The sequence below is a fragment of the Rhea americana genome, unplaced genomic scaffold, assembly GCF_003343005.1.
Source record: "Rhea americana isolate MKP2758 unplaced genomic scaffold, rheAme1 scaffold_16, whole genome shotgun sequence".
Taxonomy (NCBI): domain Eukaryota; kingdom Metazoa; phylum Chordata; class Aves; order Rheiformes; family Rheidae; genus Rhea; species Rhea americana.
Window position 1 is genome coordinate 7,239,537 of NW_028185705.1, and position 63,810 is coordinate 7,303,346.

Here is a 63,810-nt window from a genome sequence, read left to right on the forward strand (position 1 = left end):
GTTTAGTAAAAATAATGCAGCCAGTGGCATGTAAACACTGTTGTAATTTGGGCATTCAGAGAGTTTGTGGAGATTGCTATTTGGAGTGAAGGACGGTAATTAGGCCCATTAATCGGGAGCATGTTCCTGGGAAGAGGAGAATGATAGTGGCAGAATGAGTCATTTCTTCTTTAACAGTAAAAGGAAAATAAATGGCATTTGATTAGTTCCATGCRTGTGTTTTAGGCAATTTTGAAGTATATTTACCAATTTTCAGACGATTCCAGTATGGGGAACAGGCAGGGTTTTCTGCAATGTTAGCAAACAATTTATAAACAGGATAAAATAGGAGATATTGTTCATCACTGAGTAAATCCTGTGCTTAGGGTCACTTTATCTCAGAGGTGCGATTTTTCTGTCTCTGTCCCAGGACRCTGCATTGGTTCATGAGTTTAAAAGTCGGTGGACAGCGCAGGTGATAACCTCATTGAGCTGGAGCGGAAGAGCAGTCTTTGGCTGTATACATGCGTGTGTGTGCGTATACATACACATATATGTGTGTATGTGTGTATATATGTGTGTATATATATTTTAAAAAGCTATAAATAACTGYATCTGAAAGGTCCTGCTGTGTCTGTCGAAGGACTTGGACCAGGCTCTGCTGCTGGGTGCTCCGAGCAGCACCCGTTAGCAGTGGGCACCACTGCCGGTCAAAAAGCAGTTTTTCTGCTCCTGTCCGGTGTCTCCCCTGCACAGAAGTGGACGAGGTCGCTCTTTTAGAGGCAGGATGACTTTCTTACCGCCTTGGCACAGAATCATGGAAAGCATCAGGCTTTTTTTGCTGCGACGATCCTGTGTTGCCTCTGGTACGTGCATGGAGTACCCGAAACTCAAGCTGGAGTACTTCCCTGGAGCACCAGCACCACGCTGTGCAGTTAGTAATAGAACTACAGTCTCGTCCGAGTGTTACCAGGGAGGGGTTGCTATCCGTACTGCAAACCCGGAGCTGCTGTCCGGCTGAAGCAGGCTTTCTCGCTAACTGCCCTGGCGCCGTCGTGCCCTAACTGCTTTGAGACGACAGCTGCGCGTGGCTTTGTGGAAGGTGCCCAAAGCGGCAGTCCCTCCCGGCGCTCCTAGCGCGTCGCTAACGAAATAACAGCTTTCCAGGCTGGCGCTAAGACGGCGCGTGAGATTCCCGCTTTCCCCGGTGAGCGCGGAGGGCTGTGATAGCTCACGCTAAGTGCACGGATAACACGTCGGCTGGAGAAAGYGGAACGAGGGACCGGTCTGCCGAGAAAATGCTCTTCTGCAGACAGCCGAGCAGATACTGGAGCGGGGCGTCGTGGGCTGCTGCGCGGCAGCGGCGATGCTGTGGGACGGTGCAAATGCTTTCCCTCAGCAGAAGGGGCCCTCGTAGTGGGTCAGGAGCAGAAACTTGCAGCTTTTTCTCGAGGCACACGGAGTTTGCAAAGACTGTTGCTATGTGGCTGCAAATGCTTCCTCCAGGTCTCCCAAGAGATTGCAAACCGGTTAACGAGGAATGAAAGCCGCAGATGCAAAATACACGTCTGGGGAAGGGGGAAACGCTGCTTGTATATGGTGATTTTCTTGTTGGGAGCTTAAATGGGGGATTCAAAGACTGAGCAGACTGCTGTTGGTTCCATGAGCCAGCAATGTGCCCTTGTGGCCTAGAAGGCCAATGGTCTCCTGGGGTGCATCGGGAAGACTGTTGCCAGCAGGTGGAGGGAGGTGATCCTGCCCCTCTACTCAGCCCTGGGGAGGCCTCATCTCGAGGACTGTGTCCAGTTCTGGGCTCCCCAGGACAAGAGAGACATGGAGCTACTGGAGAGAGTCCAGCATAGGGCTACGAGGATGATGAGAGGGCTGGAGCACCTGCCCTACGAGGAACGGCTGCAAGAGCTGGGCCTCTTCAGCCTGGGGAAGRGAAGACTGAGGGGGGATCTGATCAACATGTACAAGTACCTGAAGGGAGGGTGTCAAGGGGACGGGGACAAACTCTTCTCAGTTGTCCCGTGTGCCAGGACAAGAGGCAAYGGGCAGAAACTGAAGCACAGGAAGTTCTGCCTGAACATGAGGGGGAATTTCTTCCCTGTGAGAGTGACGGAGCGCTGGACCAGGTTGCCCAGAGAGATGATGGAGTCTCCTTCTCTGGAGATATTCAAAGTCCGCCTGGATGTAACGCTGTCTACCATGCTCCAGGTGACCCTGCTGAGCAGGGAGGTTGGACTAGATGATCTCCAGAGGTCCCTTCCAAGCTTACTGATTCTATGACCTGTGGCTCAGGGGAGCCCAGCAGCATGCGGGTGGCTGCAGCTTGGGTTTGTTAACATGGGTACGCAGAAAGTCTCCGTTTTCCATCCTTCAGCTGACGTACCACTCACCTACGTAGCAATCCAGGGAAAATAAGGAAAGCTCAGACTTAAGGTACAAGGGAGGGTGAGGAAAACCTATTTTGGGTAGTCTGCCAGTCACAGCTTGACACTAATTGGTTGCAATAAGTAATCGTTCTCCATGCAAATTAGRCTCCAATTTCCTCTTTAGTCTGTGTATCTGCTGTGTGGGCCTAGGTCTCTATGTGCTCTTTAATGAGGCTCTCGAGTGGCGCGCCTGGTTTGTAAGCTGCTTGCTAGCAGGGCTTTCCGCCGCTCGCCTCAGCCCTCTCAAAGAGGCTGCCCAAACCTCTTCCAGTCTCGCTCCAGGGCAGGATGGTTCTTACGTCAGTGCTGCAAAGCTCAAAAGAAATTCTTAATTATGCGTGTGTTTGTTTATTTTTTTTCTATGTTTAAAGCTTACAAGGGCCATTTTTTTTAATGCAGAAGAACACGATAGTCTTAAAAAGGGAATACCCCTTGGAAATGTTTCCTCTGCCTTATCAGAAGGCCTGCTCGTTTCTCCACGAGCAGACCTCGCTGAACCCCTGAYCCCTGCGAAGCCGAGGAACGTGCTTGCGCCTGGATCCTGCAGCCTTTGCACCGCTGCACCCGGAGCATGTGCTGCTCTCTCAAGCCCCTCTCCTTAGGAGGCAGCCGTGCGCGTGTGCTCAGACTCTACCCCGTGCTCTGGGCCGCTTTCTGGAGCTGCTCCAGGCTTGCACACATCTGCAGCCGAGCGCAGAAATTCGAAGTGGCGCGAGAGGCTTTTGTCCCCGGCCGCTTGCAAACGCGCGGAGGGTGCCTGCGGTAGGAAGCGGTGCGCGGTGCAGCTCGGCGGTTTCGGAGCTGCTGCCACGAGCCCCTGGCATCACCGGAGCACCAAAAGCGCCCGCCGCGGTCAAGCACTTCGATTTGGGTGCAGAAAAAGAGCCGTGTCTGCAGTTCACCTCTATCCCAGGACGCAAAGAAAGGGAAACCGCGTGCGTACGCTGTCACTTGCCAGCGGCGCKTTGCGATCCAGTCGTTATCCACGTGCAATTCGGTGTAACTTTCGGGACTACGTGCTGACCMTTTCTATAAACCTGCTCCTTACAAGATACAGCCGGGCACCGTCCTAGCGATTGCTTTTATTGCCGTCGTGATCGTTAGCTTCCTGACCTCTGACCGGGTGCTAGACGTTGCGAGACGCGGTCCTGTCAAAGCAGAGGAAAAAGAAAAAACCCCTTTGGGGAGAAAAGAGGTGAAGCGAGCCGAGCGTGGGTTTCTGATTGCTCCTCTCCACCTGATTTATAGGTTGGCAAGGTAACTTTGCTTTCGTCGTGTTAGTCAAAACCGTAAGGGATGTTGGCTCGGGCGAGAGCTAAATTTGGGTACGGGGCCAGGATTGGGTTAGGGCTTGCATTTTCTCACCAATAAGCTCAAAGGCCGGCGGGCGTCCGCCAGCTCCGCGGGCTGGGAAGCAGCCGGGCAGTTGCCCCGCCGCGGCCCCACGCGCTCCCAGCCTCGGGGACGCCCCCGGCGCGCCGGGCCCCCGGCTGCCCCTCGCCGCCGCGCTCCTCCTCTCCCCTCTCCCGGCACCGGGCGCCTTTTCCGCGCCCCAAGTAAACGCCTGTTCAGCCTCGGTAAGTAACGGCGCTTAATTTGTAGCAGGCGAGAACCTAAGCTGCTTTAACGCTGTGCAAATATTTGCACTGGGGAGTAATTTTCCTTTCCGCTCCCATTCCTGCCTGCTTTCGCCCGCTTTTCCGCCGCGAGGCAGAGTCCCGGGCTGGGACGCGGTGCCGCTTCCCGAGACCTGCGCTCCTTCACCGCTGCTGCTCTTCGCCGCAGCGCCGCGACGGTGTCTCGGGCCCGAATGCCGCCCCGTTAATGTTTGAACCTGCAGACGTCGTAAAAAATCTCTTACTTGACGCGAACGTGCTTTTGTAGCACTTCTCTTGCCAGCTTCTGGACTGCTCTCGCTTTTTTTCTTTTTTTTACTTAAAAAAAAAATCTGTGTAAGAACGCGAGGTGCAAAACTGTGGGAGTCTGAAGCTTATCTTTAGCTCTTGGTTTCAAAGTGTACTGCGCGTCTTCTCAGCTGCTGTGAGGATTTGTGCAGAATGACAAAATGCAAACTTTGAAGCTTTGACAGCTGTGTTTATAGGACGAAGAGTTATTTTAAACTTTGGGATGTTGTTTCTTTCTTTTTTTTTTTTTTTTTTTAAGTTWTAAATTCTGGAGGAAAAACTCCCAGTTCTTTAAGGTAAAACAAAAACGTTCTTTTAAGTGAAACGGAGACTTTTTAAGCACTTAATCAAACTTGCCTGGTTCGATCGCTGTTGAGTGCTTTTGGAGTTGAGCAAACAGGAAGCTGCGTTTTGCAGCTTCGCTGCTCGGTGACAAATGACGTGCTTGGCTGGAGAAAAACCAGGCTCCGTGGAGGAGCACGCAGAGTCGCGCGCGGTCGGCAGGAGGCTCGCCCGCTTGCCGCCGTAGGTGCGTTGAGCATCGCCCTCTCGCCGCGCTCGCTTCGGCGGCGCGGGTCGTTCGCGTGCTTTCGGGTTCCCCCTTTCTCCAGGCAGATGCTTTCGCGGGTGCAGCTGGCGGAGCGAGGCGGGAGCCAGCCCGCGCGCTGCCGCGTCTGCAGGGAGCAGCGGGAACGGACGCATTCCCCGTCCCGCGCGGCACGTTAGGAGCCGGCTCTCGGTGGGAGCAAGGGCAAAAAGGCTCCGTCCGCGCGGTCGCCGCGAAAGCCCGTCCCCGGAGGAGCCGGCCGAGGCGGCGGGCGAGGGGTGCCGCGGCGGAAGGCTCACGGCCCGCCGAGCGGCACGTCGGTCCCGCTAGCGGGAAGAGGTTGTGGTTTTTCTTCCCCCCCCCCCACCCTCGAGAGCAAACAGGGGGGCTGCGTCCCGGAGCGGGAGGCTGTTCTTGTTCTTCGGGCAAATTCCCCTGAAAAGCGTGAATCATTTACTTTGCGTTTTTGCGGCGGAGCCCGGGAGATGATTAAACGTCCTGTCTGCAGGAAATTACCAGGAGATTGGAGCGTTTTCCTGGCTCAGCCTCGGCTGGTCGCAGCTTCTGCTGGAGGACAAGCAAGCAGTGTTAGGTGGAAGCCCGGCTGGGCTCAGCCGCCCTCGGCGGATCGGGCCGCCCGGAGCCTCTTAAGGCTCTGGYTGCACGAGCGTATTTTTGTTCCGTTTAAATAAATAATGGCAGCAACACGCTGATTCCTCTAATGATCTCAGTTCACTTATCGGCTATTTCCTTAATTAGCTACTTGATCTGCTTACACCTTCCATGAGCGCGATCGCCTAGGGGAGAGGACAGGCTCTCCTGGCGACAGTGAGCTTGAAACGCAAAAATATGCCAAAAAGGGTTTATTCGGCATAGCGGTGGTCTTCCTGAGCACGGTTGCTGTGTGCTGGTGGAGCAGGGCGCCGTCCGACACCCGAGGAGAAGCAGCGGAAACCCTGCGAAGTGGCCGAGTTGCCGCAGCCCTCGCAGAGGGACGTCGTCCTGGGGAGGGCGTTGGGCGAATCGGGGGCAGGTCTGCTCTGGCGTGCAGCAAGGACTCGCGTTTGCCTGCTGGAAGGCACCTTTTCCTCTCCCCCGGCACGAGGCAGATCCCAGCCGAGGGATGCGCAGGAGACGGGGAGGCTGGAGCCTCGCGGCTTCTCCCCCTTGCAGAGGCAGGGCCAGTTCTGCAGAGGACCTGTGTTTCCATCTCCGGTGGCCTTAACRTCTCCTGTGCCTTAGCCCAAGCACAGCACTGCGTTGACCAACCTCTCTCTGCACCGCACTGCAAATGCAGCCTCACCAGTTGGTACCAGTTCTTCACCAGTAACGCCCATTGAACCACCATTTGTTGCCTTCTCGTCGAGCGGAGAGACTCGAGTTTTTCACTTTGGAAGACCCGCTGTGATACGTGTGGCAGCAGCCTGTTTTTCAGTCCAGCCTGTTTTCTTCAAGCTTTTTTAGCATTTATTACTCTTAATGATGCTGCCCTCGTTAGCCTTGTCTTCACACCCTCACTGATGCAGAACTGGCTGCAACMCGCGTTGCATAATGAGGCCGATTCCATACAAGAAGTGAAGAGACGTAAGCTGGGACTCTCCCAGCTARAACAGAACTAAATGCTTGCCCTCCAGATAAATTCTAGCGTCTCTGCCAAAAAATTATGTGTTTAGGAGGAATTATCAAGAGTTCTAACATACAYAAGCTTCCTTCTTTTCGAGTCTTTTTTATTTTTAGCAGTTTGGCGTGAATTTGGACTCTACCGCTTTTCTCTCTTTCGTAACAAACCTTTCCCACGGCCCACGTGATTCCTTGGTGCATCACTGAAAGCCAAAATATTCGCCCCGCATTAGCGTTGCTGCCGAGCGGTGGGAAGTGGCAGGAACACGTCTCCAGCACCAGAGCTTGCTCCAGCTTGGATGTGCTTGGATGGCCTCACCGTTTATCCAGCGCTGCCAGCCTCGCGCCTGCATTTGCTGCCTTTGGATGCTCAGCGTTACTCTTCTGCCTTCTGGAATTGGGTAATCCCAGAAGAATCACAGTTTTTGCTGGCTTATAAATAGCTTCTTACCTAACGGTTGATAGGAAATACTCAARTATGTGAATTCTAAAGATCCAGAAGGCAGAAAACAACATCCTTAGGAGGAGGCGGCTAAGAGGGGACCATGCACCCCGCAGGGCTTGCGCAAGCTCACGGCACTCCAAGAGCCGCAACACCAGAAGGGCAACGCCGTGGCCTCGGGGCGAGGATGGGGTGATCCATGTTCCCTTCCCATGTCTGTTGTGGATTCCTTGCCTAACCTCAGACAAAGCATGGAAATTTTTCCAAGTTTCAGATCTCCACTGAGGGACCAGGATGAGTAGCCCAGCTCCTGCCTGTGCTGTTTTGAGTGAAGGTCTCGGAGCAAAGCCAGCCCCAGCGATGGTACCGGGCACCATCCACGTCTGGACGGTATGTGCTGTAGGCCCCCAATGCGACCGAGACCTCCAAATACAATTGTGCAAAGGCTAATGACAAAAAAATCGGACAAATAACTACAATTAGAAAGAAAGCTTATTGCTGGCTTGTCCCCTCTGCCTTTTTCTGCAAATCCGGGAGGTAGCTGCAACGAAATAGTTACGGTTGGCTTTCTCTTTAGATTCCATGTGTTTGCATTTTGCCTTTTTGGTGTTGGTTTATGCACTAATGTTTCCAGCAGTTCAGTTGTATGTGTGTAGTTCTGGCTCTTGATATTTTGTGCAAAGATAAAAATGAACGAAAGGTTGGCCTTGGCAGGGAGGTGGCTATTTAATCACAGCAAGGCTCCTAGGAAAATGTGCATTAAATATTTATGGGACTGTATTCATTAACATTTTCACTGTGTGGGCACTGGGCAATGCAGGAAAACTGTCCAGGGAATTCAAATCTCTGTTACATAGCAATAGACCTGGAACGAGCTTCAGCAAAAGGAAGCCATGAACACTTGCTTTGTTATACTGATGTATGCCGTGCAGCTAGAATGGGATTTGGATTTGCAATAGTAGGCAGTATTTCAGTAGTTTCGCTTACAGCTCTGAAAACGCACGTGATAAATATTTTAGGTCTGATTTTTCTGACTGACGTTAATTCATCTCCATTTCTATGTGAGTGCAGGTGGCTGACACCAAACATCCTGATTCACAGGCAGTCAATTAGAGAGATAAGCCTAAGTGACTTCGTGTGTCTCCTTCTTAGATTGCTCTACTCTGAGTTGCTTTAAAGGGATCGGATTAGCAGAGATTGAGTTCTCAGGGCTGCCAGAGATCAGCTGCTGCTCGKGGGCCTGTGTCCAACTGCGCTGTAGGTACCAGGTTATGGAGTGAGTTATCCAGGGGTGTGAAGTGATACCAGAAAGGTTAGAACTGACGATAAAATGGTATTAGTGTTGGCTTCATTAAGAAAGTGCAGTGCATAATGTATTGAATTACTCTAGCACTGTAAAGTATTTCTTATGTTTAGTAAACAAAGCTAATGTTGGAAATGTACTTGTCTGCTATTGCATCCTCCATTACAGTATCACGGCAAAGGACATTGGACTTCCCCTGCAGTGCATGAAAGRCTTGAAGCAGTAGCAACTTGATGGATTAAATACTCCTTTGGGATGAAAAGAGGTCTTGCAGCAGTGTCTAGGATACCCTCTTACAGATGGGAGTAGTCCAAGCCCAAGACTGGCTCTGGGCTTGTGCTGAAGTTGCTGAGGTGSTGCCAGATTTGAGGGGGGAGCTGGAGGTTTCTGCTGGCCGTATCCCTCCGTTGCATGCTATTTGGCACAGAAAACGCCGTGCCTAACTCAGGCTGCCCCTGTGGGCACGTGTGTTGGGGAGAGGCTGGACTTGTTTGCGCCGAGAGAAAAAGAATTTGTCTTGGTACTGACTTTGAAGCTCTGAGAGACAGGTTTGGCGTACGTTTTGACRAATGGGAAAGGGATACATACAGATGTACGAGAAATTCCTGCTTTACATGAATGCCTGTTTTACAGAATAAATGCTAATCTTGAGTAATTAGAGAGTAGACTSAGTGTGAATGTCTCTGCAATCCATTTATGCACTTGAAACCCCATTAATTTCGGCCGGTACCTCGCAGCCGAGCTGCAAGTCAGAGGCTTGAACGTACCTGTGCTTTTTGCTCTCTGATGCCATTTGTTCCTCCCCACCCCGGGCATGAGAAACGAGCCTTGCCATTCCCCAAAACATTAATAAAAATCACGTGGCTTGTTCGAGTCGCACGCAGTACTGAACATTTCTCGCTGTGCGTCAGCCTCTGTTGTGTCATGTTTTGTCATTTTGCGTGAGCCGGTGCCTTGCGGCACTCTGCCTGGGTGGGTTTGATTAACCTGCCTCTTGCCTTTCCGCGGAGTCAGRGGTGGTTAATCTTCGCTAAGAGGGAAGGCAGCGGCACGCTGGCTCTACCTGAGCTCCCGGATCCCGTTCACGCGGTTTTCTGGATTCCTTTCGGAGCAGCAGAGATGATCAAAGTTGGAACAAATAGCTCTTCTGCTCTTCGTGTTGCTTTGACGTGCTGCTTGTYGTGGAAGTACCAACGTGTTTCTTTGCGTGAGAAAATTAAAGAAATMTTTGTTCTGGGTTCAAATTCCGTGTTTATTAACTCTTTGACGTGATGTTTGTTGATATCCTGGTTCCAGCAGTTCACCGCCTGTTTGCAATTACTCCTCAGCCCTCCTACCCAGTGTGGTCTGGAACGTGTTTAACATAGGGGTTAAATTTCCTTGACGTAAACATTTTCTGCTTTTCGGGCTCGTCATTGTTTGTTTTCTCGATGCTCTCATTTTCTTTAGCACTAGAGACCTGTGCTGGGAGAATTGATCCCCTTCCTTAAAGAGCGTAGACCTCAGACCTCCAAACCTCTCTCTGTTAGACACATTTTAAGTGTCTAGCACCCACTAAAAATCAGTGGGAGTTGAATACTTAACTACTGCCAAAATACCCACTGGGATTTGAGCATCGAACCGTTTCCATTGACCATCTCTCTAGACAAAGGACAGGCAAAAAGGAAGCAAGAGTCGGTGGTGCCTCCTAGGAACCCTAGAACCAGAAATGTTTCAGAATTTGACTGTGGTCACAGAAGCCTGTGTCTAAGCCACAACTTATTTTGGCTTTCAGGATCCAAAGCCTGTCACTCATGCAGCATTGCAACCTCTGCGTTCACTTCATTCGCGATCCAGTAAGCCTCCCTAGAAGTTGTTAGATAGAGGTAAGGGTGGTGGAGCAACCTGCATGGTATAGGTTATTTTTTTCCTTGCGATTGACTTTTCAAGGCAAGAGCGGAATTAACAAGTGGTCTTTTGAGATACCAGAAGGGGTTTTGGAGAGCTTAGTCCTCACCTCTGCAAAAGTTGAAGAAGGCACTCTTGAGTTTAGTAGCACATGAGACAGACCTGAAGCCCAGCAGAAAGCACACCTGAGGTTTGCTTTTTTTAGCTGTGGCCACAGCCACAACCCAGGAGCAGCATGGAGCAGGCACCGTGGCCTGGCTGAAAAGCAAGATGACGTGCATGGCATTGGGCTCACATGCAGGCAGCACGTGTCTCGTGGTGCTGCAGCCCTTCCTTGTGGTCCATGTGTCGGGAAGCATGGATGACAGAGGGCCAGGCACCAGGGCTTTGCCAGTCCAGCTGATCCACAGTCTTGTTGACAAAGGTCTCTGTGACTTAAGAAGTCGTTGGATTTACCTGTTATTTTGCCATGCTGCTGGCATTGGCATAGTTGTGGTGTGTACCAAGGCCGTCTCTGTGTGGGTGACGTTCTGCCTAGATGGAGAAAAGAGTTGTGGATGGAGGAGATTGTTTGGGACTAAAGCCTGCTTCTGCCTCACAGAAGCAGCAGTAGTACAGGGATAAATTCAGAAGTTTTAGGGCTGGAAAAGATCATTATAATCCTCTGGCCTGACTAACACTCAGTGAGCAGGTTCTGGAGAGCCCAGGACCATTGGTTCCCTCCAGGAAGATGCAGTCAGGATGAAGCCATCCTCCACTGACACCAGAGGCAGAGGGTGCAGTACTGGGCTTATTACAGCCTTCCTGATGAGTGRCTGAAACAAGGCAAGTCTGGGCACAAGAGGAGTATTCAAACTGTGTTGTTGAAACAAGCCTTGAAAAAGGACTGCTGGGCCCTGCAGTTATGAGCATGCAGCCAAGGTTGAACATGGACTGTGGGCTCTGTTTGAGTCCTCATGAAAAACCTTTCCTGCCCAGCAGCATTGGCACTGCAAGAAGGGGAAGGAATGAATTAAAAGTTTTTAGCTAAATCCTCAATTGACTTTGAATGAACTTCCACCCCGTAACTTCTGTGCTGTTTTAGATGTGTTTTCCAAACCATTTAACCATTGCTAAGAATGTCACTGTGTCTGTTTTCTGGTCCTGTAAAACGTTCCCCTACCTGTAAGGCTTCTCTTTTACACTAGGGCTGCTTTGATTTTTCATGAGTTGTAGAGAAATTTTTTTMGTGCTGTATTCTCATTAACAACTTTCAGAAAGGCTAGTGTGGACAGGGACAAGTGTCTCRGTGTATTTCAAATGAATTTTATTTTGCTTCACCCCATAGCGCAGCCAGACTTTTCAGAAGAGGGTGTTGGGCACAGGTCCATCAGAGAAGGATAATGGACATGTACTCTCCATAAATGATTTTTGTCACGTTTTACGATTTTCTGTAGAACTGTTCATCTCTGAGACTCTCTGGACTTCAAAAAGTATCACTGGTTTGTCTCAACATAGAGGTGATGTGTTTCTGTTCTTAGCYACATACCAAATCACAGTCAATACTAAGAATAAACTCAGTTTTCATGTCTCTTCTGCTSTAAGCACAAGGTGTTGCTTCCTTAGGCCAATGCGCTGAGGCTGGGAAAGCAGGAAAGCTGCTTTCCCTGGGGCTCTGCATCTTACGCAAAAGGAAAACTTTAGCAAAGTCATAAAACTTTTTTAAAGTAGAGATGTTCAGCCTATGGCAAGTGGCAAAATCCTCCTTGGCCATGGGTATGTGCTGCTGAGTGTAGCAGACACTCAGTGAAGGGAAGGCAGCTGTTGAGCTGTGATTGCTGCTTATTACACTAATTATAATAGTCTCACTGGTGTCATGAACGTCTCTTCTCCTCCCTCCGTCTATTTTGTCCATCCATGGTTGCTCATCTTTGAGATGGGGACTGTCTTTTTGGAGATATTTGTTTGAAGTGCCTCATGCAGCAGGACCCCTGATTGCCTTCCCCATCAGCTGACAAGATGAAATAGTAATGGTTTTTGCATAGAAGGGGTTTTAAAAATGAGCTATTCACCCTGAAACAAAGGCCATGGAAAAGTGAGATGTTGGCCCTGCTGTGCACCAGTGCGTGTCCAAGTGTCACCTCCAGGAACCGTGGAGTCCCCCAACCCCTGAACTGCAGCTCTTTCTGTTGCAAGGAGACGATGTAAGTTGAATACTCAACAGAGCCCAGAGCGCTACTGCTCTGGGTGCCCACCTGTATTTTATTTCTTTTGGGGGAAGGATTTATCCATTGCTGTGCAGCTTTCGCTTTGAAGAGCAATCCACTCCGAAGCAGTCGGCAAAATGCTTTCTGGACCGCCAAAYAATGAGGCTCACTAAATCTCTAGCAGCAATAATTGCTTCTAAAAAGCTGATGTATTTAGTCTGCTAATGTTTAGCAAACACGTTTGCTTTGCCCTTTGAAGATAATGCTGCGTGCAGCACAGAGTGGTAGGAGAAAAAACGTGAAGAAATGTCCTGTGGTTTCGGCATCTTTAACGAATAGTGGCTGATTGACGCGAACAGCATTGAATAGCGCCTTTGCCCTCTGCGAAGCACCTTTGGGTGCTCGGGGCCACAGCCCCCTTTGCTGCGGCGAGGATGCTCTTGCCGTCCGAGGAGGAGCTGCCGTCGTGCGGTCTTAATCCATCCCTTCAAGCCCTGCTCGCCCAGCGCCTGGTTTTGTGGCCTTTCCCTGTAGGTCAGGACAAGATAGCAGCTCTCCTGGTCCCGAGGGGGCTGCTTGCATGGCCCATCCACCGCGCGGGGCATGACGCGGCATCGCGAGACTGGCCTGGAGCGTGACGGACGGACCTTCCCTGCTAAATACAGCCAGGCACRGGCTGCCTCACGCGGTTTCTCCCAGTCAGAATTCGTTATCAAATTAATACTGTATTAGAGAAGTTTTACTTTAAAATATCTTCCTTTGTATAGCAGCCGAGCAGTTAAAAAGAGGAGAGAATGAAGTAACTTGCAGGCCAGAAAGCTTATCACCAGGAAGGCTGTTCAATTATACACTTAATTAATATTTAGTGAATTATTTTTACCCTGGCTTTAGTATTCAGACTCCTTAGGCAGATAAAACAATGAAATAGCTCATGCCCAAGATTTTTAGCAGTTGAGCTGTGTAAAATTTCAGATCTTTAAGTTCTTGCAGGCAACATTAAAGCCTTTTAATTTCCATGAGTCAAGCTCTGTATAAATCACACCGGGGTTGGCATATCTCATGGGTGCTTGTGGCAAGAGTAATGAATTTCATGGTTTGTTATGAGCTACTAAAACCAATACAAACACAGAAAACCCATTGTAATCTCAGCGTATCATTCAAGGAAGCAATTTATTCCTAAGTATGAACAAATGTCAAGCTACGATAACAAATTGTTATAACTAATTAAAACAAGGAGAATAATAGCAAACATCTATTGTTATTTATGCGCCATGCCAGGGTGTCCTAGGGATACCCGAGCTCCATCCAACATTAGCCACGAGGACAGCAAGCCTGGAAACCTCATGGTGTCCTAAAATGCCTCGACCTGCTCTGTGCACCCTAGGTGGGGTATGGGGCTTTTTTGGTGAAAGCACTGAGACTTAAATTTAGCCTTAAATTTAGTTTTTTATAATGTTAATTTTTTTTATTAAAGTGAAACTTAGCTGAATTGTAGAAGTCTTGTGACGGGTGGATTTTGGGGTGAGCCTAGGAGGAATGATGCCCATCAGTTCATGTGGTTATAGGAGCTGACCTTAAACTCTCTGGTATAGAATAAAACTTCTCCTCCAGCTCATGTTTCCAGAGTGTTTGCAAAGGGGAAGTGAATGTTTCCATAAGTCCAGATTCCCAGCAGCAAGTCCCTCTGATTTTGGCTCCTCTGTTCCTGTTGCCTGTTAAATGGGTTGAGCACCTAGCAGAGGTGAGGACCCCGGTGCCTCCGTAAGTCTGGCTAGCTCCCTATGTTTGCAAATACACTTGCAAATTTAAAAGATTGGAAGGCATCAGGAGAGCCYGTTTCAGCTCAGAATCACGACCATCTTCATGATTTCCTTCCARATGAGTGCAATATACTGTGGGATCATCAGCCCAAAACCCGGATTATCCACGAGTTAGCATCTTAACTGCATTTAATGCAATTGAGAAGCAAAGCAGGAAGTGGGTGTTTCTCTGTAGGTGATAAAGAGCAAGCACCCAYGTTTTTCCTTTGTCAGCAGGAGCAAAATGTCTCTCTCAGACTGGTGCTTGGTTTTGAAGAAGCTGGACTGGTATTTGTCCCATGCAGCTCTAGGGATCTGACTGAAGCGCTTGGCTCAGAGCATGATTGCCCGAGGTTTTCCCTGTGCCCAGCCGGGGTCGGGGCAGAGAGCACCAAAATCCAGATGGCAGCCCAGGAGTGATTTACACAGTTGAGTTTAGGTAGGTAAAATGTGCGGATGTTGCTTGTCCACAGCTCTGGAACGGCTGGAGATTCACCGCTGAGCTGGGGATGGTCGCGCAGGTGGGACCAGGTGGAGGCACGCACCGAGCAGGCGCGAGGGCAGGCAAGTTGCGGTGACGATGCCACATGTCCTGGTGCCACTTGTCCCTGCAGCTCACTGGGATGGAGCAGGGCACCATGGCTTAATTTTTCCAATTGGATCCTAGTGCTGTCACCTGGCTCAGGGGGTGCTCTGAGAGGCAGCAGAGACAGTCATGTCCTGGCTACCCCAGCTGCATGGATTCAGCGGGGAGCTGGATGAGCAAGGACAGGAAATTCCCAGGGGGCAAGCACTGACAGGTCTGAAGCAAAAAAAAAATAGTAAAAAAATATTACCCGACATGACAAYGACCCTGACAACATCAGGTAGCAGGAATGGCTACAACGAGGAAATCTTGAGGTGCTGCCAAGGTGCATGTTAATGCACACTTTCAGGGTTAGTTGGTTGTCCTGTAAATAATTTTCTGTTTTATGTAAATGGAAAATTAATTTGTGTTGCTGATCAAAGGTTTAGATCTTTGGAAAACGTACCACAAGATAAGCTGAAGATTTATGAATTTCCTTCATTGCATATTTTTGGAGAATGCTTTATTGTTCATGGAAGGGCCTCAAGAAAAATATTTGATTAAAAATACTGCATTGAGTTTATTTAGCTTAAATTTYGATGCAGTGCTTTAATGAGACTTTTGTAGACATTATTAAAAGAGGCTATTAAAAAGCCGTCAGGTGAGGAATACTATCAGGCTAGCAAAGGGGGAAAAAAAAACCCAAAACATGAGCATCCAGATTGTTGTTCACATTCTGTTACAAATTTGATTTCGACATACAAAAGTGAAAAACAGAGCAGTGCAGAGTTAAAGCTGGAGGCTGTGAAAAAGCCTTCTTGTTGTTAAGCTCTCTAAAGCTTCTTGCATTAAGGTGWTWAAAAAAAAAARRRSSGGGGGGGGAGAGAGATACCGTGATTGATTGAAATTCAGCCTGCTGCACTGTGTCACGCCGGAGTATATGATGTTTTAGACTGCTGTTTTGAGCAAGCTGGTGGGTTAAGGAGAGGTTCAGCATGTAATAACCCTTTTCTGATGTCTTCTCTCGCTGGGGAGCTGGGACTTGTGAGGCTGGGGAGCGAGAAGGGGCTGGCTCCGAGTCACCTCCGCCGSCGGCGTCCTTCTCCCGCGAGCGGAGGGGAGCGTCTCCCGTGCAATTCCCGCGCGCGTGGTGAGCCGTGACTCGGCTACGGTGACGCCGCCTCCCGCGCGCCCCTTGGCTGCAGCGGCGCCGAGCCGGGGCGGGGGGGATCGGTACGTTGGCGGGGGCGAGCGACGCTTCGGTGGTCCCTGGAGCGGAGGCGCCGCGTGTTTGTGAACGCAGGATGATGCCGGCTGACAGCGGCACAGCAGGGCGGGCTCTTTAGGGAACCGCAGGCGCAGCGGCTCTGCCTGCGCTTCSCGCCGTTCGGTGAGATTTTGTGCTGTTTTGTGCTTTTGAGCCTGCGCGTGCTGCCGCCGGGTCRCAAGAGGGTTTTGCCTCAGGATTTGGGGTTGCAGGGTGCAAGTTGGTGATGCTTTGCCAAAATTAAGTTTTTTTTTTTTTCCTAAACTGCACTGTGCATTTAGACACCCTGACAAGCCCCAGCCCTCGCGTGCGCGTGTTGTAACCAGCCTAGGGCGCGCGCGGACGAGCACGTTCCCACCCGCGTATCGGGGCTTGCAGCCGGCCGCCTCGCATCCGGGCTGCCGAGGGACGGCAGATCTCGCCTGGCCGCCCTCGCGCTCCTGCCCGCTTCGTCGAGCTGAGCCCGCGGCCGGAGCGGGGCGCGTCCTCGCCGCGCGCGCGGGACCGCGCGGTGCCTGCACGCCGCGCGGCCTCCGAAGCTGCGCGGAAAGGCCGCGGAGACGGCCGACAACGGGCCGAAAGAAACCTCGTGCTCKTTRCAGCTTGGAGAATCATCTGTCCAAATGCATCATCTGCAGCGTTGCTAAGCTGTTTCCAACGCAGGGAGAAATTCTTGCTGGGGTGGGAGACCCGGATGAGGCCTTGTGGGACCGCTTCAGCTCTAAGCGCGGCTCCTGAGCGGGACCTGGCGTTTCGGAGGGTTTTGCTCAACGAATTTCCTGCGGGCCGTGCTCAGATTTGCCTGAAACGCCACGACGGACCGCGGAGAAGCAGAGGGAGCAGCTCCCGGCGTTAGACCGTTGAATCACGCGGGGCGCCTTTGAGCGAGCGGAGGTGAGCTGCCCGTGGGTGGGGAACGGGCCGTCTCGACCGGCCACGGCGCCAGAGGATGCCGCGGAGGTCAGACCGGTCGTACTGGATGAACTAGCTGGAAATACAAGTAATTGCTTCTAATAAAAACTGAAGAAATGGGCTGCGGCGCTTCTGGGTCGTAACTCGCCTTCTGTGTCATCTGCTGGGGGACTCGAGTGTTTTAAGAACTAAATTCCTTCTCGGAGGCCGGCAGCATGGATCCTTACCCGCGTCTGCTGAAAACAGCTCGCGTSAAACGCAGCAGGAGGAGCGGGTCCGCCTCGCGCGGTCTCAGACGTTAGCGGTGTGAGACGGGAACGGCAGTCCTAGGGAAAAGCTGTAAGCCTGGGTTTGGGGGGTGTTGTCTCTGCCCTTCCCCCTCCAGCCCGTTTCCGTCTGCGGTTTCTTTGAGACCTGACCTCGAGGGTGACAGGCTGCCGCCGCGGCGGTTCGTAGCTCGTTGTGGTCGAGGGGGTAGGCGGCATCGCGTGAAGCCCTGTTGCTTGACAGCCGGTCAGTTCCTCAGGTGATAAAGACGCTATTCGTGAAACACGGGCTTTCGTAACGATGGTTTTGTTCAGTTAGCTTTGGGGATGAATTTGGGAAAATGGCAGAAGAAGACAATGGAGATCAGGTCTTTGTCTTTAAAACTAGAGCTGGTTACGTTTACAAGGAGAGTTGGTCCTCTCTCACTTGTGAGCCTGAGCAGGGGCTTCCTGCTTTTGATAAAATCTGAGCTACTCAAGTAGAAGAAGACAGATTTCATCTCTGGTCTTTCAGAACATCTACTTCATTGCCAGCAGTTGTCAGCATCCGTCCTTGTACTCGTGCAAGTCCTTCAGGCTGCCTTCCGAAGTGTGCTCCACCGGCTCAGTCCTCACCTTGCTTCTTAACGAAACGCCCGTTTCACCCGCCCAACGCGCAGTATCAGTCAGGGAATACTGTGCGCCTGCAGGGTTACTCCAACACACGACCTTTCCACAAGCCTTGGAGTAGGTMGCTGTAATGCAGAGTATTTGCCAACCATCAAATGCTTTTCAGAGCAGGAAGTTCCATTTCCACTTTCCTGAAACAGTCTGGTGTCCAAAAGTGGAATCTCCYGATCTGATTTCTTGTCTCAGAATAACCTGTTCAATGCCTTTTGAAGATACTTAGGCTTGCAAGCATCAGAGCAGGAAGTCTACTAGGAGCGATGATGAATATATGTGAGACACCAAGCTCTTCTGTGGGCAGATAGTCATACAACTGCGATGTTATAAGCACTCATTTTATTGATCAGTGACATGAGCTCATGGTTTTCACCTGTGTTTTAGCTTTGTGCATCAACTTAATATTTAAAAATTTGCAATTTCTGGTGTGATTCCTTTCTTGGGGATGAACCAGTTGGTGTAGGTAGCAAACAAAATGGGCTGCGGGGCTCATCTTTGCTGTAGGCTCCTCTGTTGCATCAGAAGCAGGCAAGGCTGGYACCTGGTGATGACAACTACCATGGACTGGGTTGCACAGACCACATCRGACAAGAAGAGGGTTGGAAACCCAGGCTCTTCGCCTGCCAGCCTTTCCCCCACGTGCAGGGCCAGCTGGCAGTTCTRCTCGAGTGGCACTTGGGGCACTAATAAACCCTTTGCTCCTAAGTGGTCGTAGCTAAGGGCCTTTGCTCCTTGAAGGTTAGTGCAGAAAAAGTCAGGCATTTGACTCATGTTCAGGGAAAATTAGTGCCTGCAGGACCTGCCATTTTGAGTGGTGCACATTTTTTGTCTCAGTTGAAGCCCTTAGTTTACTACTGTGTGGTTTTAACAGTATATTGCCAGAGAAGATTGTTGCAGTAAATACGAGTAATTTCTGCTCTGCAGAGTTTCTGTTCTACATTATCATTTTGTTAGCAGGCTTCTCTTTTTGCTTTTGCCCAGTTCTGTTTTGTCTCATTTCCTTTGTATTTTAATTAACGTGTTCTGAATTTAAGAGAAAAAGACGTCATCTCAAGGCCTTGGCACATTGACCATCCAGAGCTGCGTTGACAGCCTGCCTGAAATGCCGAGGCAAGGCGGAAGGGACAAAACGTGCCAGTTGAGGAGGCTGAAGGGTCAGGGAAGTTTTTTCCCAGTAAGTGCTGTTGTTGATTTGTGGAATTGGAGGAGATTGAGAGGAACCTCCTCAAATCTGTGCCATTCCTTGGGAAAAGTTAGAGTGCTCCTCTGCCCTTGAAGAAGGGGCAAGGGCATGATGTGATGATCAGGAATGGTGGATCGGTTCCCCTGGCCTGGCTGAGCCCACCTTGGATGGGGCATCCCAAACCCCATCTTTGGGCTGCCATCCCCCAAACTTTGGAGCTGCTGGAAGATTTGACCCAGCCGGATGCAGCCACAGAGTTGGTGCTTGATTCTTGGACTCGCTGCTGCAGTCTTAATTTGAAAAAAAAATGTAAATGCTCAAATATTTTGTTAATGGCCATGGATATTTTCMTCCATCTAAACCCATGTTGGAGCCAGATGAGGTCTCAGCATGTTCTCTCGGCCTGTGCTGCACTGTGTACTTGGATGGAGTAAGTTGGGGCAGCTCTGATGATTTGTCCCAGCTGAAGATTTCGCCCTTGATATTTTGAGTGTAATTCCGTATAATGAAACCTAATTTATGATCCTTAGTAAAAACCATAATTTAAGGCATTTGAAACTGCAGAAAGACTCGCAGCTGTGTTTTCTGCATCCTTCTGTGTTCTGTAAACGTATTTAATATTGCCAAACCCAAGGGCTCAGCAATACTGAGCTAGGCCCCAGAAGTCACCAGCGCGTTACAGAAAGGATATGTGTTGGGCAGGTTTTATTTGCCTTCTGTATTTTTCTGAGCCCACAGAAACTAGGTTTTTAAATTTCGCTCCACAGACGTAAAAGCTAAGAAGTACATTCCACCCCCCCCAGCACTTAACTTGAATCAGATTCGTTTGCGAGTCCCTGATTCCAAAGTAACGAGCTTTCAGAACATCAAAAGAGATTTGGCAGTATAGCTCATTCCATATATTTTCTTCTCCTTTATGAGGGGAGGGAAACACTGGGAAGGAAGATTTAGCTTTCCTGTTAAGCTAGCATAGTCCTTGCATTTGCAGTAGTTACCTGAGATGCACATAAAAGGTGAGGACCGCGCATCTCTCGAGGCCAAATGAAAGAAAAAGTATTAAAATATGCAGCAACCAAAACGCGTCGTTAATAACTCGTGTGTCCCAGAATATTTAGCCCTGCTGGTGCGCACACAGGCTGTGTCTAAAAACCAGTGGGGAATCGCAGCAAATGACTGCAGAAAATAATTAAGGGGGCATGGAAAGCTAGGAGAAAACTGGTACGGGTGTTCGGAGCCGGAGGAGGTCGTTGCTTTAACGGCCCGCTCGCCGGAGGAGCAGCRCCTTGAGTTTGACAGCAAGTCGAGATTTGGTCAGCAGCGAATAAGATCATGGTTCGAGGAGGATAATTAGCGTCTTTGCAGCGTTCAATTTGGGCCGTCGGCGCGGAGCCAGAGTYGTTTAAAATGCACAAATGCGAGGCGGCGAAAGGATTTTTCTCCTTCCTTTCCCTCGGCAGCCGCGCAGGGCTTATCGATTTTACGCGAGCGGGCTGATTTCCATGTAAATAAGCGCCGGGGGGGCGGCGGGGCGGCGGGCGCTGTCCGGATGCGGGCCCCGGGGCCGGCTGACGCCATCGCTCATTAGCATGCGGCAGAGGCGAGCAATGCAACAGCGGAGCCCCGCGCCGCGCTCGCCGCCGCTCGCCCCGCGCCGCCTCCCGCCGCCTCCCGCCGCCTCCCGCCTCCGTAGCGCCCGGCGCTCGCCCGGCGCCTTGGACGGCCCGGCGGCGCCTCGGGAGGCTGCTTGGGCGAAACGCTGCGGGGTCCGCGCGGGCGGCGAGGAGAGGGGCAGCCGGCGTGCGGAGCGAGGCGGTTTGAAGCTCTAAAGCCTAGCGAAGCGCGGGGCGGGGATCGCCTGCAGCGGGTTTCGCGGTGAGAAGGGCGCTGTGCGACGCGTGCCGCTTCTCAAGGGCGCGGACAAAAGCCCGGTGCGGCGAGCGCCGCCGGCCGCCCGCGCCCGCGCCCGCCCGGGGACGATGCGCGATGCTTCATTGCACTGCGGCGGTTTCGCTGCTCTCGGGAGCAGCCCACCAGCGGAAAGTAAACTGTCCAAACTAGCGTAGCAGAACATCCCYGTGGGTTTTCCCCCACCCCGCACCRGCACCGGCTTTGGTGGGAATAGGTAAGAAACTGCCTTTTATCAACARCTTACAAGTTGCCCTGTATTTTGCCGGGGGTGGGGGGGGGGATAGGAGGTAAAGGGGGGGCGGAGGAGGAGGAACAGGCAGTATTTTGTGCATGCATGCAGCTGCATGGTAACTTTGCTCAATACACCCTTCATTACTGGTGACCTTTCCAGGGGCTGCGCTTTCCTTCAGCCTTTGCTGTTCTTGTTGTTTACCATCRTAAAAGGTTAATTGGTAAATCACATTTTTGCAGCTGTGGGAAGTCAGAGAGAAAGGCTGATGCTACATCAGTGGATTCTTCCTTTTTTAAAATGATCAGGAAGGCTCAGCTGGTTTTAAATAAGAATTGAAAATCCTCATCTCTCGGCGTTAATTTTATTGCTTGGGTGAATGCAGCCTCCGAAGGCTGGTTTCAAGGGGCATTTTCTGAGCAAACTGCGTGCAGTCTGGCGTTCTGGATGATGACATTACTGCTTGGATGTTTATTGTGTTGCTTTTGGATTCCTGAAGATAGAGAGTTTTAAAGTAACGATCTTACTAGATCCTTCTTTTTCGTGCTAGAATGCCTAGCTATGAAACAGTCTAGAACTGAAAGCGGAGGGTTATATTTTCCAATGCAGTCTTTTAAAGTCAGATTTCCTTCTTGAAGGATCGTTTTAAGCAAATGCGACACAAACGTGACCTGTGACCATGGAAAGATTTTAATCCAGTTACTCTTTGTTTTGCAGTCAGGATTTCTTGGTGTTGCYAAATAGCGACTGAATCTTTTCAAACCATTGGGGATTAGCGCTGGGCAGAATAATGCCAAAATAATTATTCACAGCAGATGCAGTGTAGTCCTTTTAGTTTTAGCTTGGCTATCTTCTAACTTAGCTGACTTATATTTATTCAGCTATTATTTCACCTACTGCGGGAGCACTTAAACGTCTCACGTCAGTGCATTGCATCTGTGAGGGTGCTGACTTAAGCYTGTGGCAGAGGCTCGTAAAGGAAAGCTATCTGCAGTTAACAAGATTATATTTGGCGTCGTGTTTTAATCCTCTCCCGTCGTTTGTTTTATACCAGCCAGATTCTGCCTAACAAAACGGACCAGCCGTGTGTGTGCTCGCTTGGGCAGGCGTGCCAGGGCTTAGTCTGGTAGTGGCTGCGACGCTGCCTAAGCCTCAACTTGGGAAATAATGGCAGTATTTAGAAGACTCTGAGCGTACGGCTGCTCATCCGGCTTCTGAGTGTTTGGCCTGTCGGCTGGATTTTTTCCTGTAGGACGTACAGCCTAGGATATGCTCAAATTGAAATGCGTTTACCGCTTCCCGTGGTTTTTGCCTGTCACACTGCAAATCCAAATCGGTAGTCCCTTTAAATAGCACGTATACCCCAGGGCAAATCACAGCAAAAGCACTCTACTTGAGACCATTTCTGAAAGACYGTTTCTGAAAAGCTGAACTACGAGAGCTACAACATGGTGGGTAGAAGGAGAGAGGGACAGGAAGACAAATGCTGTCTATGAAGAGACTAATACTGTGAAAACTTTACAAGGCTGTGGGGATCCGCACGCTGCGCAGACCCAGGCTTCTGCCGGGCTCATGGACGGCTGGTTGCGGATCCAGAGTTAGAGTCTACRTTTTGATGGAATCAAGGGTTCGGAGGCGGTTTTCTTCCTTCAGTTATGCAGCAGAAAGAAATCCATTGAGATACAGCTCTGCATCTTGTTAGGCTGCGAAGCCCCCGAATGGTAGAGTTAAAAATTGTGTAAGATAACTTGTGGCATAGGCCAGGCTTTTTGCAGCACACGCTCACATCAACGATTGAGAGCGCTCTTGGGTGGAGCGTACTGCTGAGTTGAACCCAGAAGGAGAGTTCAGAGCTGCTGCTTCGCTGTCTCAGCCCGCTTTGCCAGCCCTCTGGAAATGGTGGTTGGCTGATCCGGACCTCCTAGGTCAGCCCTTTCCATGGCTCCCTCTTCTTTTCAAAGTCAGGAGGTTGGCTTCACTGCCGGCTCTGGGGTTGTTGTTGTTATTTAGCTGCCCCATTTCTTCAGCTTGAAAATTAAGTTTCCATTTATTCTTCCCAAGCAGGGGAAAAGATGGTGGTTATCATTTCCAGAATCCCAGGAGTTAGATCTTTAAGGAAAAAAAAACATATTTTGAGATGGGTGGTAAGACTAAGTTGGCAGGGCTGCCTTCATCATTCTGAATGTGAAAGAGTAGCTTGTTGGACACCTTTACTCCTACTAGCATCAAGGATGGTTGTCACARAACTGAACTGGGACTCACTGCACCTAATTTCTACTCCTGTCTCTCATGTCTGATCTGCAGATTATATCGAGTATATCACTTTGCCTACCCCCATTTTACCTCTAAAATGGAAGAAATACTGCATCTTTTACAAAATATCTTGAGAGTTCTGGATAGAATGATTCTTCTGAGTCCTCTCTGGTTATTAATATTATATGTTGCTGCAGGCCCAGCAACATGGTTTGGATTTAGGAGCACCCTGGGCCTCTCACCCAGCTTACGTGGAGAAACCAGTGCTTGAGCAGGGAGTCTCCACCGAGAGCTGGGTTAACAAGCCAACCCAGAAGGCAGCCCCAGCTTCTCGTTTGATATAGCTGTAGGGCGACACATGCTGCAAACGGAAAGGCTGTGTTTTAAATTCGTCCTGCAGTGGGTTTTGAGAGATCTGGCCACAGGTTTGGRCTGCATTTCTGGTGTCTCATCTGCTAAAGAGAGCACAGGCACAAGGGCGACACAAACAGAGCTTCCACTGGGGATCTGGGCTTTTCGTGCCCTGTTTTGCCCTAATTCCCTAGTCTTGTTTCGGAGGAGCACAGCTTTGTGCGTTCTCGTCTACCACGTGGTCCCAAAGGTCACAGACAACAAAACTGGAAGCTGCATGGGGAAGCMATGGCTCGGGGACTGGGTGGTGGGGTCCCACAAGCAGATGTTCCCCCTGCTCCTTGAATTAATGGTCCTGATTCACTGCGAATGCAGACCAATCGGAAAATCCTCTGAGACTGCTTTTGCTTGTATTTGGCTGAGACTGGCAATACTGGGGATAGGTTTGAGGGTTTTTTTTTTCCATAATTAAGCAAGACTAAATCTTGCAGTGGTAAAGGATTTTTTTTAAACTCGGTCTTAAAAATAAAATTAATCTGTCTGAGAGCAAGCATGAACAACTTCAGCCAGAGAGAAGAATTTTTCCAGGAGTTATTAACACTCAGAAAAGGAAGTTGTAATAAAAGCTTCAAGACAGCCTTGAATGCCTTAACAATTGCTGTTGTTGGCACTGTGAGGGTCAGAGGGAATTACAGTAATGCAACACTGAAAATCTGACCTGCCTCTCAGCAAATCAGGCAGATGGAGAAGATGGAGAAGAGTCTGGTTCGTACCTCTTCCATTGTCTCAGTTATTTTCCAACCTGCTGCAAACCTTTCCTGAGATGTGCAGCTATGCATGTTCCACTGTCACCACTGAAATCAGTGGGGGGTTTGCACCAGGAGTCATTTGGCTGATGATTTATTTTGCTCTTCTGAGTGTTCTGATATTACTTTCCTGCCTGCTCTGTTGCTACTGCAGCAGTTGGCTCTTTTAAGCCAACTGTTCCCAAAATGTCTTCGGTCAAGTGAGCATTGCCCTCCCTCTGCAGCCCTTGCAAGCCACTGAGGGCACCTTGTCCTCAGACTTTGAATTGTTGCTTTGATAAGTGTCTCTGTTTAGTTCATCTCCTTTATTCCCTTATATCCTAATTTTGCAAATAAAAGCTTTAACTATCCTTCCTTTTAAACCCAGGTAGCACAAAGTCTTCGGAGTTCCTTTCTGTCCATAGTTTCTCCTGTTGAAATGAATCTGTGGAAGAGCTGTGAAGCTGCAGAARTACTTTGTCCTGAGAGATGCTGCTTTGTAGCTGAGGTCTTTGGTCACCCTTGGAGGGGTCTCTGAGCAGAGGCAGGCTCGGGTATACTGTGAGCATTTGGTTCAAATACAGTTTCAGAGAGGTTGGGGACAGAGGCAGAACTTCAGCTCCTGTGTCTAGTTTGAGTTGGCAGCTCTTCCTTCAGTCTGTTGCATTAAACTCAGACGGGTGTTAGGTGGCCGCTTAAAAATGTCTCTGCAGTTTTGCTCTTTGTCAGTRCATTCCATCAACCCCTAGAGAAGAGGTGTCCATGCAGGTTCGTCCAGAGGTAGGTGCTGAGGAGCAGGGTTGTTCATGCAGCACTGCATGCCAGACCTCACCTGCCTGCTTAGAGCACAACTCGGKGCTTCTCTGATGAAGCTGATGTTTAGGGAGGTGATGGAGAAGTCAAGGAGGAAACGTGGGTGTGATTTGGGGAGCCAGGCTCTGCAGTGTCCGACTGTGGGTGGCAACGAGCCCCCAGGGAGAGCAGCCAGGCGGAGGACTGAAGCCTGTTGCTCCTTTAGCCCGCGGGCTGCGCTCTGGCCAGGCCAGCACGCGAGTGCCCGGCAGCTGCTGGCGCGGCACGGCCGTTGGGCATGCTGCCGCCTCCCTGCCCTCTTCCTGGCAGCCTCTTGTTGCAGCAGGTTGCGGAGGAGCAGCTTTGTTAGCAAATGCGGCTGTGCGAAGCCCTAAGGTGGCCTTTCTTCAAGCGCGTCGCATGAGTTGCGCCACGCTCCGTTCCACCCGATGGCTTCTTGGGTTTCTCCCCAGCGATCTCCAGATGCAGAACCAGCCTGAAAAAGTGAGAAACCCCGTGTCAAGGGAATATACTGYTCACCTTTGCCTTTTGTGCCTCAGTTCTCCTGTCTATGTAAAGAGAGAGCAATACCTGTCCTGGATAAGAGCTTTAGCTGCAGACCTCTCTCTAAARAAGTGAAAGATTATGTTATTTTTTTGGTTTAGATAAATGTTTGCCTGTGGGGTCAGGAGAAATGGGTCTGTGTAGCTGGAGCTTATTGAAGGTGCAAGCATGCCTCGTTAGCTGTCAAATGAGGGGAGAAGATAACAGCAGCAGATATTAAGAAGCCCTTGTTAAGGGGCTCACGGGTCACATGTGTCAACYTCAGCTCCTCCTATTTCCAGGGAAGACGTGTGATTTAGTGACTGACTATTGACTGAAAAGTCTTATTGCAGTCAGAAGGATGGCACTATATTGGAAGATATCTGACTGTGGAATACGTCTTAYGTCAAGGGAGAATTGCCCCATTACTTTTACACATTGCATTTCAGCTGAGTGGCAGAGAACTGCTTTTTGAGGGATTCCCAATTTTGTATGTTAATATGTGCACACATGCATGCAAATCCCTCAATATCGAGTGYGGTGCAGGCGGCTTGGCTCCCGGCRCCCGCAGAGCCGGCRGCTYGCGTTGCCATCAGGGCGCAGTGTTTGCTTCGCGGTGTCTCGGTAACGAAGTTGCTCCGTGATATGACCTATCTGATTCTGGCCCAGCAGAAGCAAATGAGAAATAGAGATAAGCAGCGCTGGTGGGTGATAAGAGSTGTTTGCTGGGTTCCTCCTTTGTCGAAGAAGAATTATAGCATTTCTGCWGCGCTGTTGAACTCTGCCTTGGTTCTTGCGGCTCTCAGGAGGAGGCAGGTTAGTCTGCTGACACTTTTGGGGTGATTTGGTGCAGGGCACTTGGTTGGGCTGAGCTCTCCTGGTCAGAAGCAAGTCCACCCGTGTCCTTCCTTTGCACGGGACAGGATGTGCTCCCCATGCCTCTCCTAGCCTGGACAAACGGAGCAGTGAGCCTGGCCGAAGCACAGGGAGGAACCGGCACAGCCGCCGCACGAGGGTCCGTGCCCACGTTTCTCCCTCTGCAGGACAGGGCACAGCAGCCTCGGAGGTGCCTTCCTGCCCCCCTCCCCACTGCCAGGTAAACCAGAGCTGCCCTGGTGCGAAAGCCAAGAGGAGGCAGACGAGGTGGTTTTCRTGGCAGCAGTGGGGCTGGTGCACTAACAAGGCCAGGAGAGCTAAATCCTGACTGTACAGCCTGAGAAYTGGGCACAAGCAGCTTGTTCACCGGCCGTTCTCGGGGGACACCCGGTGTCTGCACTCTCTGGAGACAGGCCAGCTTAGCAGGCTCTGTTTCTGGAGTTAGAAACCATTTATGAAGAACCACGTTCTTTCTCCTGTTACCTTCCAGCTTTCTCTGCTCCTTGTCCTGCCTTCCAATGCATTTTAGCCGTAATTGCGCTTTCCCAGTTTAGAGCTTTTGGAAGTTCTCTGCAGCAGAGAAACCTCATCTCTCTTCAGAAAGCTCTGGGCACACTCACAGCTCTCTGTACAGCCTCTTGGATAGCACTAGTGTTTTCCACATAGTTTAACTTATTGTTACTTCTGTTGCTATTATGAAAGGGCTGCTCAGAGACGCCAGGGATGGCAGAGGTTGTGCTGTGCTAATCATTGCATTTAACAAGAGACTTCCTTGTCCCAGGGAGACTGCAAGTCAATTGGACTCATGTTGAACTTTATATTCGTGGACCTAGGCTGGAAATGTGCTTCTGAATCTCAAGCTAGGAGGGACTTCGCAGCCAGATTCTCCACTTGATGTGTTTGGCCCTGTTGGCTTCAGATCCTCCTTTTGTGCCTCTTTCTGAAGAACAGGATTGGTGTAGCTTTGCTGAGGGTTGCAAGGGGTGATGGATCCGGTCCTGCTCCCTTCYCTCGTCGCCAGCGGATGGGTGGGGATGTAACTGGAAGCAGGGGTTAGTTCCTCCTCGGTGGAGCACACCAGCCGTCATGCCAAGAGCACTGTGTAAAAGCAGACATTGCAAAATAAAATACATCCATCTTGTAACTTCATCAGATGAAGTGCTGACCTCAAGTAGAACAAATTTTTCAATCTGTTTTCAAGCCGTTACTTCTTTGTACCATGTGAAGTCAATTCAAAGCAGGCTTCTTTCCAACTAAATCTCAAACCAGGAAATGTTGTTTTCTCCCTATTTACTTCCCTTCTTCCTGGCCCTGCTGCAGGGCAAACAAGTGTGCAGCTCTTTACAGAAAAGAAATACTAAGACTGTTCTGTAAGTCAGACCTCTAGAAGTGACACAGCTGGTGTGCTGCTTCCTCCTCTTCCTCTCTGTCCACAAGCTACCACTGTTTTCCAAGCACTTCTATCTACTTTCCATGCCTGAAGTTCGTAGCACTGTTGGCTCTTCTCATTTTATTGGGAAAACACGTGTCCACGAGTATCTTCTCTTCAATCTTCAGCTCCCGGAGGCAAGTGAAATTCCAGGGTATTCCTAGGCTTTAATAACAGCTCCGAAATACTCCTAACCCTGTGGCCTCTCCATTCTGTAAGTCCAATAGTTGCTCAAGACCTCTGGATGATAGTTGCCAAGGACCTCCCTTGGATGAGCTTGCAGACCCTCATCATTTTCTCTTGGACTAGCGTGTGGAGGCAGAGCGTGACCCATACTCTTAGGTGGCCAAGAGCAAGAAGGAATCGCTTTGAAACAAAGATGAGATTTCCAGAGAGGCACTGAGTGGTTGGCCTTATTTCCTTCTCATTTAAAAACGTCCCTGCTCTTCTCTTAATTAGCATCAGGTTGTCTGCTCGTAGTGAACAGCTAGGGGCTGCCCAGGACTTGGGAAGCAAACGTCTCTGTTAACAAAGCTTCAGTACTGTTTAGTCGGCGGTGGTGTCTGGACAGAATGAAGTTAATGGATTTATCCCTTCGCAGGCCGTGTAGCTCTACCTGAGCTGAGGCATCCTTTATATGGTAAGGTATTTGACGCACTACCAGGGAGCGCTGAGCTGCTCCAGGCCCCGACGCTCTTCCCTCCTGTGTATTAATGAGTAAATAGCCTTGTCTCTGCATACCAGCGGTCAGCTCCCTTGGCTGTGCCGTGCGGAGCGGACCTCGGCGGCAGCGGCGGCCTTGCCCTCTCGAACACGTTGGCTTTGCACATCAGCAGCGTTGGTGTTTTGGTCATCCTGGCACACACAGCTGGGTCCTGGCACATTTATCAAGTTGGCGTGCTTGAAGTGGTTCTGCTGTTGAGTGCAGTTGGTGATATTGCTTTTTCAGTTTCATCTCACATTTGAAATGTACATTTTTATATTAAATTTGTGCCACTGGGAATTATTTTTAATTATGTTGAGGTGGAAGACAATAAAATAAAGTTGAATAAGTGAGACCAAAGCAAAGAAGTCGTGGAAACCATATCGTAGTRGTTGAAAGATACTCCTAGGACACTGTGTATCGTTCCCATGAAGCAACATATCCTAATGTAAATAAAATACTTGTAATTAAAACTGTTAATCTTTCACTTTTAATGAGAGGAAAGGAGCAGAATCGAATTATCTCAAGGGCAAGATCTTCAAGTTTGTGCCCTCCGCCCAGGGAAGCGGCAGAAACGCCATGCTCAGGTTCTAAAGGTACAAAGCTTTTACAAAGCACATTGTCGCGGTCTGGAGGAGGAGGGAAATGCGGAGATTGACTTTTTTTCATGTCACAGTGCTCATGTGCTCTCCAAGGAGTGCCGTGCCACTTGCCGCCTTCGGTGTGGGGCAGGCGCCTCCATCGCAGCCCTTTGGTTTGCCACCATGGCTCAAACTCTTCCAAAGTGGATGGATCCCACTATGAGGATAACAGCCAGAAGTCCAGCGGTTGGATAGTTCACAGGAGAGCCTCCTCCAGCTCCTGGTGGAGAATGCGGGATCCTCTCCACTGATTTCAGAATCAGACCCACGGGGAGAGCTGCTGCCCATCACATACAAACTGGAAGCAAATCGAGGTTTGCTGATGGGTAGCTGAGGCTGCAAATGAGAGTTGCCAATTTGCTGAGCAGTGGCAATGTCTGCGATGCACCGTGTGCATGGAGGGAGTGGAAAACTTATTTCCATCTGCTCATGGCCGTGAGCATTGCTTTGGACTCCTAGCGAGCTGCCTGTTAGGAAATGCATCCAGGAGTCCGGTCAGAAAGAAATCTGCCTTTGCCCCAGTTCTCCCCCTTTGCTCTTTTCTCCATTTTGCCACSTGATACTGCAGTTTCTTTCATTAGTTCTCTGAGCTTGGACTGTTAGGCTCTCTCTCTTTGAAGCTGGTGACTGATACCCTGCAAATTGAATTTGGCAAAGAAGCACTAAACTCTGTCAGAATAACTGTCTAAGTCTCAAAAGCTGAATCTTGAGCTCTGAAGATATTAATTATTCTTAACATCTTGTTGCATATTGAACAACGTCTAATCATATCGTGAAGTGAGATGGAAACGGCTGAGAAGCCAACAGCTCTGCCGAGGCGGAGAACCTTTCCACAGTAGCTGATTAATTGAAGTATTCACATGAAATTGTGCCTTGATTATTTTTTAAGGTAACAGCCAGAGGCAGTGCTGAGACTCTCTGACTGGATGCAAACCAGACACTCGGGGTGCGTTTGGGTCTGTGTGTATTTTAGATCTGATGAAAGGCAGGAAATGGGAAAATCTGGCAAATCTCCCTGGCTTGACTTAACGGTGCCTCTTGACTTTTGCTAGCGTGCATTTTTTGTGCTATAATGGCCAAGTGGAAACTTAGACTCAAATCTGGATCTCAGCACTGGTATGCTTAGCTAGCTTTTACGCAGTGGTGGAAAAGAAGGCAAGGTGTCTGAAAATTAAAGCTCCTGAGGTTTAACTGTTTCTGCCCTCTGATTTTTCCTTGCTTTACCTTACAGCAGAGAAACCTGCAACTGCAGCAGTAACATTTCCCTTGTTTTGTGTGTTGCCACATTTGTGAGATGTGGGCCTGATTCTGCTTTCTGCTACCTAAGGGAGATCATATCTAACCCTCCAGAAGTCAACAGCATTTCATTAGTGCAAATTAACAGAGTCCTACGTGATTAAAACAGATGCCGTTGGCCCATCTTGCAGAAGAACGTTGCATTTTCAGAAGTAGATGGTGGGACCCCAGTTCATCCGTGCTCCCCTTGTCCTAAACTGTGTTGAATTCCAGCCCCCTGGGCGACTGGTTTGACTGTCTCCCCTGCTTTTCCTCCGTTATTACCTGCGGCGAATGTCCCAGCAGTGCGGGTGAGCAGGGCTGCTCTGCCCTTCTGCCGAGAAAGCAGCCCTGCTTGGGTGCAAGCCCATGAAAAAATCTGTCAGCCTGCAGGGTGGAGGAATGTGAAAAAGAGTAATCGTTGCAATGAATTAGGCTAACGTCTGTTAAAYTGCAACCTTTCCACCGTTCTTGCTGCTCTTACTATGCACGTTTCTGCCCTATGGAGCTGCTGGGCAACGTGCAAGCTGGCACGCCGCTGAGCCGCCGCGCGAGCCAGGCGGCTTGGAGCCCGCCGCAGTGTGACTGTGGGCTTTGTAGCCTCCTTTAATTTAATTTAGTTTTATGTGTTCAGACTATAATYAATTTTATGCTACTTTAATAAGTAAATGTATGCTATCGGCATGCTAAAGGGGCTTGTCACTCAAGGCTTCCCAGTCAATCCACCATTTCATATGTTGGCCAAGGGCTCAGCTGGTCTAACCGTGGTGCCTGCGCTGCAGGTACTGGTGGCGGGCAGATACGCACCAGGCAGGGACTTGGCGCTTGCGTATACTGGCCGCTGGAAGTATTCTTTGCWGTATAATAAAGGGACAAGCAATTACATATCCCCAAACATCTGACAGTCTGACTCAGCTCAACTGCCAAATGTTGTCAGAGCAAATCTGGACTTTCATTTCCTCCTTGCGCGCGCGAGAAACGCTGCGTTGGAAAATGCTGCCGCATAATTATAGGGTGATTCGAGTTCCTGCACCCCGATGACTGGCAGAAAATGCTTTTCTTTCTTTCTTTTTTTTCTTTTTTTCTTTTTTTTCTTTCTTTCTTTCTTTTTTTTTTTTGAAATGAAACTCACCCAGGGATCTTTTCTTCTCCTCTTTCCCTTCCCCCCCCCTTGCCCCAACCTGCAGGAAGATTTGCCTTCACTGTAAGTGCTCCCAGGAAGAGCACATCGTAACAGTTATGCCTCTGGAGATGGAGAAGACCGTCACCAAGCTCATGTTTGACTTCCAGAGGAATTCGACTTCCGATGACGACTCCGGCTGTGCCTTGGAAGAGTACGCGTGGGTCCCTCCTGGCCTGAAACCCGAACAGGTAAGGACAAACGAAAAGTTACCGAAAAGAGGGTTGTTTTATGGAAATAGTTCCATGGAAATAGTTGGCTTGATTTTCTCTTAGGGCTGTGAGCCCTTTCTRCATGCAGTTTGGTTTCTAGATGCAGTATAGAGGTGTTCAGAGAAAGATACGGGCTGAGGACGCAGCTGAAGAGAAAAACAGAGATGTGATCGTTGTGGAACTTCTGTTTTCCTGTCTGTAGGTGCAATTAGCAATTGAGAGGAGAAAAACAAATACTTTTAGGATGGAGTTTTCTGTGGTTATGAAAGGGAACATATGATACAGACATACCTACTACTGTTTCACGGAAAAAACGTGGTAGGGCTCCAGTGTGTCCACGAGATTTGTTTGGACACGTTCTGCTCTCCCGGCCCTCCGTGCCCATACAGTGAGTCCAGGACAAACAGTCAGAACTGGTAGGTCACGCTAAAAACGGGCCAAGTATTTTGGGGTTTGTTTTTTCAAGTGTGACGTCTGCCACTTACTGGAAAGAATGCCTCGAATGAAGTTTAGATATCTCTGTATGGGAATTTAATAGGATGGATTAGACCTCAGCATGCTGTCGGTGTRAAAAGCACGCTGATTTCTGTTCTCTGCAGTTTACACGATTCGCTTAGTTTTTATGCTGATCTTTTACATGTTCAACTCAGAACTTAATTTGCAGAGGAGATTGCAAAATGAGGTTAGCCTTGATAATTGCTATGGCAATCATTTTAAAGCGTGTAAGGAGGCTGGGAGAGGGTGGAAAGCTTTCATTCTTGTTGTTGTAGTTACTGTCTTTAAATATTGTGTTTTCCTGAGTTTTATTCAGAAGGACTTAGGCATTTCCTGAAATATTTTGGCACCACCCTTAGGCTGTAAATGCTATCTGTCTGATTAGAGAAAATGCAGTTGTTTGGGATTTTGTCTTCTCTTGTCTTTACAAGCCTTGCTCCGTGCTTGGTTTACGCTCTGCAGCACCGTATGTTTCATTTGTTGCCATCCAACCATGCTAATTAGGCAAGGGCCTCGTTTTCTATCACCTTCCATATGTTAGGGGCTCTCTTTGAGCCTTCGAGGAGGTACAAGGCACAGCTGTATGGTCAGGTACAGATGGGTATGAAGTAGCTCCACTTGCCCTTCAGCTGGGGGGACACAGTTGCATTTCCAAAGGCACATCAGGGTAGGACTGTCCCCACGCTGGCATGTCCTTCTCTCTGCACCACGTTGTGTCCAGACATGTGAACAGCTGCTGGAGCCCAAGCTAGCCCATGTCCCCATAGCTTTGGGWCGAAAGGCAGCTGTTTGGTGACTGCCTCCACCTGGCCAGGTAGACATAGTCTCTCATGAGTACAGCATAGCATGTACAGTGATTGAAACCATCTTTCGGCACGGTGGTGACATATTGCAGAAGACCAGATGTTTATTTGATCCCTAGATGTCTTTAGTGTGGATGCATTTTAAGAGGTAGTTTTCGTTCAGGGAGTTCAAGATGCTCAGAAAAAAAARAGTCTATTAGCTCTAGTGAGAGGTACAGATGTCTTGTGACCCAGGTTAATTTATTTTTAGGTTCTTTCAGCATTTGTTTCTTTCATTGGTCACTGTGCTCCTTGAAATGAATACCAGCTTTCTAATTACGCTTCTCTATCTACATTGCTGGATCTTTTAGCAGATTTGCTACTTCAGACCTGTCGGTAATCACCATGGAAATGAAGAGCAGTCTGGTACCGTAAACAGTGCCTGAGACAGGCGCTGAAATCCTTCCAGCATAGCTCATCTAGGAGCCCTTTTTGGGGCGTTTCGCATGTCAGAGGAACCTCTAGGGAGACAAAAGCGAGGTGTGCCCCATCTGTACTGTGAAAGGACCATGCAGGGTCAGGAGCAGGCCTTGTTGTCCCCTTATGAAGAGCAGCACCCTGAATTTCTCTGCAATTGCTGGTGCCCGTATGCTCCCAGCACCACTCCCTATATCCGCCGGCCCCAGCGGGGCTGCGGCATTTGCAGCCCTGGGAGGTGCCCTGTGGGAGGACGGAGAAGCAGGGACGTGCAGGAGCAGTGCAGTTTACCTCCTGCAGACAGCAGTGATGTGGTTAGGAGGTATCTCTGCAGCAACTTGCTGGCGCTGGAGGAGTACAAGATTGCAGACAGACATGTGGCTTTCTGGTCGATGAGTCAAGTGTGCGTACGTGATGTGGAGCCTCTTGAAGTCAAATGTCTGAAGCGGCTGCTGAAACCTACAGCTGCCATGAAGCAGCTGGTGGGCCCCAGTCTAATCTGATCGGAGGACASTGCTGTCAGAGTGGGGTGAAAATATAGATTTGCAGGCAGTGATTTTTTTCCTTTACCTTCTGTTGCTTCAMTGTTGTATTTCTTTGACACGAAACAGATGAAGTGAAACAACTTTTTCTGCAATATTCTACTTTATTAAAATCTCTGTACAGCATATGAGCTGGGGAGGTAAGTAGTCCCCTGAAAGACTAATGCAGTTCTCTTATTATACTTGGAAGAGAGCCTTCCTACCTCGATATTCTTTGGAGACAGCATTCACATCTCACTCAGCGCAGCAATTTACAGGATATCAGAGGGGATGTTGGCCAACAAACATGACATAGTTTTTTGGCAGTTTCAGTAGGTCACTTCAGAATTCGGATACTCCCTTCAATCCATAGCTTAAAATATTTGTTAGTTGTAACCTAAAGGAGAATCAGCCCAAACCTACGCAGTCTCCCTGAATTCTTGGATACTAATTCAAGCRTGATCCAACTGGTCCATGATACTTGTCAACCATGTGAAAGTCATGGTTTGTCACTTAGTGCCCATTACTGGACAGAAAAAAAAGTATCGGTCCATTTTTTATAGGCAGTGATCCAGAGATTTCTTTGAAGAGCTGAGCTGAAAGTGCATCCCTTATCTTATGGTTGATCAGTGTGCACGATTTCAAAGAGTTTACATAACCATCGTAAATGCTATGTGTTTCTAAATATGTTTATAACACAGGGGTGAAGACAGCAATATGAAAAGTATTATAATACCCTTGCRTAAGACATGGTAAAATTTCCTCAGGAAAACTGGCAAAAGTTCACGACATCTATGCTCAAGAAAGAGGAGTTCAGGCTGGAAGCAGTGGGAATCAGGAGACTGGAAAGGTTATTTTGCTGAGGAGCCTGGAAGGGCTTGGTTTGTTCATCCTAGCAAATCCAAGGGATGTGATCCCTCCCTGTGCATTAAAGGAGGAAGAGTAGTTATTCAAGCTAAAACTCTGGCACAAGAACATAGATATAAACTGRCTCTGAATGCGTTCAGGCAGGAAATTGGAAGAGGTTTCAAACCATCAGAGGTGGTGTAAGGCTCAGCGGCAACCTGCCAACAAGGGAGAGTGAGGGGTRAAAACCCAAGATTGAGCTCAATAAATTACAGCATGATTAGAAAATTTGATTCGTTGTCATGGCATAGGCTATGCAGGATGACCAGAGGGCTCCTGTGAGTTATAATTCCAGTTGGATTAGGACCRTAATGAGAAAATATCATATGGCAGAAGAGGAACTTCTCCTCTGGAAGATAGAAATGTGAATGTGCTTGTGAGATACACAGCCGTTCGGAAGAAGAAACAGAAGCTCAGGTTTAAGGCTTTGAGAAGTACTCATTTTTGCCTGCATACAGTTTGACGGTTATATAAAGAAGTAAGTGTCAAAAGTTTTGAAACCAGCAGGCAACAGTAAAAACTTGTACTGAATGAAGCAAAATCCCAGCCTGGGACTGGCCCCGAAGCCTTGGGAAAGCAGTTTCAGGAGCCAATTTGTCTGTTAGAGCTAGTCTGATAATTGATCTGCCTTATGCTGGCATCGAGTTTGGGGACAGATGCTTAAAAATAAGTACTTTTGTAATGTGTTTTTCACATTCTTGGGCAGAGAGTGTATAAATACATGTGAATGTGCAGCCTTGAATTCCTTGGGCCTGTGGTTTGGAAAGGTCCAAAGAAAGGTTAAAACATACCAACTTGAATTTCTGAATACAAGGGATTTTTGAGGATTTTTGTCTTTATTGTGTTTCAATAATAGGAACAGCTGGTTATAGGCACAGATTTTAAATTAAACAAAAGATGTGCCTCTATTTCAGCTGCAGTGTGGCTTTCTGTATGGCTCAGGCATGCCAGGATTCAAGATCTGTGCATGTACTGTAAGAGCTTAACTCCCTCTTGTTAACTGCACACTTGCTCCAATCAGGTCCCTTAAAAGTTACGAAAACCTCATCTAAGCTAAAACTGGTAGCGTTAAGGTTCAGGGGACCATTTCGCTGTAAGGCACATGTTAGAACTTGGGTCTTGAAAGCTTTGCAGTGTGGTGTGAAACCAGTAGCTGTCACGGGGAATGTATTTGGTGGCTAATAAATGTGTTGATTCCTGTTCTGGATCTTTAGCAAGACACACGTGAAAGGCCTGGGTTATAATACCTCCAAGCTCCATCAGCTGTTGTTGAGGCCACTGAGCGTGCAAGGGACGKCTGAGGCAGTCCTGCAGCGAACGTGCATTTACCTAAAGGCAGAAAGCAAGCTAACTGGGCCACTTGTCTCTGACGGATTAGATGTGCCAAGCAATACTTGAATTTGCTTGGCTTCTTTGGCGTGGTTCAGCTGGTACAAAAGGAGCAGAAATGAAGCAAGTAGACTGAGGAATCCACATTTTCCAGGCGCTTCCCAGCAATAGCAGAGCTATTTCCACTTTTGGGTGCTGTGAATTCAGGAAATGATTTTGCTCCTCCAGAAGCTGATGTCACATGCAACAAGACAGACCAGAGCAACCCTATACCCCGAGCCTGCATAAGAACAAGGAATTGATAAGCTARTTTATGCCCAGATAAAGAAGTGACAAAAACCCCATCAAGAACTCTTAAGAACCCTCCTTGACCTGATCATGAGAGCAAAACATGTCAGCTGGCAATGTGAGGGCTGGCGAAGGGGAGTTGAAGTCACGTATACCCATGCTGGAAGCTGTAGTCCCTTCTAACTCTGCCCGTTACACACATGCATACCGTAGTATATCATTCAAAAGCTGCATTTAAACATATTTTTGAAAGCTATCCACTTTGAGGAGGTGTTAAGTCCATCTCGTCCCCAGTGAGCTGGTTCAGTATCCAGACGGCCTTGCAGTTAGTGGGTCTCCTTTCAAGGCTGGAGCTARGTCCAGCCTCCAGGGCATCGGACCRTGCCGATCTTTGTCCRCCGGGCTGAGCCCTCCCCCAGATGTTCTCGCAGACGAAACGCTTTTTCCACRTGTGATACCTGTGCACAGCGATGGAGTCACCTCTCCACCTCCCCGTGACGGAGCTCCATAACCCTCACGCAGAGAGGGTTACGTTCAAAGCTGGGAGGCTCCTGCCCCGAAACGGAGACGGGGGTGGCTCGAACCGGGCCCCATGCTGCTCACCTCCCCTGCTTTGCTAATGGCAAAAGCCGCAAAACTGTGCGCTGCACTTCTGTTCCACTTCTGCGTCGCAAGGCGTTTGTTTGATCCTCGTAAGCTGATGGAAGCTGTTAAAACAGTTTAATCCTCGCACAATCTTGTTATCAGGGAGAGAATCKACTTCTTTTGGTAGGCCACAGAAAGGAAAACATGAATCTGAAGTGGTTTGCGTGGTTCTGAAATCTGATGTGTTCATGTAGCAGACAGGAGAGGTAGGAGGCAGGGGAACAGCGGGAAATGGAAAAGAAAATAGAGAAATCCCGGAGTACACAATGTAAACTTGTCTTGGAGCTTTATTCCAGCATACAATTACAGCTTTTACTTGTTATGGCATTATTCTAACTTGCTACCACTCAAGTTAGAAATACAAGAGCATTTTAAGTGGCATACCCAGCAGAATTAGAAACATGTCAACTATAATCAATGCAACAAATGATGGTCATCACTGCTGATGTTCCCAGGGACCGAGCARTGTGAGAGCGGGTCTGCTGGTTGGTACAGCACAACAAAAAAACACTTTCAAGCACCTTTGAAAGCGCTGTTTCTGACTCCATTTAACCCAAATTTATTCTTTGCTTAAAAAAAAATAAAAGAAGAAGAGAGAAATCGCTGCRTGTGCTTTCACAAGTCTAACACTTGTGGATATATGTCCTTGGTTCAAATGTTCTTTAATGCCAACAAGCAGTAATGTGTTTGAAGGACCATTTATAGACCGAGAATTGCACAGCTCCAAAAGCTTAATAGTAATGGATGTTGTTTGCAATGGGGAGCTAGTGAACAGCAACGCTAAAACTCATCTGCTGCCATTAGCCGTGGGAGGGAAATGCAAGGAGAACTGCAAAGCGTGCCGGAGCAAATAGGGTTTATTAGAGTTACCGTTCTTTGTAGTCTGCCTTTGTTGCCGTAATTCGGGGYTGGGATGCAGCAGCAGACCCCGTTATTGCCTCCAGCTAAGAGGGAGGCAGGAGTGCCCCGCGCTGGCCGCGGGCACTGAAAGCCTGCGTTCGTCCCCGGCACAGCCRGTCCCTCGTGCTGGCCCGGTGCCTTGCCCACGGGGCTGCGTAGCCCGCCGAGGTCTCCGGGCCTCGATGCGTGCCTTCTTGCTGCCGGGCTCCCTCCCAGGATACGTGTCTGGCTGCACGCGCGTGCATGAGCCGAGCTGGGCAGCAATGCTTGTGCTTTGCTTTGTTTCAGAGCGSCTGGCCATATTACAAGGGCTGTTTTTTCTTAAAGAAATAAATAAATGCTTTGTATCCGAAAATCATGGAAAAAGAGGTCGTGCTAAATCTGGCCAAAGYGATTTGAACACATTTTCTAGTTTTACACGTGCTCTCATCTGTGGAGCTCTATAAAAGCATTTGCAAAATTTTGCCGACACTTTAAGGGAGTTATTCGTGTGTGGTTTGGTTTTAGTGTTTGCTTTGTTTTTCCAAGAGAGGCCAGTATGAATCATAGAAGGACACCACACTTGCTTCTTGAGAAGCCTATCAATTTTAAAAGTGCTYGGTGTAAAAGGCCATTTAATAGCTCATGAAAAAGCCACCGTGCACAYGGCTGTGCGAGCAGCGCTTGCAGTGAGGGCAGTTCTGACTTGGTCCCAGGGAAGGCGATGCTCTCCTTGCGGCAGGCGGACTTCGGCCTGGCACGCTCCTCGAGCGACCGTCGTGCGCCTGGATTTAGAGCAGACCGCGTGTAATTATTTACAGAGCCGGGCCAGAAGGGTGCTTGAATGATCCCYCAGGCCCCCCAACACAACCCTTCACCTTGCAGAGGGCTGACCTCCCTCCCCAAAACACCCAGTGCCCCGGCGTGACCTTGACCCCGCAGAGCCTTTTAGGGGAGGTTGGGGTTCCAGCACGTGGTTGCATGCAGGACAGCAAGGGCTCCTTGCAAAAGCCCTGCAGCCCGTTGTACAGGTTCAGGGACAGTTTGGCTTGGTGAGATCAAGGTGTGAYCAGCCAGCTGGGTGTGCTGGAGCTGTTACAGCTCAGCAAGTTGGCACCCATCAGCTGGACTGTGCCAGGAGGCCACGTGCTCCTTTGTAGTCCATCCCAGTTGTAGCTCCCTGCAGAGCAGCCGTGCTAGGTGGGTGCATTAGGCAGACGTGTTTTCCGTGGCACTTAGGTGGATTTTGGCTTTAGTCGCTAGAAGCCCACAGAGCCACCAGAATAAGCTGTCCTTATTTAGCAGGGCTGGGGTAGGTTTGTCAAAGTTAAGCTGGAAACACACCCCAAACCTAGGAAGGTTGCAGAACATAAAGGCATTTGTAAACTAATGTAATTACTTCCCTCAGTGCCTTTGAATGAAGTTGGCTCCACTTTAAAGACTTTCCCCACACTCGTTTTACACTGCGTTCTTTGCTTTCTCCAGGTTTCTTTCTGTCTTCCCTCCCCGCCTCCCTTTTAGCTCAAAGGAGTTACTAATTTCCAAAACACGTATCAGCTTTTGTTTAGGAGTCCCTTCTTTAAAACACGCTGTGCTGGAACCACTCRCCACCGCCTTTTCCTTTTGAAGACTGGAATAACACCTTGGGGAACGCGGCCTCGGTAGGAAGATGGGTATCTGCTCCACCGCGTCGCTCACCGCGAGGACGAGCGCTCGTAAGGCCAGCGGGGAGGGAGACCGCGCGCCCCGATCCCCCGAGCCACTCAAGGGCGACCGGCGAGGTCTGTCACCTCCTGGCCTGATGCTGTCCAGATCCCTCCTGGGTTTCTTCTGTCCAGACGTGAACGGAGGTGGCAGCGAAGAGAAGACCACGGGGCAATCTGGAGGGAGGTCCTGGCCAGCCCCTCAAGCGGCTCGTGTGCGTTAGTGCTTGTTCAGGTGACCACGGCCATCGTGGACCTGCTGCAGCAGCAGGGTGCCGAGCTGCTGGGTCGTGCAGCACGAGCGTTTAATAACAGAACGGCTAAGGATACTGCGCGGTTTAAAAAGGATATGTAATCCATCTTACTTGAGTCATGGCAGCCCGTGGTTGGTGAAGATCTTTCCACCGATACGTGTGGTGCCTGGGTCAGGCCAGTGGCAGCAACTGCAGTGCTCACCTACTTCAAAGGCTCCTGCATGCTCTGAGCTAAAACTGGATGGAAAAAACAAGTTATTTTCATGGAAAATACTGGCCTTTTATACCAAAGGGAAGCACAGACTGAACGGTTTTAGTTTTCCAGTGAGTCAGCGTTTTCTGCAGACCTTTCTCCCATCTTCTTCCAGACAACACCCGTGAGACGAGACCTCATCAGCCACCGAATGTTCCCTCCGCAGCCCGCCGCGAGATGAGGGTTCGCCCAGAGGCAGGCAGCTGGGCGGAGGGCGCCGCGGGCGCTGCGCCTGCCGCTCCTGCGCGCCTGGCGCGGAAGCGGGAGAAGGATTTATCCCTCGGCCACGTCAGGCGAAGGAAACCGCGGGGCGGGCCGGGGTCCCCGCACGGCGCCGCGGGCACGGGCCTCCCTCCCAAGGGAAGGTGGGCGTCTCGGCCCCCGCGCGGAGCACCTCGCCGAGCTGATGCGGATCCAAAGCAACCCCCATCGGGTTGTTTCAGGCAGCACGGCGCAGGTTGGAGCCTGTTGTATTTATTTTCTCTTGCTTTTCCAACCAAATCGCCCATCCCTGCGGAGCTATGTTGCTGATGTGACGGGAGCCGCTTCCCGCGGACCTACGGAGACTAAATGGAAAACTTCCCGGAGGAAGCGGGAAAGGCGCTCCGTAGGTGTCRCGCTGCCGGGCAGCCGGGCAGGCAGCTCCCAGCCCCTCCGGCGGCCGGACGGCGGCGAGAAAAACGCGCATCCCTTCTTTTCGCCTGGGGTGTGCCTCTGGCAGCTCGTGACTTCATGGACCTGAGCAGCCTGATGCAATCTGGCAGCTCTTCAAAAAGAAATCGTTGCTGGACTCTGCCAGCTTCAAGGACACAGTGGGCAAAAGGACTTCGTGGCAAGAAACAGAGCAACCGAACCTGAGCGCAGCTGAAACGGGCGGCCCATCTGCGTGGGAAATTTAGCAGAGAGGAAACCTGGAGAACTCGGCTGCTGGCTAGCTGCGTGAACCCGCTTACCGTCGTTATGCTGCAAACAGCCCTTTCCAGTGGGTAGACGTGCCACCGTAGGTAGAGTGTCGTAAGAATTAAGTGTTTGTAGAGAAGTTTGGTGTCCCTGGGTGAAGAATGCTCTATAAATGCAAAGTAAGTATTCTCGTGTACGTAGTTTGCCTGCTTTTTAACATAGCAAAATACTTAGCAGCCTTTCTTTCTTTCGCAGTTTCCATAGCTGATGGGTCCGCTTCGGCTGTGCCTTAGCAAAACAAATCTAGGTTTGCGCCGTGGCGTACGCTCAGGTGTTCCTCAGCTTCATGACACGAGCAGTTCCCTTGTCAGCAGCGCTGCAGAGTTACGGGTGGAAATCCACTAAAAATCTCCCTTTTCACAAAACCTGGTGATAGGAAGGTTGGACGTTAGGGTTGGCTCAGAGAGGTACTGTGGAATGGAGAGGTCGGGAGGAAAAGCAACGGCAAGCCCCAGAGCAGCGCTGCTTGCAGGCAGCTCCGAAGGAGAGCGTTGAACGCGGCTGAATCGGTCCTGCTTGTTGCCATTCTCAGACATTTATTCTGGAACAAAACCGACTTCTTCCTGTTAAACGTAGCTCGCGGGGCGCGCGCGCTCTGCTGCCAGCTCGTCCCGCTGCCGGCCCCCGCGTGCAGCCCGGTCGCTCGCGGTGGCCCGCGGGAGCTCGCGCGTCCCGGCTCTCGCCGCGCRGCTCTCTGCCCCAGCTCGGGCCAGGGGTTGCTTTCTGGACCGAAGCCCAAAGCCAAGGGGAAAAGCTAAGCAGAAGCCCCTGCAGAGGGAGCATCGTTTGGGAAAGCCCTGCTAGATCTGCCGGCAGGGCAGCCCCCTCTGAGATGGGTTTCTGCAGCGGAGGAAGCGTCTCATGAGATTTATCTCGAGGTGGCAAAGGCAGGAGGAGCTGTATGCACCGTAAAAACAGTCTGCATCTCTGTCTGAGCACAGGTTGACGGAAGCCGTCCAGCGCCCTGCTCCCGCCTGAGCACCTGGAGGTGCTGGAGGCCAGGAGCCTCCCCTGGCTTTAGCCGGGCRGCGAGAGCGTGTCCTTACCCTCGCTTCTGCTGGTTCTTGCCTCTGAAYGTCGCTGGGGGGATTTCGGAGCTGATCCTCCGGCGGGTAGCGGCGTCCCGGTGCTGGAGCCTTGCCGGGGGCAGGCTGAGGTGGCCGGCAGCACGGAGGCGGCCGGGGCGCAGCCTTCGTAGCCTCCCGCGCTCTGGAGGCTGGCGGAGCTGAGGGCAGCGAGCCRCCGCCGGGAGACGGCCCGGGCGCTGGCACCACGCTCGGGCGCTCGTGCTGGGGGGGAGAAAAGAATAATAATAATTAAAAAAAAAAATCAAGAGCGAGGCGCTTTGTTCCCGCACTCGCAGTATCCCGAGGGGCGGCTTGGAAAGGGTTTTTCCCGCGGGGCGCGGTGGCTCTCCGCCCGTAGCCGAGGAGCGCTGCCGCAGCCCCCTCTCTCGCTCCCCAGGTCCACCAGTACTACAGCTGCCTCCCYGAGGACAAGGTGCCCTACGTGAACAGCCCCGGCGAAAAATCGCGCATTAAGCAGCTTTTGCACCAGCTGCCCCCGCACGACAACGAGGTTAGTGACGGCACCGGGGTGGGCTGGGGGGGGACCAAACCAAAACTCTCTCAGCCCTCGGAGGCCAGAGCCGCGTTAGAAGTGACTCGGGGTGCTAGAGCCCAATCCGAAGCGAGCTGCAAAAGCCCTTCCCGAGCGCTGCTTTCGCCTCGCCTCGGGGTCGCAAGGCTGCGCGCCGAGGAGGCGTTTCGCCTCGAGCGCGAGTTGAGAGCTGCAAGGGCCTGAAAAGTCCGAGTCTGAGTCCAACCCAGCCAGCGCAGACAGAAGCGTTACTGCATCTTGCGAGAAAAGACGCAGAGCAGGAAAAAAAAGGTCCGGCCTTTGCCGGCGTGAATGTTGGAGCCTGCAAAATTTCCCTGCGTAAAGATCAAATGACTTTGGTGCTCCTTTTTTGAAGAAGCAGCTCTGAAAAAGACGTGCCGATAACTTCGAGTTTTGGGGATTTTTTTGTTTTGTTTTTTTTAACCTGGGTCAGGCTGCGGCGAGCTCGCCCGCGCGCGGCACGGCCCCACGGGAGCGCAGCGTGGCCGCGGCCCCCGGGAGCTCCAGGGGCCTCGCGCGCCCTCGGGGCCCCGAACTGCCGGCTGGTGCTGCAGCTCCTCCCTGGCAGGCGGTGAAAAACCCGCAGCGTCTGACAGCTGCAAGGAGCAGGAAAAATACACGCACAAGCTTTTAGTGCCGCCCTTGCTCTCGYGACCTGGAGGCACCATCCGGCGCTTTTTTTCCTGCAAATGGGCAGGAGGCTTTGCCTGCYGTTCGCGCTCGGTTTTGCCCCCTTGGAGGTTCAAGCTGGGCTGGTTATTCGCATGAGTAGCCCCGCTCGTTTCCAGCACTGTTCAGGCGCTGTTGCTGAACGTGGCCTGCCTCGGCTGTTCGGTCCTGTTCTCGGTTGAAATRCACTCAGCCAAGGACTAAAGCTGCAAGATGGAAGTGTCTAGGGAAACCTCAGACTTTTATAAGGTTTGGGGAAAGTGCAACATTCATTGTTTATATCCTTTTATTTTCCTTTTTTGCTTAYTACCTTCCAACATGGAGATTTTGCAAACACGCAAACCTTAACCCTATGACAATATTCAGAACTCCCTRATTTGTGCAGGAAAAGGGGGCTGCGCTCTAGAAATACTAAAAAAATATACGGAGGCTGCTGTCAAACTTGTGCTGGAGACTGGCGGAGAAAGCAGGAAAATCATCAGTCTGATTGCTGGGTCTGGGTGATGCATAGGTGCTGAGACATCATGGTTTCAAGACATCTGCAAGTCCCCCTGGAGACCTAGCACCCAGAGAACAGTCTTCCCCCCTCCCTCCCCCTGCTGGCTCTGTACCTCTCCAGATTTTAACCAAACCCTCTGATGACTGCAGTCAACACAACTGCCTTTTCTCTAGCCTCGCCTAAGCCAAGCACTGAGTTCATTTGTGTGACCCACTGTGCACCACTTCGTGCAACAGCAGGTACTTGTTAGGAGGAGGAGGAGGGTCCTAGGCCTGGTCACATGGTGATTTTCAGTTGGTTTTTGATTTATGGATCCTCGAAGTGATTGCCGGTAAGGACTGTAGATTCCTGCTGGAATATGGAGATGGCTCCATGTGTGAATTGAGAAAACTGAATTTTCTTAGTGCCTTGGAGGAGGTTTGCAGAGCCCGTGGGGCTGCCGATCCCTGCCAGACAGTCAGTGACCCCGCTAATACTGAGTCTAATCCATGTTTCTTAGGTCCGCTATTGCAATTCCTTGGACGAGGAGGAGAAGAGGGAGCTCAAACTCTTCAGCAATCAAAGGAAGAGGGAAAATTTAGGGAGAGGCAATGTCCGGCCGTTCCCCGTAACCATGACCGGAGCCATCTGCGAGCAGGTGAGCAGCGGCCGCGGCCGTTTACCGCAGAGCGAGCGTGGGCAGATCGCCCCGAGGTCCCGGGCGAGCCGTGGTGCAGCCGTGGTGGGGCCGGGGAGGAGCACCCCGCCGTGTTCAGTGGCCGAAGCGGTCGCTGTAGCTGAGCCCGGGCCACCCTTCGGTCCCCCGTGCCAAGGCTGCTGGCCGTCAGGTGCAGAGCGGGGGCAGGCGGCTGACATCCTGACGGCGCGCTGCTGGGGTCCAGCGGCGGGGAGGAGGCACCGGCGGGGAGGTGTCTTTCTCCAAGCTGTGAATGAGCCGGGAGAAAGCAAGTGCCGTGGCCTGCGGGTGCTGGTGGACGGGGTCTCCCCGGGCTCGCCTAAAACGCAGCGCTCGTTCCGACAGTGCGGGGGCCAGATCAACGGCGGGGACATGGCCGTCTTCGCCTCGCGAGCGGGGCACGGCGTCTGCTGGCACCCCCCTTGCTTCATCTGCAGCGTTTGCAACGAGCTGCTCGTCGACCTGATCTACTTCTACCAAGACGGGAAGATTTACTGCGGCAGGCACCACGCCGAATGCCTCAAGCCCCGGTGCGCGGCGTGCGACGAGGTGAGAACGAGCCAACCTCCACCCTGCCCGTCTGGGCGCTGCACTGTGCCGACACAGGGGCCTCCCAGTCCGGTGGGGTTAATTTAGTGTTTTTCTAAGACGCAAGGGGTTTTTGTTAAGCAGCTGATTCCTAAGGATGGAGGGAAGCACCAGGACAGGCAGTGATTCGAGTCTGGGAGCTGAACTCCGGCTCTAGACATGAGCTTCATCAGAAGGCTCGCTCTGTGCGAGCTGGGCAGAAGCGGAATATCCTGCTTCTGCCCACTAAAGTTAGCRTCAAAAATGCTCATCCTCCGGTTCACAGCGCCGTTCCCCTCCTTGACACAGGATACTTCTCCCGGGTTTGTCCTGGCTCGTGTAGCACCCAGCACAGCGGCGTGGGGTGCATAGCACRGACAACCTCTGCACGGAGCCGTGTGGGGAGCGCGTGGGAAATAGGATGATTTGGCTTTGTCTAGGGTTCACGCCAAGTTTTCCTTGGGTTTCAAGTTTGCATCTGAGGGGAGTTACTCTGGGATTTTTGGTTGAAAACTGCCTAGAGTTACTCTAAGATAGATCCTGGTTTACACACAGGGAGCCCGGGAGATCTTTCCCTAAGAATTTCCTGTAACAACAAACCCATGCTATGTAATTTTAGCCCATTTGTGTGTGGAGTTGTTTCCTTCTCATGTATCTCCCAGAAGAAACTTTTGCTAGGATGAGTGCTGTATTTCTTACAGGTAGGTAGTGGTTTGAGTATCCGACGAGTTGAAATAGGCTTTAATAGAGGAGATTAAAGGGATGCAGGAAGCCAAACAAATGGAATACAAAATGAATATAGAAAACCGTGCAGAACTGACTCTGAGCATTTCTCAAGTGTCAATCTCAGTTTAAAAGACTGGCAAAGGAAATTGTTCTGGCTTTTAAACTTATGAAAACCATAGTGTGGAAAACCATATGTACTATAAAATACCAAGTCCCATCCATGCAAGTGTATAATAGTAAAAATCCAAGGCTATATGCACATCAAATGTAAAGAACATTGACGTATGTATCCAATTAAATTTGCAACGTTACCAGTAAAAAAACAACTCCTAACCATTCAAGTGGCCCTATTTCCTGATGGGTTAGGCTGGGTAATTTTTCTTCCTGTACTTTTTATCCTTGCAAATTCTCATACAAATCTTTCATTCGGCTTCTTTAACGCTCACTTCTTCCATTAAAAGACCCGGCACGGATTGCAAGGAGGGGGAGAGGTTCCTGTGTGGTGGGGCTTGGGGCAGAGCCGGCCCCTCCGTGCTTTCCCACCCCGTGCGGGCTCACCGCCCGGGCACGGGGAGCAGGGGCAGCAAGAAGGTGTCTACCGAGCCGCTGGAGGCGGCCGTTTCGCGAGCCCGCTCTTGGCTGTGCCGTGTGCCTCGGTTTCCCCACTGGTGCAGTGACCGCTACGCGTTTTAATAAATGGCTCTTCTGCTGCTTGACAGTCCGCCCGATCGATAAGCTGTTTATAAGCATGTTTATTACCGCGATCGATCCCTTCTCCCCCTCCCCCCCACCTCCAGATCATTTTTGCCGACGAATGCACCGAGGCCGAGGGGCGACACTGGCACATGAAGCACTTTTGCTGTTTCGAATGTGAAACGGTGCTGGGGGGCCAGCGGTACATCATGAAGGACGGCCGGCCGTACTGCTGCAGCTGCTTCGAGTCCCTGTACGCCGAGTACTGCGACACCTGCGCCCAGCACATCGGTACGGCGCCGCGGGGACCGGAGCCGGGTTTGGGGGGGATCGGCGGTGGGAAACCTCCRGGGTCCCGTCAGACCCGCTCTGCTCCCGGTGCGTGGAGAGGAGGACTCAGGTGCTGCAGGGCCTTGCTCCTCTTCGGGCAGCTGCAGCCGTCCTTTGTCGTTAAAACCTCTGCTTTTCCGGGGGTGAGGAGTGAGGGCAGGTTTTATCCCGTTCCTGTGGCGGGACAGGGGTTTATTGAAACACGGAGGAAATGTCCGAGAGCAACCTCAGGAACTGATACAAACTGGGAGCTTTCTTAATTCTGCATCTCTCTCTCTCTGCCTAATTTAATGTGGRCTTTTATTTTTCCTTTTAAATAGCATTTTCCTTTTAGACAGCCTGGCTCTTTTAATTTCAGACTCTTACCAGCCAAGCTTGCTAAAGGACTGCTCGGCTTAATGAGCTACAAGGCAGGAAAGATGTTTGTCCATTAGGAATCATTATTGTTTCTGTTCGCGTTTTTTTAATTAAGCCACGGATAGATGTCCTCAGCTAAAGAGAAATAATGCATCAGAGTCGACCTGCAGTTCCAGAGCAAGGAGATTCAGTGCTTTAAAATGAGTTTTGTGCGAGGAACTAGCTGTTTCGCCGCCCTGCGCGCTGGTACGTTACGCCGCGTCGTAAGCGAGGCTGCGCTGGCGGTGGCTTCGAGGCAGCGTTCGTGCGCTCTGCRGGCCCGAGATAAAAGATTCATTTTCTGTAAAAGATAAGAAATAATTAAGCCTGGTTACCCTGTGTGCCATGAGCTGTGTGCAACCACGCGGGCTCAGCSCAGGCAAGGCTGAACTGGTGCGTGGCGCCTCGGGGCGCTGCCCTAGCTGGATCGGCRCTGAGCCCGTCAGGTTTGCAAGACAGAGACACTGTTTTGCTGTGTATCCGCTCATTTTGAGCAAAGAGGGACTGCAGCCATTTCGCGCAAGGTACGGCGCTGCAGATTGCTAGCAGTGGCCACTGCAGGTTGCACTTAACAGCCGTATAAATTAGAGCTAAGCACGCACCTAAGACTTTTAAGAATTGGATTGTACTCTAGGGTCACCGGGTGAGGAAAACGGGCTCCTTTTTCCATGAGACGACTTGAAGTGATTGAGCAGGGAGCTGATTGCATCCCGCCCACTGTCTTCTCCCTCTTTAGTCTACAAGTATAGCTCTTCACCCTTTAGGTAAAAGCATTTCACTCCTTGTAAAGGGAAGAGGAAAAAACCAACTGTGCTAAAGCAAGTTTAGCTTGGAATAAAGCAGACCGTTAACACAGTGTTAGTCTCCAAGTCCTCGGCAGCATTAGTCCCTGCGGGCTGCGACGCGCCTGCTGGCCCGCGCTGCACCCACATCCCTGGCCCTGCACAGCCTGCGCCTTGCACACCGGTGACTCGGACATGGGGAGAGAATTCCTAGGTGAATACGGTGGTATTCGGTGTTTTTGCTCAACGGAGCAGTGAGGGACGAGGCATGTGATCCTGTTCTGCTATGCAGCTRGAAAGGCAGCACACATTCCCCTTCGTGGTTTGGTTGGAGATTTTTGTTTGTTTGTTTTTAAATAGTCAGCATATTATTGCTTTGGCTTCAAGACCTTTATGGAGAACTTCTTGCATTCCTATGCTTTATGATCGGAAATATCACCTTTTAATATGAAATAGCTCGAGGCTTGATTCTGCTGCCKTTTCCAACATTGAGTAACTCCTCAGCAAAAGCCTCGAACCTGCAAAGAATTAGAAATGGGCTTAGTTTCACTYGCTGGAGAAACCCCACTGAAGTCCRTTCGAAACMGAGCCTGGGTACGTATTGCTCATGTGGGACAGCTGCTCAAGACGAGTGCTAAGTGCAGGGTTAAGTGACGGGCACTTAATGTTTCAGGAAGRGAGCRCTTAACTTCCAATATGTGGCTTAATTCTAATGCTTTCTGTGTGCTTTCCCCCTTCAAGGTATTGACCAAGGCCAGATGACGTACGACGGTCAACACTGGCACGCCACCGAGACCTGTTTCTGCTGCGCTCAGTGCAAGAAGTCCCTCCTGGGCCGGCCGTTCCTCCCCAAGCAAGGGCAGATATTCTGCTCCCGGGCGTGCAGCATCGGCGACGACCCCAACGGCTCGGACTCGTCGGATTCGGCGTTTCAGAACGCGAGGGCGAAGGAATCCCGCCGCAGCGCCAAAATCGGCAAGAACAAAGGGAAGGCCGAGGACAGCATGTTGAATCAGTGCGGCCAGCTGCAGGTGACCTCGAACCGCCTTTCCACGGACGTGGATCCRCTCTCGCTGCAGATGGACCTGCTGAGCCTCTCCAGTCAGACCCCCAGCCTCAACAGAGAGCACCTGTGGAGGAGCAGGGAGGAGCTCTATCACTACGGGAATAAAATGGAGCAAAGTCAATCCCAAAGCCCTCTGCAGCTTCTCAGCCAATGCAATATAAGGACCTCGTATAACCCCAGCCAGGTGCCGGCCTCCCAGCCAGATTTATGGGCTAAACATTTCAGCAACCCAAAGAGAAGTTCCTCGCTGGCAATGAAGGGGCACAGCAGCAGCTTCATCCAGGACTGCAGAGAGGACTACTATTCYGGAAGGCTTCGCTCGCAGGAGAGCTACAGCGACATGTCCAACCAGAGCTTCCCCGAGACCAGAGGAAGTATGAAAGTCCCCAAGTACGAAGAAGAAGAAGAGGAAGGCGGGATGCCGACGCAGCAGTGTCGGACCCGACATCCCATCAACGCGCTTAAGTTCACGGAGGACCTAACGCCCACGGAGCAAACTCCGCGGGGCTCCATGGAGTCCCTCGCGCTTTCCAACGCTACAGGTACGGCACCGCGGAGCCGCGCGGGCGGCTGGGGCGGGGGGCTTTCTCCCGCTCGGTGGGAGCAGACTGGCAGAGCCCGGGAGCGGACGCGGGAGCGCGTTCAGGTGATGATCAAAACTTTGGGCTGCCCCTGGGGCCCGGCAGCCTAATTGTAGCGTGCAAAAACAGCCCGAAGCCCTGCGGCAGAGCCTCGCGAGAGGGAGCGAGGAGGAGTTTCCCGAGCGGGAGCGGGCTCGCCGGCCGCCGTGCCGAAGGGAAGCGCGGGGAGAAGCGTTTGCACGTGGTCCGAGCCGTTGCGTTCGAGGAGGCCGTGTGCACGCCGGGTCGGGCCACCGCGGGAGCGGGCCCGCGGGCCTCCGGTACGCGTGTCTCCCCGCTGAGGCTAGACGTAACCGAAGCGTGTCCTCCCTCCGTCAGGGATCCCCCACGTTTCTCTTCCGACCCAGAAGGGCGAGGCTGGACGCGCGGTGCCGCCGCGGTGCCTGCCGGGGCCCCGGCGGCTGCGCGTGGCACCGCTGTCTCACTGCGTTTGCTTGTTTTCCCAGCACAGCGCTTTATAGATGGTTGGCCTTTCTGCATAGTTCAAAACAAATGTTTCCAAGCTCTTTAATCCTCCCCTTTGTGAAGAGAGGGAAGAACCAAGGCCAACTGCTAAAGCAGAGACAGATTCCAGCGTTCGGCATCTAAAGAACTGCTGCAAGCAGCCATTGAGGGCTAAAAATATTTTAGAATACTTTGAAGTAGGCCCAGTTGACCCCTTTTGCGTGTTATGCAGTCGTCAAGCATGTTACTAGTTAAGACAGATTCCTTCCCCTTTATACGCAGCTCGTGGTCTCGTCTTCTCGTCCTGTTGTAGGGAAAAAATCAGGCAAGATGCTTTTCCTGTCTGGCTGAGCCCTTTTCCCTTGAGAGCCTCCTAATGAAATATTCCGTAGCCATCTTACTCCCAATGTGTTTGGTTTTCGTTTTGTGGTTGTAGGAATGCATGTATGTGCATTAAAAGCGTATCCAGCGGGTATCTGCTCTGCAGACAGGTTTGGGTTCGGTTCAGAGCCCCGCGCGACGGTGTTTTTCTTGAGCCTACGGTAGTTTACGTTATCGGACAACTGCGCTRATCTGGCACAAGGAACGTCTTTTGCTCCAGAGTCCCTAAGCAGAAAATTTCTTGGAAGAGAAAATCCCACGTCTGATGTGTTAGCCAGAGATACTGGCTCGCTTTCTCCTCCGCTCCCGCAGCGCTCTCGCGCCGGAGGCAGGCACTGCGTGGGTTCGGGCATGCCCTGCGCCTGCCCCCTGCAAAACCGAGTCCATCTTTCCCGCTTTCATCCGTAGCGAGCAGCSTGGGGGGTGTTCGGAGCCTGCAGGGTGTCCCTGCGTGCCGGCGCGTCCCGGCTCCGCGCGGGCGCCCAGCCTCGGCCGGCGGGTCGGCAGCATTATCCCAGCCCCGCGCCGGGGGTTGGACCCGTCTCCGTGCTCAGCCACAATTTCCCTAACTGGCAAAGGCGGGAGGTGAGGAGCTAACGGGATGGAGCGGGGTTTTGCTCCTGCAGCTTAGCTATCCGCAGGAGAAGCAGCAGCGTGGCGTGGAGAGGGAGTTGGGAACCGTTCTCAGAAACAAGGTTCTTGGAAGCAAAGCCTCGAGTTTCAAAAGCAGCTCGCGTTGTTAAAACCCACGTTGTGCAAACCCCGTCAGTACAAACAGCCCTGAGCGACGCCGAGCTCGTGTGAGCAGTACATGGCTACGGAGGTGGTCGTTTCATGCTTTGGAGATTAAGTGCAACAAGGCATCAAGGACACAGGTCAAGAGACAAGAAGCTTAGCAGCTCGTATTAGGGTGAAAACTCATTCTGTCTTCCGTTTTAGAAGCCCCTTCCTAAAGCGCTGGGCAGGAGATCTGTCAAAGGCACCCGACTTCCATACACAGTTAAAATGCAAATATCCCTGCAGACGATGTCAGCGTTAATGACTCTGTTCTTTCCTGCTTTATGGAGAAGTTGCTCAGCATGATGAGGCTTGTAATGAGTTTAAGCAGTACCTCTGAAGAGTGCGGTGATAACATTTTTATTAATGCCTGAGATCTAATAATTTTTCTTGCTTTGGAAACCAGCTCTGCTGCAGCTCCAGGGCTAGGCACTGTGCTCGTAACAGGCAGCTCCTCCAGCGGAGAGCATCGCGGACAAAGAGGGAGAATTATTATCCCATTTAATAGGCAGTATTTGAGGACACGGGGATTTGGTGACCTGCCCGCGAGTATTTTCCTTTTTTTTTTCCTGAAACCAGCTGCAAAGCCGTTTTAAAGCGCAGCTTTAGCGACCGTGTGAATTTGGCGGCGGGGTGGCAGGGACGCGGGGYGCAGCGCCCGGCCGCTTCGCTTTGCGGCGTTTCCCTGCTCCGGCGACGGCCGAGCCTGGCCGCCGGAGGCACTCAGCCGGGGCCCCCTGCAAGGAAGCTCCGTGCTAAATACTTTGCAAATGAGAACCAGGCTGCGGCGCCGCTTGCTCCAGAACGCCCTTTTCCACATGCTAAGCTCCCATAAATAATGCTCGGGAAACATGCAGGGTCCTCCAGTAAATTCATTTGGTGACTTCCACGCAGCAAGCCCAGGTGCGTACTTTGCAAGAAGCTCCAGGCTTCCCGTTGTGCCAAAAAACAAGTCCCTTTGAGTTACTAGCTCTGCGCGGTTGCTCCACCTTCTAAAACGAAATAATTAATGCCGAATCCATCTAATGTTTTTATGGCATCACTGAAAGYGTTCTGTTTTTATAGGGAGCTGAAGGGCAAACAGTCCCCGACCTGCAGAGCACATGTTAAAAGCTGACTGATTCCTTCCTGGCAGCGGAGTTTTTGCTGTGATGTTTCTATTACGACTTAACCAATAATTAGCTGGAGATGTCAGTAAAAGCAGATAACAAACTGAGTGTGTCCTCTGGACAGAAGGCTGCCTGCTGCGACCAGATGTTGTCCCTGTAATATTTTTAATACATTTTAGTAATGATGTTTGAACCAGGCGTCCTTTCTCAAGCTTACCTTACGTCCATGCTTAAGTACGTTGCTGGACCCAAGTGATCCCAAGTCTCCTGTGTCCCTGTGCTGGGCTTCGCCGGCCGGGTGGCTTGTCCTCCCTGGTGTCCACGGACCATGTCCTTGGTGCAAATGCCCACAGGGCTGGACAGACAGACGCGTGCAAGCGGTGGCAGTTAGGAGTGCTGCTCTCCCGCAGGAATTAAATGATGTCCTAGGGAGCATTTACTCACCGGGCCCGACTTAATCGGTTTAAAGCGAGTTCCTCGTGAGCGAGGTGAGACGTGTGACACCGCGCTAAGCCTGTGTTCGTGGGCGCTCACCCCTGACGTGCTCCGCTGGGCCCTGCTGTCGCACCGCCTGCATTCGTGTGTTAGCAGGGACGCCGGCTGCACACCGGAATTTAAGCCGTATCCCTCCTTTTGCTTTGTTTCCGCATTTAAACTAGAGGGCAGCGTCTCCGTCCCGCTCTGGTCGTGCTTGTGTGATCCCCGCGAGCGCCGGTGGGATTCGAACAGCCGCCGTGGCAAAGGGGGAGAGGCTCCTGCTCGAGGATCCCAGCTCGCCTTTTCCTCTCGCGGCTTTTATCTGGCAAACGCTTCTGCGCCGCTCGGACGAGGAGCCCTTGGCGCACGAGGACTCGCTGGCGGCGGCGGGAGCGTCCCCGGGAAGCCTGGCGCTCGGGGCTGCTTGGGGATGCTCAGCTGAGATCTGAGAACATTTCCCGGCTCTTCTTCCAAAGGAGCTGATTCTCACTGTATTTTATCTTTTATAGTTGATTTCCTTTGGCTGCTTTTGCTTTTTCTTCTTTTTTAATGGCATTAGCAACAACACAAAGCAGCGGGTACTGCGCAGTGTTTGCACCCCAGCTCCCTTCATTAAGCAACCAGGATGAGTCTGTCCAGGGCCTTTCTCTCACAGGGAGGAGTGTGATCTTACCAGAGGTTAATCATTTCCCAGAGGATACTCGATCCGGAACAGGCTGACCCCAAGGTTTGCAGTATTCCCAGAGCGGTGCTAGTCTGCAGGGTGCTTGCATCGTCCTCTGAAGCGGGTTTGCAAGCGTGGTATGTGCCTAGCAGCCGAATCAGAAATCAAAAGCTGATCTCTGCTGATTCCAAGCAGCCATTTCCACAAAACGCCAGCTGCTCTAATAGCCCACTTAAGAAAGTACCTGCAGGCTAAATTTTATTCTCCTGTAACAGTCTGTTTGAGTGCTGCTTGCAGAGAGCAAGAGTGTTTTGGAGGTAGGGTCGCGTCGAATGGTGACACTGGCATATGCAAAAGGAGAAAAGACTTACGTCTTCCTTGAGAAACCGCACTTGGTCGAGGATAACAGCARAGCTTCATGTCCCCGTCTCATCTACTGTAGGTATAAATCCAGGAGAAAGAGCTGTTAAGCTGGGGCAGTCACGGTGCAAAATGCAATTTCGYGTGTATGGCACCGGGTTTTCTTGTCATCTGTATTGTAAGGTGCCCAAAGGCCCCATCTAGCTTGTTTTTCAAGGACAAAACAACTGTGATGTATCCAGAAAAGAGAYAGATAAAATGTATGAAGGCAAGTGTATCATCTCTGATCCTTGCAAGACTGATTTGCAAAAAGGGACCCAGCTGCTTAGTTTGTCTCCATTCCCCTTTTCTTCCTCAGTGTGAGAAGAGGTTGAAAGCTGTAAAACAACCCCCCCCCAAAAAAAAAAAAACTCACCCTGTTTCTCTTTGTTTTTGTAGTAAAGCTGAAGGATCTGGGCATGTTTTCCAAAAGCGTTCAATGGCTCAGCCTCTCCCTGCATTGGAAGCTTGGGGGCAGCTCCTAAAAATCTCGCTTGGGTCTGCAGACAGGCTCCAGACCCCCGTGCCGGTGGAGAAGCTTGGCCTGAGCGCGCGCCCGTATTGCGGCGAACGGAGGCTGCCCCGACGCAGARGGGAAGGGGGGATTGCACGGGGGCTGCAAGGGGTTGGCTGTTTTCCCTGGGGACGTGCTGTAAGACAGGCGCAGGGCTGAGGCAGGGCTCCTCTTTGCAAGCATTTTTCTGTATTTGAAAGCTGTTATTATATCCCCTTCAGCCTTCGCTTYGCTAGACTAAACAACCCCTGTTCTTTCAAACTTTCCTCCTAGGTCATGCTTTCTAGATCACATTTTTTAGGCGAATGGTTATTGCTGTGCAAAGAAAGCTTGGCTTGCGAATGAGGGAAAAGCATCCCTACTGCAGATAAAAACAAATTTGGGGATCTCCAGACTAACTCAATTTTGTAAGAGTGAAGCAAAGGGAGCTTTTTCTTTCCGCTGAGGTTCACTTCGTTCCCTCCTACGGTGCAAGCGCTCYGTCTGCTTTGCTTCAAACCAAGTGGGAAAATTTAACCTGGGCAAGCGGCGTGAAACGCGGGATGCTTTCTAAATGGGTTTAGTTTGGACTTGGCGAAGCTGATCTCGGCACCAAAACTTCTCCGAGGCCTTCTCCTCTTCCTCCTGGCCTCCGCGTGGGCGGTGGAGGGGCTACGCTTTCTCCCGAGGGGGCCCGGGGGAGGCGGCGGGGCCGGAGCCGCGGCAGCCGGGCCCTCGGCGGCCCCCGGCCTCGTGACGTTCCGGGTGAGCTGCTGCCGGAGCGCTACGAGCGCGTGCGTGGAGCCCGCCAAGCGTGTCGAAAGACACGTTCCTTTGGCCCTCTGCAAGGAAAAAGTTTTGCGCTCTGTTACATGCAGAAATTAAGCTGTTTTGGCTGACCTCGGGCGTGCTTCGTCGCGCTCTCCTGAGTGCACGCGCTGTCGCGCCCTTAGGTCTGCTTGCTGGCGATCCCGGTATACGTGCTCAGCGCTGAATTCGGGCTACAATCAATGTTTTCCCAGCAATTCCAGATCTTAAAAATGTGTGTGCTTAATTATAATCAGGCCATCTGGATGAACAGCAAAAATGTCCCCTGGACCTAATAATCGCTGATTAAACCTTGCGGTGTGACCTGTGCGTGTATCACGAGCCCCGTCCTTTGAGCCGGTTTCCCCGCGTGCTGGCCAGCACTTTGAGGAGGAAGAGCAGAAATGCCCGCTCTGCGTGCTGGGGGGTGCTTGCCGGGGGACTGGAGACCCAGGGCTCTTCCAAAAACACCCCGTGAGACCCGCTGAGTCTAGCTTCCCTCTCTGCAACTGGAAGTGAATCTATGGAGTTGCCACACCAGAATTGCAGTAAAGGCCAGGAAACGGAGATCAGCACTCGTATGATGTAAACATTTCTCCRCCAAAGCGTAAAAGCTGTGTTAGAGGGTAGCAGAGAGCAGACTTACACTTGGCCACCCGTGTCCCCGAGGCTCCCAGCGCGCAAGGCTGCTCTGCCCWGCAGGTCCCCAAGAGCAGCTGTGGTCCAAGGCAGGGTGGTCCTCTGCGCTCCGCTGTACCTCGGGACGCTCGCCGGCCTGGCAGCGCTTCCCCGCGGCTTGGCCAGGCGCTTTGCCTGCCCCGTCCCCAGTCGGGACCGTCGCCAAGCRGACGGGGCGGGCGGGAGGCTCGGACGGCGGCGGGGCCGGTTCGACTCGCTTCCCACCCAAGGGATCGCGGTGGCTTCGAGAAGTCCTGCAGCGGGCTTGGAAAGCGTGTCCTTTCCGAACCGAAACGTGGCTTTTGTTTTCCTAGCCCGGCCTCTCGCTTTGCCTAGGGCACCCGGGGGCTGCCTTCGCTTCACTTTTCTCTGCAGTCATAAAGTCGAGAAACATCTTGATTAAAGCAGAAAAGCAAACAAGCAAGAGACTCTCGCTTTATAACGTGGCTCCAGCAGCTGGGACTTGGGGAATAAAGCCAAATAGTGCAGGAGCTGGGATCGAATATCAATGACAGGTGACACTGAAGTGCTGGAGCCCTTGCTGGTGCCCTGGAGCATAGGTTTAGGCCGGGATGGGCACTTCTGAAAGACTTTGCCCATTTTTGCAGTGTCAGTTGATCACTTTAAGGCCAAGTCCAAAGAAACGCTGAACTCGACTGTAAGCAGGACCTTGCTAACGGCAGAGCTTGTTCTCGTTAATGTTTGCAGGCAACAGCTAATGCCAAAGGAGCTGAGCTCTTGATGAAATGTAAGCAGYTTTTATTAAGGGAAAAAGCAGTTTATTCTTGAATTTTGGGCTGGGTTGTTGGGKTTTTTTTTAATTAAYTTACAAAGTCTTAAATTCTCGGTGATTGCATAAGGGGTGTGCGTCATGTTGAAAATCGTGCTGATGGTGCACCGGGCTCAGGATCGGGTCTGCGCAGGGCGATCGGCGAAGAACGACGAGGAGGGAAGTGCCAAAGCAAACACTCTGCGTTTCGTTTGGGCTGAACTGTATTTCCTCCGAAAGAGCTTGCGAAATGTGCTGTCCTGAGCTTGTAACGCAAGCGCTTAGTGCTGCCAGTTGTCAAGCCAACGGGGAGATAGTCAGAAAATAGCCAGAAAACACCCAGAAAGCAGGCCGGGGCCTGGGGAGAGGTGGGCTCTGCTGAGCGTCTCGCTCGTGGGAGGGTGCTGAGCTGACTCCTCGCTTCCCCGCTGTCTGCTTGAAGACTTTCCAGGCTGGAGGCTGATGAAAAGCACCTCGTAGGAAGGAGCTCAGGGCTCGCCGAGCGCGCGGGGGAGACCCGGCGGGCCGCTTTCCCAGGCRGGGAAGTTCACCGGGGCCGCGTGGAAAGCTGGAGCTCGCTCTCCTGGCCCCTCTCCACGTCCGGCTCCCTGGATATCTGCAGCGAGCCGCTCGCAGCCTGACCCTCGAGCTCCGTTTCTGCCTGCAGTGGGTGGTCTCCGGCCTCGCGTAGTTTCCCGTGTGACGTGCGGTGCCTGGGGACAGACGCCTCCCCCTCGCCGGGAGGAGCCGCGCGGCGGTGGGGGGCCAGCCCGCGTCCGTGCACGCCTGCCTGCCCCTGGCCGAGCCTAGGGCCGCGTCCACGTGGGCCCGTCGCGCGCGTCGCCTTGGGGCCTGCGGCTGTGCAGCGTGGGGACGAGCCTGAATTAGTTGGTGGTCCTGTTTTTGGCTTTGGTTTTTGTTAACTCCTTCAGAACGTGTGCAACGTCCTTGTGCAAGGTGTGAGTGCCGGATCACGGCACCCTAGTTACTTCAGCGTGCTGGAGACCTCAGGTTACCTCCGACGCATGARTTTGTCGCTGGGTATCGCTTGTTATTCCCGTCAAGTCGCAGACAGCGCAGGCGTATGGAGAAGGAAGTCATGAAAAGGACCTAACGTTCCTTGGAGTCCAACTCAAAACACTTTAAATGAGTGAGATTTCCCCAAAGGGGGAACTGTCTGCTTTCTTAAAAAAATAAATAAAAAGAAAGAAAGAAATCAGCCTCTTGAGCAGCCCTTTAGGAGGGCGTCTGAAAGACCAAGGGTTTGGTTTTTTTTTTTTTTAGAACTGAAGTCCACAGTCTCAGACCAGGAACAGCTCTTCTTGCTGCAGCTCTGCTGATGGAAAACTCCTCCTTAACTCTCTTTTCTTTCCTCCTTTCCCCCTTCCCTGCAAAGGCCTCTCTGCGGACGGCGGAGCCAAGCGCCAGGAGCATCTCTCCAGATTCTCGATGCCGGACCTGAGCAAAGACTCCGGCATGAACGTCTCGGAGAAGATGAGCAACATGGGGACTCTGAATTCCTCCATGCAGTTTCGTAGCGCCGAGTCCGTCCGTAGCCTCTTGTCCGTGCAGCAGTACCAGGACATGGAGCCGAACCTGCACAACCTGGCCAGCCCCATCGGGTACCGAGAGCGGCCGTCGCACGGGCGGATGCACCAGAGCTTCGACTACGGCAGCGGGGTGCCCGGCGGCAAACTGGCCGCGCAGGACGGCGCCAGGCACGCCCCCATGAGCGAACGCACGCGCCGACGAACTACCCTGCGGGACGACGACCGGCATTACCGCCCGCACAGGCCTCGGCGCTCCCGCCGCTCCCGTTCGGATAACGCCCTGCACCTCGCCAGCGAGCAGTGCTGCCGGCTGAAGGAGCGGCCGTCCCTGCGAGCCAGGGAAGACTACGACCAGTTCGTGCACCAGAGGAGCTGCAGAGAGGCCAGGGAGCGCGGTCCTCGCAGGGACGTCTACGGCCAGTGTCCGCGGACGGTGTCGGATCTCGCCCTGCAGAACCACCTGGGCGAGCGGTGGGGGCCCTACTTCGCCGAGTACGACTGGTGTTCGACCTGCTCCTCCTCCTCCGAGTCCGACAACGAAGGCTATTTCCTCGGGGAGCCGATTCCGCAGCCCGCCCGGCTCCGGTACGTGACCAGCGACGAGCTCCTGCACAAGTACGGCTCCTACAGCATGCCCAAGTCTTCCACCTTGGGCGGCAGAGGACAGTTACACAGCCGGAAAAGGCAAAAGAGCAAAAACTGTATCATATCCTAATGGCATCCTTGCCAGGCACCTTCAGAGAATGTAAATTAACTCACAAACTTGCACTGTTTTAGATCATGTAAGCGCTTTTGTTGTAACAAAAAGACCTGAAGATTAGGGATTTGTAAGAAGGTTGTAGACTGGCTTCTATAAATAGTCATAATCGTGGGCACGGTGAATATATTTTGCACATCTTACTTTGAGGGGGAAAAAAAAAAGTTCACTTTAGCCTGTAATATTTACCTAGTAGTTTTTCCTCTTTCTCCCAAATACTGCCACCCTTTAAAGTTGTGTTGGTCCATACGTTTTAGTTACCACGGTTTACTACAGCCATCAGTTTGCTAGTAGCTTTTGCTTTCCACCACGCTTTTGTTTTTCATGACCCGTTTTGGTAAGTAATTTGTCTCTCAGACAGTGTGGGAGCCTAAGTTATTTCCATGATTGTTGTAAATGCAATGTAAATGAGAGTTTGGAGAAAATATTTTTGTATTTTGTAATATCAGAGGAATTTCTATATCTTAGGAGTCACTGGGAAATGCATGCACATTCATAACTGTTTTCAGCCAGAGCTAAACCAATGGTACTTTGGAATCCCCTTTTCATTTCATCATCAGATTTCTTAAGTATATCAGTGAATTTTTGAGTTGTTATTTGTTTGAGTTTTTTTAACTCCCTGTTTTTTTAAGTTTTTCGTTTCCTGGTAAATGAAGAGAACATTTTCTGATTCATTAAATCTTGAAGAGCCCTCGGTGGCATTTTGAAGTCTGCTCACACCTGTGATTTTCAGGTACACTCTATCAGTCAAATACAGGAATCCTGACAGTTGCAAAAGTGACTTTTTTTGTTAAACAGAAAAGACCAGAACTACCAAATGTCTGCAAAGTTGTAAATGACCAAAGTTGGAGAAGGAATTTTACATCTCTGTAGAGAATGCTGAAGTTACTAAACGTTGAACTATTATTTGGAGTAAATAAAAGTGTAATGGTGCAATTGTGCGATGTCAGCATGACGTTGTTTTGAATATAGACTTGTCTTATGGTGCTCTAGTTTCCTGGGTTATGTTAACTGCTGTTCATTACCAAGTGGAAGTTTCAATATTGCCTACTACCTAACGCGTTCGACTGCGAGCTGCTCCCCGCGGGTCTGCTCCTGCCCCGGCGAGGCCGCGTGGCGCCGGGGGCTCGTTCCCGGGGCGGGATCAGGCCTCGATCCTGGAGCTGGCATGAACCAACCGGCAGCGTCGGCACGGTCGAGTGTTATATAAATAGGGCTCAGCTGTATTGTRCTATGGTGGATGTGAGTTTTTCTCTGTGTGCTTTCAAACCGTTGAGGTCCTGGCGCGGAGGCGCGTCGCCCGGAGGGCCGGCGGCGGCGGCGCGGCAAACCGGCGCGGCTTCTCGCGGCGGAGCGTCCCCGCGCCCGTCTCCCCTCGGAGGCAAAGCTCCCGTTGCCGTCAGCGGAGCGGGAGCTTTGGCAAAGAGGCTCTTGGCACCTAAAGATGCGGCTGGGCGCCCCGGGCGGGGGTTACGGAAAAATCTGCTTTGCCCCGCGATGCTGCCCAAAAGCTTTAGGGGCATCTTGGGGTGAGCCGGGCCGCCAGCCCCGGCCCCGCGGCGGAGGGGCTGGATGCGGCCCACCGCGGGGCTGGCGCTGGCCTCGGCGCCCTGGCCGGGAGCGTGGGAACAAAGCGTTGCCTACTCGAAGCAGCAGATGCAGGAGACCTTGACGATGGATGTCTCCATACCACAAACTATTGCTAGGAATTTTTTTGTTGTTTGTAAAGGACAATGTGATAATTATTATTCCTTTAAAGAGAAAATAAAAAAAAAACACTTAAGTATATTTAAAAAAAAAAATGTTTTTTCCAGTTGGAATAAATGGAAATATTCATCCAAAGGGAAGAGTCTCGTGTATGTTTTTGTTTTTAAGGAGCGTTCCTTAGTTGCAAAGTTGGCCCGCTGCACACAGCACACCTCCCGGCCGCTGCGGGCTGATGTGACCCCGGTGGATTTTGCAGTGCTGAAAAAGCCAAATCTTCACCAAGTGCTGTTCAGCGTAGCTCAGCTGAAATCCGTAGCATGACTCTGGTTACACTTCAACCTGTAATTTATAAATAACAGTCTTTTTCTTGCAAAGATCACTGATCTTTAGATGTTTTCCAAAACAGGCCTGGTAAGTAGGGGAGGGGTATTGCTTCCAATGGCRAGTATGACCCTAACTGCAGATTATTATATAATTGGCTTTTAATATGTACAATTTAACTCATTGTCACCGATTAAAAGCACGATGAGCATTTTCTGTGGGATCTGAGCACCTCGTGCGGCTGAGACCCAACTGCTGGCGTAGCGAGAGCAAATGGCAAAAACTAATCCCCAGCGCTGCTCCGCTTAACTGYGTATCGCCTCTCCAAAAAGCCTGCGTGAGCGGCGCGTGCAGGGCACGTCTGACCGTTCTCCAAGGTGCAGAGCCATCAGGGACGACTGCAATGCCTTTTCCCCTGCACGCACGCACGGAGAGAAGAGTAATTTAATTACTGCTGTCTGGGCGGTTTCCCCCGTGCAATCACGGGTACCAGCGCGGCTCCCCGAGGAGCCGGCGCGGTGGTGGTGCAGGGTCTCCACACACCAGCGTTTGCCACCGGAGAGGCCATCTGGGTGCCCTCTGCAGATGGCTGGTGTTTGAACCGGCCTCAGCATATCCCCTGGGAGCAGACCAGACGCGTTGGTGAGATGAGGCTGCGTCCCAGGTGATGCTCCCCTCCACCGTGCCCTTCGCCCACACGACGCAAGGATCTTGCGTCACRTTTTAGAGGAACGATAGTGTCGGGAGACTACCAAGTCAGTGGGAATTTCAGGTTTCAAACCCTTTTCTTCTTTTTGCATATGGCCTCCAGAAGTCCTATATGCTTCAATGCACGAGGAAAGAATTTTTTTCCCCTCCCCGGTTAGCCTCTATTCAGGCCATGATTAAACATTTCTGACAAACCCACTGAGCTGGAGGGCTGGAGCTACAAGCCTGTAAAATCCGGCTCCGTAGCCATCTGGCCCTGCTGGTTTACCTCTCTGCCCGCGCGGGGTGCAGGGCCACGGGCGCCTGGCCGGAGCGGGAGGGCGCTCGGGCCTTTTCTTTAACTTCACGGGGAAATTCGTAACTTTGCTAAATGAAAAAAAAAAGAAAAGTCTAAAATCAGGTGTATTACTTGCTGCCACAATTTTTCTGCCATACGGGGAGTCTCAGCGGGGCTGGTGCCTCCCCCCCGGGGCGGCTTCGGGCGAAGCGAGCCGGGGCGGCACGTGGGAGCAGCCGGCGCGTACAGAGGAGCGGAGAGTTTCTGCTGGCTCTGTAAAATAAAATAAAATAAAAATCTATAAATAAAAGACACAAAGCGTGATGGAAGAGGACAGACTACACTCTTGTGGGTGACAAAGAAGAGCTGCTGTGTTTTTTCTTTTTTTTTTTTCTTTTTTTTTTTTCCCCCTTTTTTCCTCTGAAGGTGAAGCTGTGGGCTGCAGCTTGCTAGCTGCAATATGGCACTGAGCGAGCAGTTTCCTCCATTCCCCCTGCAAATGATGAATGATACAGCAAAACCTGCTGGAGCCCTTGAGAGCGTGTCTCGCCTCCAGCACCGGCGGCTCAGCAAGTGGCACTGGCCACGCTCAGGCAGGTTGRGGGGGGTCATTAATTACTGAGAGCAGTTAGGTGAAGGCTGAAGGAGCTGGAAAACAAAAAACAACAAACAAACAAAAAAAAAAAACCTGCTCGGTGTCAGCTGCTCTAGCACAGCCCTGTGAACGCGGCCCCAGCCAGCATGGCCCGAGCGTTTCCCACGCCGCCCATGCCGCTCTACCTGCAGCGCCGCGCTGCTCTCCCCGTGCCCCCAGCACCGCGGCAGGGCGGTGCGATAACCCTGCTCCTTGCTTTTACGTGCACTCAAGCTATTCTTGAAATCTAGGCTGCCCTCGTTCTCCCCGAGATTATTTGCCGCCTAGCAGATGACGCTCTGCCGCTGCGGGGAGAGGCTCGTTAGCCAAGAGCAATTTCAGAGGACTTCTATTTTAAAGATTACTTGCCTTTTTTTTTTTTCCCCTCCCCCGATCCTATTTGCCTTTACCACCTGACAACATGGTAAAGAACAGACTCTCTGCAATGCATCTTCAACCTAGATGCTTAAAACTGTTTGAGAACTCGGCTCCCGTTTGGTTGCAAGGGAATCGGTGGCCAAGGATGTGCTTTGAAGCAGCTGTGCGTTTATAGCCTGAGCCCC

The 63,810-nt window shown here is 51.3% G+C and overlaps 1 protein-coding gene across 3 annotated transcripts; it reads left to right on the plus strand.

Annotated features, from left to right (window-relative positions):
* The first annotated feature begins 20,611 nt into the window (after positions 1–20,611).
* Positions 20,612–60,536, plus strand: PRICKLE2 (prickle planar cell polarity protein 2). Of its 3 annotated transcripts, XM_085300108.1 has the most exons (8): positions 20,612–21,083; positions 31,934–32,117; positions 43,095–43,208; positions 44,918–45,055; positions 45,440–45,643; positions 47,185–47,371; positions 49,330–50,196; positions 58,690–60,536. In XM_085300108.1, the coding sequence occupies exons 2-8, from the start codon at positions 31,986–31,988 to the stop codon at positions 59,556–59,558; spliced, it is 2,511 nt and encodes an 836-aa protein (XP_085156234.1). In that variant the 5' UTR covers positions 20,612–21,083; positions 31,934–31,985; the 3' UTR covers positions 59,559–60,536. The 3 variants fall into 3 exon arrangements, with proteins under 3 accessions (XP_085156234.1, XP_085156236.1, XP_085156235.1); XM_085300110.1 differs by lacking the exon at positions 43,095–43,208; XM_085300109.1 differs by lacking the exons at positions 20,612–21,083; positions 31,934–32,117 and adding an exon at positions 41,237–41,749.
* Positions 60,537–63,810: the final 3,274 nt, after the last annotated feature.